The 60948-nt window shown below is 32.5% G+C and overlaps 3 protein-coding genes and 1 long non-coding RNA gene across 6 annotated transcripts; 2 read left to right on the forward strand and 2 right to left on the reverse strand.

Moving 5' to 3' along the window:
- Positions 1 to 7908: 7908 nt before the first annotated feature.
- On the forward strand, positions 7909 to 11487 carry LOC139492651 (uncharacterized). The gene is made up of 4 exons (XM_071280804.1): positions 7909 to 7933; positions 9864 to 10282; positions 10505 to 10691; positions 11429 to 11487. Exons 1-4 carry the CDS (start codon positions 7909 to 7911, stop codon positions 11485 to 11487), a joined length of 690 nt encoding a protein of 229 aa, XP_071136905.1.
- A 193-nt stretch (positions 11488 to 11680) lies between these two features.
- LOC139492385 (NXPE family member 2-like) lies at positions 11681 to 25018 on the forward strand. Of its 2 annotated transcripts, XM_071280593.1 has the most exons (6): positions 11681 to 11699; positions 11918 to 11949; positions 17462 to 17557; positions 19825 to 20493; positions 21800 to 21849; positions 24181 to 25018. In XM_071280593.1, exons 2-6 carry the CDS (start codon positions 11924 to 11926, stop codon positions 24954 to 24956), a joined length of 1617 nt encoding a protein of 538 aa, XP_071136694.1. In that variant the 5' UTR covers positions 11681 to 11699; positions 11918 to 11923; the 3' UTR covers positions 24957 to 25018. The 2 variants fall into 2 exon arrangements, with proteins under 2 accessions (XP_071136694.1, XP_071136693.1); XM_071280592.1 differs by lacking the exon at positions 11681 to 11699 and having other exon boundaries at positions 11751 to 11949.
- A 12107-nt stretch (positions 25019 to 37125) lies between these two features.
- LOC139492387 (uncharacterized) lies at positions 37126 to 39453 on the reverse strand. The gene is made up of 2 exons (XR_011656811.1): positions 38666 to 39453; positions 37126 to 37355 (listed from the first exon to the last, which is right to left on the reverse strand). It is a non-coding gene; the product is annotated as an uncharacterized lncRNA (long non-coding RNA).
- Positions 39454 to 45619: 6166 nt separating this feature from the next.
- LOC139490686 (cyclic GMP-AMP synthase-like receptor) lies at positions 45620 to 52159 on the reverse strand. Of its 2 annotated transcripts, XM_071277607.1 has the most exons (3): positions 52037 to 52159; positions 47277 to 48199; positions 46160 to 46299 (listed from the first exon to the last, which is right to left on the reverse strand). In XM_071277607.1, exons 2-3 carry the CDS (start codon positions 48160 to 48162, stop codon positions 46283 to 46285), a joined length of 903 nt encoding a protein of 300 aa, XP_071133708.1. In that variant the 5' UTR covers positions 48163 to 48199; positions 52037 to 52159; the 3' UTR covers positions 46160 to 46282. The 2 variants fall into 2 exon arrangements, with proteins under 2 accessions (XP_071133707.1, XP_071133708.1); XM_071277606.1 differs by having other exon boundaries at positions 45620 to 48199.
- Between the last annotated feature and the right edge of the window lie 8789 nt (positions 52160 to 60948).

The raw sequence follows: 60948 nt of genomic DNA on the forward strand, positions 1-60948 counted from the left end.
AACTATTTGTTCGTGAGTTGCTTTTTATGATTCCACAGAAGACTTTTGTGTTAATGATAATGTTGATAGATTTCATTTTACTTTTTTATTGTTCTTATTCATGTATATTTTGTTGTTAATTTGTAGAGATGAGGAAACTGAGGTCCAAAGTATCCAGAAAATCTCATCAGTACTCCATAGCATATACAATTGTAATTTTAATCAACTTCCAGAAGAAGTGTTAACGTCGTTTTGGGTTTTTCCACAAGGTACTGGACACGCCATTCTAAATGGATGCTTCAACTTTCACATGAATACACCTAACGTCCGCGTCAATGTTTCCGATACGCGAGCTAGATGTGTAAACAAAATGGAAGTGATGTGTAAAAATTCAACAAATATTCTGATAAAAACCATTAGAATATCGTTTGACCTTTTTCATAAAGTTGTTTCGAAAATTCCGGACATCAAGATTATTCATTTAGTAAGGGACCCAAGAGCTATTCTATATTCTCGTAGAGAGCTGGGGTATCTTCATTACCAAGAAATGAAAAATGTGTCACATCAATTATGTACCAAGATGGTAAAAAATATCTACATTTGCAATCATCAAATGCGACGGAATGTATTTTCTTTGAAATTTGAATGTCTTGCTGCATATCCAATTAGTGTGACTGAATCGTTATATACTTACCTAAACTTTGAATTTACAAATGAAATAAGTAGTTGGCTAATAACTCATACTAAAGGAAAAGCCATGTTATTCGGCATGAAATACAATGTTAATGTGGCAGATTCCCTGTTAGTCTCTTTGAAATGGATGACTCAATTACCGAAACCTGTATTGAGTTTAATTGACCAAGAATGTCAAGAAGTATACAATAACCTAAGAATTACTGATTCACGTACTCTTAAGCAACGATTACAATACATTAGAAGATTTGACTTGCGCAATTTTTATAGTGCCATGTGCAAAGCATAACATATGAAAAAAAATTACGAAACTGTTTTTTTTTCAAATGAATGTCATGAGCATATTCATATTCAAATGGTAAAGGATCTTAATAACGAATCACTTGAAGAAGACAAACATAGTTTTGACTTGTCCGTGTGGTCCAATTCTATTTGGAGTGAACTGCTAGTCACTGTACAAAAGTAGAACCTTCAATAATGACCAAAACATATATAGAACTATAACAGCCAAGAGACAACAACACAATAGAGAAACCAAACTGTCTATTATTACCTGATAACATTAGTCGAAACAATTTGACAGATGGCAACTAATGAAATAAATTATCCTTATTTTTCACAAACACATCAATGTGGCGCGGTGGTATGTTTGCAAGCTCTCTGTATACATTCCACAAACATAAGGACAGGGGTATAAGAAGCAAAACGTTTAGAAAGGGCTTAACTCGTTTAATTAGTATCACGATGAAAAAATTTCAAAAAAGTCAACAAGTTAGAATTGATTTAAAAGGAGAATCAGTTGATGAAAGCTAACTTACAGCAAAATATCAAATATTTCAAGGGTCATGTGCTCAGATATACGAGAAAAATAACCTTTTATATTTCAAAGTGCTATAAAATTGTAACGGCTTAATACATACAAGTAAAGGAGACAAAAACATACAGATAAAATGATTGCTTTTTTCAAATGATCATACATGATGTGATGTATTAATATATAGTTAGATGATAGTTATATGTACATAAATTTGTATAAAGATACTAGTAGATGATATTTATAAAATAGATGTTAATTTTTTTTAATGGGAATATTTTTCTCATTTGCTTTTCCCCCAAAAAAATGAGACTGTAAAATTCGGGACCCCCTTAGTTGCACCTAGGCAACTTATGGTCTATGTAACATGCATTTATTAATAATATATATTTAAAATAAAACATAAAACAAACAAAAAAAGACAAAAAAAAAAACAAAAAAAACTTTTACTTTTTATTCATTCATATAAGTGAAAAAGTGAAACAATAATTCACTTTTAGCTGCGATTTCTGTTCAATTTTGTTAAAATAACTAAAAACATCGTATTCGTTTATCCCTTAGCCAGAGATGGGTTTTGCATGAATAATGTGTGTTTAGTTATTAAAAAGAAAAATAAAGTCAACATTGCCATTGAAACAAGGGTAAACAATCTGATTGGCTGATTCGATCCACAAGAACTCATTCATATACAGGGAAAACGATGATAAACATAGTTAATATTTTAAACTTTAATATGAAATCAACAGACCTAGAAAAATTAAATTGCACGAGTTCGCTGTCTCTTCTTAACTATATTATTGTTAATATCGGATTATATGGCCATCGGAAGTCTTCGAGGGTCACATCGAGGGTTAATCAGATGGTGCCTAGACTGAAATACACAAGAATTGCCAAGAAATATTATGAAGCATATGCACTGTAAATTTATTATTTTGGACTTTTTATGATTTAGATATGTATTTTAGTATGTTATAAATCAAATATGTGAATTTGAGTCAAATCGGTGAATATGAATTTAAAAGTAAATGTTCCTGTCATAGATAATTTATTTTTTCCGAAGAAAAGTAGCAGGTATAACCTTTCCTACGGCATATTTCATAATCCACAATGGGACATCATAACCTAATTTTATCATGTTTATGGTGATTCTCTTTACAGAGCCAATAAATTAAAAACAAAAACGATTTACAAGATTCATATTGACTTATTAGAACTTCGAATAACTCATTTGTAAAGGTTACCAATTGAGTATTATATTTGGATCTTTGAATCTGTTTTGTTTCGGTAATTACAACATTAATGTTACTATTGTTCGGTTTAAACAAAAATAATCAGATGATGCTGTCTAGGTATTCAAACTTTTCACATGGAAGGTCATGCTATGTATCAAATCTCTACATCTTATCCGCTGAGAGCCGTGGTGTAGTGGTTAGTGCATCGGACTACTAAAACAAAGGTTCCTGGTTCGATTCCCGTCTGGGATGAAATTTTAGGGACAGAATTTTCGGCTCTCCCTTGATACCATTTGCAAGTATGGTCTTGAGGAAACGATGATAGTCCGTCGCAAGGGGACGATAAATGGATGACCCGTGTTAAGAGAGAGCCATATCTCTTGCACGTTAAAGACACCCTTGTAGATTTCGAAAAAGAGCAGGCTAATGCCGCTACAAGGCAGCACTCGCACCCGCAAAGTGGAAAGGGATTAATATTAGTTGCAAAACTTGTTTCCCAATCCACTTTAAATAAATAAATATGTTTAAACTAATCCGTTGGATGTGTACTGATTGACATTTAAGTATTGTCAAATATGCGTTGTTTGTAAGTGGAATAGCGACTTTAACTTTCAATAACAGGAAAGATTTTCAAGTACTCGATATTTCGTATCTAACGTCTCTGGATCTTTTATTTAAGTTTCGTTTATTTGTTGTTAATGTTGTTTGGTAGTCATCTGAAGAGACATTTTTTAATGATATTTACAGTTTGATCTAATGTTGTTTCATTAAAGCATTGTCCAAGGTTAGGAGAAGAGAAGAGCGTTCATAGAAAGGTCTTTTCCCGCCACATTACTTATGTACCTGTCCCAAGTGAAATAAACAAACAATAGCAAACTTTAATATGACAGACAGCAACCACTGAATTATCATGTTTTGGACATGTTTATTAAGAATGTGTGTCAACTCTCCTGTAACCTGGAACATTGATGGGAAAAATGTAAAATCGCAAAAATACTGAAGGACTCCTCCGGGTGCGGGAGTTTCTCGTTGCATTGAAGACCCATTGGTGGCCTTCGGCTGTTGTCTGCTCTATGGCTGGGCTGACACATTCCCCATTTCTATTATCATTTTTATATAGTGTAGACAGCACACTACATTAGCATACGTATGTGCCATATATGCAACACTAGTAATCTTAGATATCATTTTTAACTTCTTTAGCCTTCCAATTCAAATGAATTCTTCTTTCAAGAAATATTGGTTTGTATACCCCTTGTTTTTGATGGGGTTCGTGTTGCTTGGTTTTTAGTTTTCTATGTTGTGTCATGTGTACTTTTTTTTGTCTGTTTGTCTTTTTCATTTTTAGCCACAGCGCTGTCAGTTTATTTTCGATTTGTGAGTTTGACTGTCCCTCTGGTATCTTTCGTCCCTCTTTTGTGCACGATGACGCTAGCAAACAATCAGGATATAGCTAATAAACACATTTTCACATAAGACAATCAGGTATTGTATGTGCTAACGAAATGTTACAACGACATTTGTGTATACATATACACATATTAGTATATTTTGCACCAATTTATTAAGATTTAGACATAGAGTCATGTGATACCTGAGTTGCACAAAACTCTCATTCTTCTACATTTACACCTACCAGAAATACAACTGTCTTTCTTACACTGACAATGCACAAAACTTTGCCCTCCACTTTATGATATCTTATGCACCATCTCTCTCACATGCATATCACTCATTGAGACATAAGACACATTTAAAGTTGCATTTGCAAGAAATTAAACCTGGTTTCTACTCAAGTATCCCTTTATTTGTTAATTTTATAGCCGCCATGTTCATTCATATTCATCACCACGCCTGTTACATGTATGTGTTTCTCATCGGCATGGCCTATATCTATGGACGGAATAGGAATGATAACGTTATCACCTTGGGAGAGAACAGCTAATCTAGTTTTTGACTTTTTGTCAAGGCATCAGCTTGTACCTGCTGGCCAGAAAGGGTTCTCTTTCGTGCACGCTTGATGTCAATATTTAAAATGTCACTGGTATTGACAGCAGGAATTTCACCACAAGAAAGCGCCCTCTTTCGAGGAAGTATACCAGTATATGTCATGCATGCTGATACTTCCTAACCAACCAGTGTTAGCATCACTTCATTCAATTACCATTGTTTATGTCTCTAACTCAATAGTTTGTTCATTGTTGTCTGTTGAATCATGAACATTCAATTCACCATCAGTTTTTGTGTTTTTGGTGTCAGTTATAATGTCCGTCTCGAACATTGTTTTTTTCAGTTTCAGTTTCAGTGTCTGTATACTGTTCCGTCTCGGTAAAATGGTATTATCCGTATTGAAGACCATACCTTGACCTTTAATGGTTTACTTTTATAATTGTGACTGGGATGGAGAGTTGTCTCATTGGCACTCATACCACATCTTTCTATATCTATTGACTGTTAGTATTATTGGATACATAACTTGCTTCAAGTATTGCTTCTAAGTCTTCTTCTGTTTGAAAATCAGGTAAGAAAACCAAATAATGTTAATTGACTACATGTGTATTTTAACAGTCTTTTAATTTAAAAGTAATTATAATTTTAAAACTATTTATATGGTCATTAACAGTATCAAAAAGGTATCACACTAGCATGAATGGACAATAACAAAAAAAAAATGATGAAAATATCATTGAGGTTAATGGAATGTGTTGTAATTATAGAAACATATTTTTATTTTTAAATTTTGTACAAGTTAAAACCATTTTTAAGCAATATTTTGTACATGTTATAACATGTATGAGGTACTTTTGTACATGTTATAACATGTACAAAATCGCAACTTCTACACGATCTATACATGTAACAAAAGTATACATAAAATAAGGTTCGATAGGACGTTTAAGTTTAGTGAAGTCCACTTTTATAATGGGGATTTGATGCTTTAATGGCAGCTCTTAATTTTTAACGTTACCTTATTTATTAAATATAAACGTTTTTTTTTATAACTGTGTTAGTACGTGGTTGCAAAAAGGTTAATTTTATCTATAAATTAACCATAGGCAACAGTATTTTTGGTTAGCTTGCTTGCCAGCTGAACCTTGAAGTCATTATTATGTTATGTAAACTACCCTCCTTTAAGAGTAGACTAGTACGACAGATAACCAATCTATCTGTCTGTAGGACTAGGCTACTTCGAAAGGAGGGTAGTGTACCTAACCTAATAATGACTTCATCGTTCAGCTAGCAAGCAAGCTAACCAAAGATATTACATTAAGCTACACACTTAATGCAATCGGCTGTAAAAAGTATCTCACATTGCTTCTATTTTGTTTTTGTTTTGCTTGAATGAACGGCATAGTATCTTGAGGGAACGAGATAACTTTCTAGGTGGAACGACATAGAATATATAGGGAACGCCATAGTATCTTGAGGGACTGACATATTCTTATTATTTCATGGCCGCATTCTGCCACCGTAGAATAGGTTTTTCTATAATGAGTAGAAAATAAATGTATGGTACCATACATATAAACCTGTCGATATTCATACTGTGACATTGCATAGTCTTTCTCAAATAAGTCATGACGTCCATATTATTGATATTTTAGTCTCAGAAGCATAAAACATTATTACTTTTTTAACTGTTTCATTGGCTAATAAAACAGATATTTCAAAGAAATAATGTCTGTACTAAATTATAATCCTGGTACCTTTGATAACTATTTGCATTTCAATATGTGTGACGTCATGTGAAGTTGTAAGAACTTGACATATAAAGGGTCTTACAGAATGCATTTGCAAAATAAAAGGAATAACCTTTGTGCATGTATCTGAGCTATGCAAATGCATAAACAATCTGTATAATCTAAACTATTTTTTTACTACACATTTCTTGTTGTTTTATTGTAAAATATATTCAAGAGATGCATTATATATGTGTGATTCGATTGAAAAGATGTATTCTTATACGACCTTTGTGATTTGCTCTTAGTGACGGTTTGACATACATTTTTATATGATCGTTTGTAAACATAATATAAAAAAAAGGTTTATACTTGCAGTTCTACTAGATATAAAATCATAAAGGAAATTAAAGTTGATGTACTTGGTGGTAAATTATTAAAGTAACCTGGTAACAGGTAATATCTCTTGCACAATTTATTGTTATTTAAGGTAACTGGGGTGTCTTCCTCCATTTTGAATTTTGAAGTAGCATAAAACAATAGGTTTAGATCTTTAATGAAATGTGCAAATTTTAAGAGTAATGTGTAATTCGTGTGTAAGACTTTTCATGTTACAATGTAGTATAGACAATTTGTGTTTTGTCATATTTACGGCCGTGTTTTCTATAAAAACCACATATTTTTGGTTGATTTTTTTCAATGTTTGCCTTATACGGGGTATAACTCAGATAGTAGAAGAGATACATGTAACTCGGATAAAGTAATTTTTATAATATAGTGTTGGGAATTTACCAACCATAATCTCTAGCAAGAAAGAAAAAATACGGTGACCCAATTTTTTCTTTCTTACATCTGAAGACGTGTTATATGAGCTATCTTCTCACATTTTGTCTTTAAAGTGTATGTCGTAGTTTTCTTTTTATAAAAAAAAACATTGGATTTTCCATGCGTAATCTATACAAACTATTGCACAACCTGTAGCATGAAAAAAGTCTGCTGACAAATACTTTTTATTATATTTTGAAAAAACATGATAAAAACTACGCTCTTACAAATTATTAAAAACATTCTATATATTTTAATTAAGACCTTAAGTTAATTGTAGATTACAAGTGCTCTAATTATAACATACTTATGTAGGATTGTCATAGTTGTGTTGTTTTGTTTTTATGCCCCTTTCTCCAATGTCTATTCATTTGAATTCCCAATCTGTTTGTTTCGAGCATATCTAGTGGCAAAAAAGAAGATACCAAAGTGACAATCCCTATTCGTAAGTCGAAAAATAAACCTGATAATACCATAGCAAATATAGACAGGTCACCAGTACAAGGCTGAAATCATAATTTCATTGTAACTTTACGTGATCTAACTAATGAACTGAATCAAGTATTTTCTCTGAAATCCGTATCAAACATTTATCAAACACTGAGGTTATAACAGTTCATCCTAGATGTTTCATTACACGAACTGGTACAAATAAAAAAAATCATATGATTACGACACCGTAATCATGGTTATGCCTAAATACTTGTCTAGTAATATATATTTGGACATAAAAAATGCAGTCGTACAACAAGCGGTGAACATTTTCAAAAAGTGTTTCGCATTAGACCTACAAATTATAAGGTACGGAGAAGTTCATTGGCAGTCATCGATAGGCTGCCGACCATCCTCGTGGACAGGTCACCTTGCCTCATAGATCCATAGATAATAAATAAGGTATTATCACATAATTATAAGTGATACTTTATTTTCAGAAGTAAACATAATAGAATTAGAAGCTGATTTAAATTGAATTCGTTTTTTATCAATTATTATCTTTATGAGGAATATAACAAGTTAACGACCCTGTTACTGACACCAATGACAATAAAAATTAAAATCACAAAAATACTGAACTCCGAGGAAAATTCAATCGGAAAGTGTCTAATCACATGTCAAAATCAAATAACGAAACAAATCAACGAATGGACAACTGTCATATTCCTTACTTGGTACAGGCATAAATTGCTTATTTACTTGAGGAAATACTTTAGAGCATGTTTGTCAATCTTATCCTTTGAGGACAGTTTCAAAGTTTTCTAAATAGATATAAGAAGATGTGGTATGAGTGTCAATGAGACAACTTTTGATCCATGTCACATGTTGTAAAAAAGTTAACCATTTTAGATCAAAGTATTGCTTTCAAAACGGAGCCCTTGCTCACTTAGAACAGCAAGCTATGAAGAGCCCCCAAATGACTAGTTTAAAACCTTCAAACAGGTATAATCTATATAAAAAAACGAGAAACGAGAAACGAGAAACACTTGAGACACATCAACAAACTAAAAGCACTGAACAATAGGTTCCTGACATAGGACAGGTGCAAGGAAAGGCAGCGGGGAAAAACGTTTTAACAGGCGCCAACCTTCACCCTTACCTCAATGTAACATAGTAACATAGAAAGACGAACTTTTAAATATCAACTGAAATGGTTTAACTCTATCAAAAGACATATCAACAAAAAGGAGTAAACATACACTGAACAAATAAATTTGATCTATGACACAATAAAAACACAATATTAAGAAAAACAAAGGGGGATATAAAACAGTAGTAGAAAGACAACTATAAAATTGGTCAACATGACGTTAAATCAAAAATAAAAAAAAAGTTCACAGGTTAATATAATAATTCTTGTTGAAAACAGAACATGGATTACGGAAATGTGTTTTTACTAAAATAAAAAAATGTTGTTCATAGTTCGAGAACAGAAGTGTATCTATAATGTTTTGTAATAATCACCATTTCGGTGTAAAATTCATGTCGAATGTGTAATTAAATTGACCAATTTGGCTGCCAACACTAGAATCAACCACCAACTATAATTTTTTTTTTTAAATGAGATTTTTGGAGGAACCTTGGATTTTAATCTGTTGACCCTAAATTCAAAAGGAATCTTCTACTGCACTATATTTTCAAAAAGGGAACCTCGAGTAACCATTTCAAAACTGTTTTCCCCTTAAAAGATATTTTCGGAACAGTTTTCATGACTTTGACCTTAAAATCAATAGAATATTTTACTTCACTAAATATTCAATCTGTATAAGTTTCATTTCAATGAAGTAAATGACACTCAGGTTATCATCCTGATATCTTTTTCCTGTTTCCAATGACCTTGCCCTTCGATCTATTGACCCAAACATTGATTGATTGTTCTTTCGATATATCTCCCATCTGTTTAAGTCTCAATACAATCGAGAGGTAAACTCAGAGTATCAATTAGAAAATAATATTTTGGACACACGGACGATAGTGACGAACAGATGGACAAACAAGTTTTCATGGCGATGTTCATACACCAAAATTAAATCTAATGTATAAAAAGAATTTATTATATTCATGTCAAGCTTATAACATGTCTGTTTAATATGAACACAGTTGCTATTTTATTGGGACACTTGTGTATTGTTTTTCTTTTTGCAGATAAAACCATAGGTCATCCAGAGCACTCGTGTAGTCTAATAAATTCTTCAGTCACATGGAACATTTCGTCCCCAGTTGGATATTTTTATAATAAAACGTGGCATAATCTCTTATGTCAAAAAAAAGTTGAACCAAGTTTTAACAGGTATTTAGCCTGTCTAAGAAACCGGGAGATTTACATGGTTGGAGATTCAACAGTGCGAGAATGGCTTTTATCAATTGCTGATATTTTAAATCTTGCACTCTCGGTTAAACGGACATCAGATGCTCTAAAAATTTATCATCAACCAATTAAAGCGTTTAGTAAAAATAAGAGAGACAACATTACTGTAACATGGGCTGCGCATGAGTTCCCATTTTTCGCCTATTCACGGAATGCGACAATTCATCATTTCAAACCTGCAAACTATCATCTTAACGTAATGCGTTCTAAAAATCCGATCGTAGTGCTGTATTTGTATATACATATAGGTTTATGCTCCATTGTCAGTTTATGAACATGTAATGAACACCAAAGACGCTATAAATAAATTCTTGGATCGTGTGCCTGGCGCAAAAATATTCATTATTACGTAAAGGTCCACATTACTTCGAACATAATAATGAAGGTGTTCCGTATGATTTTGTGAGATTTTTTGCAGGATAAAATGATATTCAAAATTTTCGACAATATCACACATAATATTGTGTATTTAAACGAATGGGATATCACAGTTTCTTCAGAAAATAAAGATATGCATCCATCTTACGATTTAAGAAAACCAATGATACATGAACTGCTGTCATATATTTGTAAATATTTTCAACTAACAGACTATCCTCCTATATGTTATTATATAACTTATTATAATAAAACTGTTTTATTTTATATATATACGTCAAATTGTTTATATTCTTTTACTGTGTAGGATAAAGGCTGATTTGACCGCAATTAGATACAGAACGTGTCTTAAATTCACTGCACTACTTAATAAAAAGAAAAACAAGTTGCTTTCTTTAAAAAAAGAAATGTAATCGTGAACCCAAATGCCTGTTTTATACGAAAGGTCAGATAAAGGTTAGATAAAGATCTGTGCTTATAGTACCTTTTATTGTTGATTAAATGAAAGTAACAGTTGTATACCGCTGTTCAATTGCTATTAATCGATTAAACAAACATAAGACAGTAAAGTACTTATAACAAACTAAAACCAAGTAAATCATTCTATAGGATATAGAAACTGACATGGATTGTCAATGTAACCGCTGTTATTCATGGGGCAAAATATTCTTGTTAAAATGATTCCATTTCCATCTTCGTCCCTCTCTTTGGTCCGAAAGATAACATTCTTGATAAGAGTCACCTACGCAGAAGAGCATTATTTATAGTGGTTTCCTCTTGGCACCTTTCCATGCGCGAAAAAAAGAGAGAGGAACGTTCACTGCATATTATATATCCCTCAAAACACAACTGATAATACTTTTTTCCGGATTTTCTGTTTATAATTGATAAATGTACCTATGTATAAAATGATTCCAAAAATGTATATTGGGCCAGATCATTTTTTTTTTGCTTGTGTGATAAGACTATTATAAAATGGGAGCTGGAGTATTTATTTCTAAAAACTCCCAGACACCACCTTAGAATCAAATGAATGTCCACTAACATATTATGTGATTTTGTTAAAAATATATGATAAACAGATTAATACATAAATTAACATTAAGTGGTAACATTTGGTCAAATTATACATCATTATGTTAAAACAGTAATCGAATGTTAGATTATTACAGATCAATACACAAGATGGTAACATTAGTCCAGAACATATGTTCAGTATATTTATAATTTTATATGTGATACGACAAGATTTTTTATATCTAAAATCTGACAGGCTTCCACCTCAGATTCGCATGCTGTATCACCACTAGACCAATACCAACCCTCGGGACCTTTGGTCCTCAGGACTGATATTGGTGTCTCATGGGTGGTGATACAGCATGCGATACCGATTGATAATTGTTTCTTGTGGTGATACAGCATGCGATACGGATTTCGCCATTTATTATTTCAGTTTGAAATGCAGATGGAAAAGAACAAAGGAAAGTAAGTTTAAGAAAATCTTTGCTAAATAATATGAATACATAGATGTCACCTTTAATGAAGTTCTAGAGGGATCTCTTAATTCTGTATTTACAACTTGTTAGGCCATTACCTCTTTAATTAATGTTTGTCCATTATTCTTTTACCTTTATATTCTTAAAACAACCCAATTGTCACTATTCTCATATTTTTACCATTATTTAAAATTGTGTAAAACTCATCCAAACCTTCATTTATATACTATAGTTGCATTGTTTATCTCCAAACAGTCGTTCTCATGGACGCAAAAGGAAAACCCATTAAAACGAGAAAACCAACGGTCTAATCCATAAAAGAACGAGCAATACTTATGAACCACATCAACAAATGACAACTACTGAACATCAAATTCCTGACGTAGTACAAATGCAGCAGATTTAACTGTAATAGGTACCAACCATCACCTTTATCTGAAACAATTACGTACCATCACAACAAAGAAAGTCACATTACAGAATATCAATCAAAAGACATCTTAACACAAGAGAACGTACACTGAACCAATAAATTTGATCTCTGACACAATGTAAATACAAAAACAATCATTTTAAGGGGTAAGATGGTTACCAATTTCAGAATAAACAGCCATAACCTTGAACAAAATGCCGCCAAATAGAATAATGTACACAGGTAAATAAAAATAATTTTAACAAAATAAATAAATTTGTTGTTCATAGTACGATAACAGAAGTAATAACATATAGTAATACCAAACGCTAATAAAATCTGTTATCGCTATTTTGTGCATTTTTCCTTTGATCTTTTTTTGTGATAATTTTCATATCATGCTACTCGCTTGAGATGGAAAATTATCGCCAGAAACTATGCATGCACGTGGCGTTGCTAACGAAATTGACATGAAAGTGACAACGTCGTCAAAAGTAAAACAGCGATAAACAGATTATCATTGGTCATCTCAACTCGATTGCATTTCTCACTTTCGCCGTGACCGGCTCAAGCGAGAAAATCAATCTCGTTGAGATGATCAACGATAATCTATAAGTATTAAAAATAGTAAAAATAAAAATCGAAATCTTTTTTAAAAGAATTAACAAAAATACCGAACTCCAAAAAAAAAATTAGAGGAAAATCCATAAAACCTGATCGAATCGAACACTCTATTATATCAACCAGTAGAACGAAACAATTGTCATAATCATAACTTGGTACAGGCGTTCCAAAGAAATTGGTAGATAACAAATGGTTTTATAGGTAGCTAAAAGTAAACATTCAAATAATCAACAAAACTAGAAGGCTTGCTTCATATTTGGATCTTTATCTTAATACAGACATATATGGACTATGTCAAACTAGCACACGGATTTCTGACAAACGTGACGATAACAACTTAACAATGGTCAACTTACCATTCCTCAGAATTAACATTCCGGCGGGCCCATCGTTTTGTATGCCGAGACTTCACATTGTCTTTTATAAGAGAGTGTTTCCATGTCAATACATATTGTATAAAGGGACTTCACATTGTCTTTTATAAGAGAGAGTTTCCATGTCAATACATATTGTATGCAAGGACCTCACATTGTCTTTTATAAAATAGTGTTTCCATGTAAATACATATTATATGCAGGGACTGCACAGTGTCTTTTATAAGAGAGTGTTTCCATGTCAATACATATTGTATGCAGGGACTTCACATTGTCTTTTATAAGAGAGTGGTTCCATGTCAATACATATTGTATGCAGGGACTTCACATTGTCTTTTATAAGAGAGTGTTTCCATGTCAATACATATTGTATGCAGGGACTTCAAAATGTCTTTTATAAGAGAGTGTTTCCATGTCAATATATATTGTATGCAGGGACTTCACATTGTATTTTATAAGAGACTGTTTCCATGTCAATACATATTGTATGCAGGGACTTCACATTGTCTTCTATAAGAGAGTGTTTTACATGGCAATACATATTGTATGCAGGGACTTCCCGTTGTCTTTTATAAGAGAGTGTTTCCATGTCAATACATATTGTATAAAGGGACTTCACATTGTCTTTTATAAGAAAAAATTTCCATGTCAATACATATTGTATGCAGGGACTTCACATTGTCTTTTATAAGAGAGTGTTTCCATGTCAATACATATTGTATGCAGGGACTTCACATTGTCTTTTATAATTTATAAGAGAGTGTTTCCATGTCAATACATATTGTATAAAGGGACTTCACATTGTCTTTTATAAGAGAGAGTTTTCATGTCAATACATATTGTATGCAAGGACCTCACATTGTCTTTTATAAGATAGTGTTTCCGTGTCAATACATATTGTATGCAGGGACTTCACATTGTCTTCTACAAGAGAGTGTTTCCATGTCAATACATATTGTATGCAGGGACTTCCCATTGTCTTTTATAAGAGAGTGTTCCCATGTCAATACATATGGTATGCAGGGACTTCACATTGTCTTTTATAAGAGAGTGTTTCCATGTCAATACATATTGTAGGCAGGGACTTCACATTGTCTTTTATAAGAGAGTGTTTCCATGTTAATACATATTGTATGCAGGGACTTCACATTGTTTTTTATAAGAGAGTGTTTCCATATCAATACATATTGTATGCAGAGACTTCACATTGTCTTTTATAAGAGAGTGTTTCCATGTCAATACATATTGTATGCAGGGACTTCACATTGTATTTTATAAGAGAGTGTGTCCATGTCAATACATATTGTTTGCAGGGACTTCACATTGTTTTCTATAAGAGAGTGTTTCCATGGCAATACATATTGTATGCAGGGACTTCACATTGTCTTTTATAAGAGAGTGTTTCCATGTCAATACATATTGTATAAAGGGACTTCACATTGTCTTTTATAAGAGAGAATTTCCATGTCAATATATATTGTATGCAGGGACTTCACATTGTCTTTTATAAGAGAGTGTTTCCATGTCAATACATATTGTAGGCACGGACTTCACATTGTCTTTTATAAGAGAGTGTTTCCATGTTAATACATATTGTATGCAGGGACTTCACATTGTTTTTTATAAGAGAGTGTTTCCATATCAATACATATTGTATGCAGAGACTTCACATTGTCTTTTATAAGAGAGTGTTTCCATGTCAATACATATTGTATGCAGGGACTTCACATTGTCTTTTATAAGAGAGTGTTTCCATATCAATACATATTGTATGCAGGGACTTCACATTGTCTTCTATAAGAGAGTATTTCCATGTCAATACATATTGTATGCAGGGACCTCACATTGTCTTTTATACGATACGGTTTCCATGTCAATACATGTTGTATGCAGGGACTTAACATTGGCTGTCAATGAATACTGTATATAGGGAGATACTTTGTCGTTCTTGAGATACTGTTTTTCTGTCAATGCATTCTGTATATAGGGAGATTCTTTGTCGTTCTTGAGATACTGTTTTTCTGTCAATGCATACTGTATATAGGGAGATACTTTGTCGTTCTTGAGATATTGTTTCCATGTCAATGCATACTGTATATAGCGAGATATTTTGTCGTTTGTAAGATACTTTTTCCCTGATTAAAAAGCCGGTATATAATGAATATTAAATGTCCAATAATTTGATTTAATTTATATGAAAATAAGAGAAAGAAATTGATTTCTTAGACACAATACAGGATGTCAATCTAGCTGTACGTCTGGTAATGATGTTTTTACCGAAGAAAAATGTTCATCCATAACATACCGTTGAATGCAAATGTGTATTTAAAACACTTTTTACCACAATAAGCATCGTTTTGTTTTAAAGTTAAAGATCAGCAGAATCTTTACTTTTAAATGAGAAGACCTCATTTTGTGAGTCGCTTCTCTTCCTTCCACAATAAATTAATAATCATGTCTCTGTGTCCTATGTACAGTCGCATTTGTTATTTTCGCTTATGATTATTCAATTTGGATTACGTTGGGAGAAAAATGAAAATAAAAGCGTCCGAATATTGTTTCCGTCATCGGAAAGACTTTTAAGTACGAACAAGACTTCCGTTTTGGACCGTTTAAAAATTACACATTAAAAACTTTTGGCATGAGTACTTTGAGACAGGACAATTATTTTTCGCGGTTTTTTTTTATACTATGAGCAAAGTGTATCTGCTATTTTACATTTACTATAAATATCCGCGGTTGTCACTGATATAATGACTATATTACCTAGGATTAACTTAGGAGATATAGAAAACAGTGTATGTAATGTGCGAATCATAAAATGCCATTTTCACTGTATTCGTGATGAATTTCTATGTAGAAGGATAAATAAACACGACAAATTCACGATTTTTGAATAAAATAAGAAATAATAATAGATTATCGTTTGTTATCTCAACGTGATTGATTTTCGCTCTTGAGCCGGTCACGGCGAAAGCGAGAAAAGCAATCGAGTTGAGATGACCAATGATAATCTGTTTATTGCTATTTTACCTACAACGACGATGCAAATTTCATGTCATTTTCATTAGCAACGCCACGTGGTTCCTTAGTTTCTAGCGACAATTGTCCATCTCAAGCGAGAAGCATGATATGAAAATTATCACAAAAACATATCAAAGGAAAAATGCATAAAATAGCGATAATACACAAAATGTACTGTTTTTATAAATTCATGATAAATGAATTTGATGCGGACGGGTTTTAGTCGCGCCTACAGCCATCCAGCTGCAAAATTGATACACAGATACATTGTAGATACATATTAAGAATAGTTCACGAACAGAGCGTGAAATAGTTTTAAAAGTAGCAGTCAAGTTTCATTTGTAAAATAAATGTACATGTTAACATGATTAATAGTGTAGTATCACGTAAAACAGGTTTTGTTGTTCAGCTTGTTGATATTGAATCAAATTCCACTTTGTTGTTTTTGTGATGCGATTCATGTTTACTGTTGAATAATGATACCAGACTTTCATTTTCACTGTAGAGCGATTCATTACTGTTGTATATGCAATGCATTTTCACAGAAGGATTTTAACTAATTTTCATCATATAAAGTCGTAATTTAGCCGACTTACTAACATAATTTATGAAGTCAGAAGGATTGATTATATTTGCAAAGTCTGAGGTAATATATCAATAAATTCCGTAAAAATGGCATTTATTGCTAATATTGTCAATTCTATTTTCTCTGATAATTTGTTCAGACCCAGATCTATATGTAGGATTAAATATATACCTTCCTATGACCCGTCATCATTGTATACATATATCTTGAATAGTAAGGGCAGCAACCAATTGATTTTCGTGTGCGTGGGCCTTGAATTTTTTTTTTTGGGGGGGGGGGGCAGACTTGTTTTCAGATTGAGCCAAAGTGACTTGTAATTTTTTTCCAGACAAAGTATCTTTTTAGAGGCAAAGTTAATTGCTACGAGGTTTGGGTTAATGCCCCTTTTGGAGAACATCATTTTGAGTCGAAACTGTCATTTTCGATTTCAAATCGTCTCTGATTAGATAAAGTTAATGAAGATGAAAACAATATTTTGCAGGTTGAGTACGACATTTAAATTAAATAAGAAACTTGTCTTTTGGTCATCGATTTTTGCTGTTTTAATACTTCACCATACAACGACAAAATTGTTCGGGTACGTAAAATAATTGTTGAACTCTAAAATATATTCATTCTTCCCGTCATGTTTCCCTTTGGTGCTAGTTTGCGACGGCAAGTCAATTATTATCATAGGAATATATGTAGCTACATGTACAATGCTATATATATATATTCAAATACTAATACATGTATTTTTCAAAATCTTCCCCAAAAAACATTTTCGACATTAATATTGCATCCAACCCAACTGTTCCTTTACTATATGATTTGTATTATGAATTTGGTATCAGTAAATTAATACCACATGAACCATTCTAAATAGCCTTCAATTTTGTTCACATATATGCACATTCACGGTACTACAATCTTGCGATGCCTATATTTTAACATTACACAATGTCATGTGTTACTTGGACTATTAAGGGCATTTGATACAGTTTTGATGTCTCGGTGATTATATTTTAAATATAATTTGCATACAAGCTTTTAGATTACCTAGTCAATTCAAATATTTGATAAAAAAATATATACCTTTCAATGCTGATCGTTAGAGATAAATGGGTCGAAATTTTAGACGTTAGTTTTGCTGGAAATTTCGAGTTTTGGGACATATTACTTTTTTTTTCAAAGGATGACTCAACTTTCAATAACATTTCTTTTGAAAAAATTAATTGATATCAAAGTGTCATGGTTTTGGAAATAAAAGAGATATTTTTTGTTGTATACATATCTAATTGAAAAAAAATAATCATTGGCTTTTTCGTAAAAATTGGTGCAAATGATATTGAATAATGTTTTCAAACCTAATGTCATTTACAAAAAGAGTGGTCCATGAACTCGTTTTCAAGTTAAATCAGTCTGAATGATACAAATCAGCCGAAAAAAAATTCCGATATGTTCATTTGTCATTGGCTTTGAACTAGCTGTCTGAAAGTACTCTCAGATTTATATTTAGTGTCCTTTTTGTTGTGGGATGTATAATAGGTACGCTGCCACGTCCGATCTGTGTTTTAATAGGATGTTTTGTATCGAACCCCTTTTCAACTGATTTTCATAGTTTGTTCTTATGTTCAACTGTGGCACCACTGTCCCAGGTTAGGGGGCGGTAATCAAAATCAACAAACTGAAGTATAACCCCGCCACATCATTCTGTACGTGCATGTCCTAAGTCAGTTGATTGTTCAGTGGTTGTCATTGATTCATGTCTTACTATCATATTTGGGTTTTTTTGCAAATTTGTTTTGTTATTATTTAGGCCGTTCTCAATTGTATTTTTCCTATTTTTTTAATACAGGGGCTTTTATAACCGACTATACGGGTTTGACCTTTTGTTGAAGGCATTACCGTCGGCTATAATTACTTACACCCAATTTCTATTGGACTTGTGTGGACATTCATACCTCCACATCTCCAAATTTTGTATATTACAAATAAAACGGAGTGGATTTTGTGCTTATTTTTTTTTCACAAATTCACACCTTGTCATTGATTAGGAGAAACTATTTCATGGATATTCAGGACACACACGAAGTAATAGTAAATGCAGTAGCTAACTTTTTGAACAAGGGGATGCCGACAGCCACTGGAAAAAGTGTGTGTTTGATAAAGGCAAAATATTACACGCAACTAGCCCCGTACATATCCGTCAATCAGTTTTTGTCGCATTTTAGGCCGATGAAAACGTTTCACGTAGTCTTGTCATTTAAACGATACTTTTTAACATTGTCTTAAAGCAGGAGGTTTGGCTAGCCATTTAAACAGGTTCAAACCACTATTTTTTCCTAAAATGGCCTGTACCAAGTCAGTAATACGACAGTTGGTATCAAATAATTCCTTTCGATGTATGTTGGCGTTTATTTTTTATGCAGTCAGTGTTCCTGTTAATCCTTTGTATTTTTCTTGTATGTGTTTCTCTCGGTTGTAATTTGATGCCCGGATTTGTTTTTCTCTCAATCGATTTATGTCTTTTGAACACCAGTATACATCTGTTATTTTTCTCCTAACGTTCAACAATGTAAGTCATCGAAATAAAGATTTTTTTTTCATTTTGCGACCGGACATGGCTCACGAATATGAAAGCCAAACCGACGATCCTTTTATCATGGGTTTCTTGTCGGATGGAATACCTGTTGCTTCAAATTTTGGATAACTAAAGGGTAGCCTAGCAGAATCTAGCAAGATTTGCTAATTGATTCAAAAGAGAGAGAAGAGGTTGGACAAAAGAAAACTTTGATCTTTGAAATAAGTAAATGTATTTTTTACTCTCTCTGTATATATTTATATATGGGTTGATTATTGTAGATGGCAGATTTTGTGCCCTGGATACAAAAAAGAGATCGAAACGTTTACAGCTACTGATTTCAAGTATTATGAAAAATACATAAAGTATAAAGGCCTAGATTTCGGAAAATCTCTTGTTTATTTCCTCAAATCTACAGTGGAAATAATCAACAATAAATCAGCTACGTTTACTACTGGTGATATCATAACACTAAGAATAATCCTTCATAAAGAAAATGGTGACGTTTTAACTGAAAGTGGTGATTTTCTAAAAGTTTGGATGTCTGAGAAAGGGAAAGGCGCAGGTTCAGCGGGGTATGTAGTAGATCATGGTAATGGTACGTATATTGGAGTGATAAAAACATTATGGAGCGGATCTCCGAACATCAAAATTTCATTGTCATTTCCAAAAGAATCTATTGGACTATTTGTAAACTACATATACAAGAATGGAATGTTGAGGACTATGAAAGGAGTTTTTAAGAATGCTCGTGGAGAAACTGGTAAAGGTCCATGTGGGATTCACACACTGCAAAAACACGGCATCTGTGACTTTACATCAAAGAATTATGGAATGAGATGGTTTTGTTCATTGCCAGATAAACCTGGGTTTGATTGTTCAGACTGGTATTCCATAATTGGAGATACGAACGTTTCGACATTTACAACAACACAGAGTAACTTCATAAGGTAATACATTTGAGGAAATTATTTCGTTACATGATTGATCTTCGTGTCGTTTCTCAGAAATTTTTGAAGCGATTGCTGCTTGTTGATAATAGAAAAAATAGTTTAAAATACCTTACTGTTCAAGGTTAAGATAGTAATCATTAGCATCTACGTAAGACCTTCGTGAAGGTATTCTATGTTTTTGAAGAGTCAAGGAGACAGCAATTAAGCCAACCATAATAAAAATAAGTTTAATTAGCATTAATGTGTTTCTTAAAGTAACGCACATTTGTCAAACACACGTTTCGTATATAAAAAGACTTATCAGTGACGCTCGAATAAAATAATGTTTAAAAGGCCAAAGAGAGTACAAAGTTGAAGAGCATTGAGGACCAAAAAGCTCTAAAAGTTTTGCCAAATACAGCTAAGGTAATAATACAACCATATTTTTAGAATCTCATAAATTTAAACTATGTTTAATTGGTAAGTGAATAAGTAGGGGAATTCTGTATCACAAATAGCGTTATATATTTAAAGAAACAATCAGTTGGTTCGGACATTTGGCTGTACATGAAGAATTATTGAAACAAAGGGAAATTCACACATTAATTTGACAGTTAGTTGTTTATAGTGAACGTATATTTAGAAACTAATTATTAAATTAATTTACACGTTTTATATCTTAACAAGCCTGGATATTGCATTTGATACATTTAATCATAACTTAATAATTACATAAGATGTACGTGTCATTATTATACGATAATTAGTTAGACTAACATCAATATAGCGTCATTCTTCATTTCAAAACGAATTGCATGAATTGTACCAACATGATTACCCCTATTTCCACAATAAAGTGCACAGGGAAATAAAAGAAAAATATGATAGTAATCGTACTTTCATGGTCATAGCAAAACAATGTAGTTTTGTGTTTAGTTCAAATAAATTGTTAACCTTTGTATTGTCTCACAAATCTAATTTCAATATTTGTGACGTCGGGTGAAGGTGTCAAATATCAGAAAATTTTACGGTGGGGAGAAATCGACATTTAAAAGGACATACATAATGCATTATGAACAGGAACAGGAAGAAACTGTGTGCATGTAATGTGAGTTATGCAAATGCAAAAACAATCTTCAATTTAACTTGATCTCGTTCATTTATAGCTAGGCATTTCTTGTTTCCTTGATATTAAATATGTTTTAGAGTTAAAGTCTTTTGTGATTTGCAATTGGTGACACTTTGACATATACATTTATATACCGGTTTCTTTTCAAGCATAAAACCGAAAATGTTGTTTTTATACTTTCCTCGATACTTTCAGTTCTACCAGTAATAAAATTATAAAGGAAATTAAAGTTGAAGTATATGGTGGTAAGTATTAAAGTATCTCTTGCACAGAAATTGGTTTCTGAAAAATGACTCAACCCAGTACTAAATTTGAGCATTATTTGAACAATTAATCTGTAAAAAAATGGCTGGATCGTTAAGTTTTCTAAGCAAAATTTTGAAAACAACTGCTTTAAGATGGTTTTGTAAGATTGTCACTGCTCTATTGTTAAGTGTTCATGTCCGTCTCTTCGCTTTGTCTATTGACTCCCCAATTGTTTATTGTCTAAAGCATATCTGGAGTAAAAATGAAGTAAATAAAGGGACAATCACTTTCCTTAAGTAGGATACAAACCGATAAGACCAAGGCAAACACGGCAAGTTCACAAAAAGAAAGCTGGAATCATCTTTTCGGTCGTAACTATTCATGGTGTAACTCATGAAATGTATCAGGTGCGCGCTCTGAAATCCTTATTAAACATTTATCAGACAATCAGGTGTCAGGTTTGTACAGTTCATCCTTAATGTTTGTTAACACGACCTGTTACGAATAACTTAAAATATAATTTGGGTACGGGACTGTTATGCCTAGATAAGATATTTTGTGAATATGAAAAATCATAAGATCGTACAGCAGACTGTCAAAATGTTCAAAAAGTGATGCGTATAAGAGGGAAGAAATTCATCGGCAGTATAAAAAATCAGAAAAAGTGTAAAAACATACATGTAAGCTAGCGATCATCATGGTGGATAGAGCACCTAACCTTATGTATCTATCTTGTAAACAAGATCAAACTAATAGCTGACTGAAACTGAGTACGCGTTTGATAAACTGGTATCTGTATGAGAAATTAACGACTCTGTTATCACTAGATTTATTTCACTTGACTGGGCGGGGTTTAAAAGTTCGCTTAGCTAAGACCAGTCCATCTATAAACAGGAGTTTTAGGATAAACTCATCAATGAAGTGTCCAGTTGTATATGCATTTGGTGACACTGATAGGTGATTATAATTCAATAATAATTATAACGGCAATCATCCTTATCACACAAATCTTCAAATAGACTGTCCTTATGCAAATTAAAACATAAGCTCCGCCCGATCAGTTGAAAAAAAAATTGGTAATACTTGCACATACACCAAGACTAAATGTTGATCCTATTATCTGAAGCCAGTTTTAATCTGTACTAAATGTATAAATTTTGCCATCAATATTTCGGTGTGAAAATCATGTCAGATATGCCTGCAAATTGAACAATATGGATTCCAATACTAGAATCAACCACCAACTGTGACTTTTAAATAACATGTGATTTTAGAAAGAGGGTCATTTGACCAGTTGTACCCCAAATCAATAGGAATCTTCCGTCTGTATCAGTTTCATTTTAAAGGGCAACTCAAGTAACTATTTCAAAACTACATTCCTCGAAAAAAAAATTGGAACAGTGAGCATGAACTTTGACCTTGGAAATCTATGTTTCAATCAAGCAATCAATCAATCAATCAAATGAAATTCAGGTAAACATCTCAAAACCATTTTTCAAGTTACCCAGTTACCTTGTCCTTTGATCAATTGTCCCAAAATCATATGATTCGTTTTCTTCCATTCATCTTCCATCTGCATAAGTTATAAAACAATCGAATAGACTATTAATTTATTCCCGAGTTTTGATTATATAGTTTTTCAACAGGTCACCTTTTCTGTGGTTGTAAATCCTGGTTCTCGGTAAAGTAAAAGCATCCAAAACTAATAAAATCTTACATATAAATGATGTAATTTGAGGGGAAAGTTTAATATTTTTCCCCCAAATTGTACCGATTGAAAGCTTGGTTTTACTTCTTTAGCTTGCTCTTACCTGACTTGGTACAAGGATGTCCAACTACAGAAAAAGGTAACCAGTCGCAGTTCGTTTCAAAACCAATAGGTCATGTTCATACCAACCCCATAACATGTCAGTTTTAAATAATTATATATACTTTAGTCTTAAAGGGATACTTGAGTTGTGTGTAATAGTTAACTTAATTCAAATCGTCCGTTTGTATTTAGCATTTTGTAATTAACCTTTTATAGGTATTTAAATATTCTTCTCTTTAAACACGATATTCTTTATCAGAAAGTTAAAAATATTTCTGGTCAAGACAAATAAGAATAAAGAGAAGTTGTTTCTGTTTGCTTTGGTACCATATTCTGTGTAAGCGTACGTAAGATTATGAGTGGTATTGTCATTCCCGTGAAGATTTGTGATTCTGAACTTTTTTACTCTGTTTCTGTATTTCAATGTTTCGGTAAGTTAACCTTTTGTCATTCATTGGGTGTCTATGTCTGGGTATTTATCTTTTTCAGCTTTTTAAATATATATATAATTTTATTGCAGATAAATTCATAGATCACCCAGAGTACTTGTGTAGACAAATAAATCCTTCAGTCACATGGAACATGTCGTCCCCAGTTGGATATCTTTATAATGAAACATGGCATAATCTCTTATGCCAAAACAATGTTGAACCAAGTTACAACAGATATGTATCCTGTCTTAAGAACAGGGAGATTTACATGGTTGGAGATTCAACAGTGCGACACTGGCTTATGTCAATGGCTGAGATTTTGAATCTTGCATACTCAATAAAACTGACATTAGATGCTCATCATCCAATCAAAGCTTTCAGTACAAATACAAGAGACAACATTACTGTTACATGGGCTGCGCACGAGTTCCCATTTTTTGCTTATACATCTAATGCGACAATAAATTATTTTAAGCCTGCAAGATATCACCTCAACATACTACGTTCTAAAAATCCGATTGTAGTACTGCATTGGTATGTTCATATAGGGTTTGTTCCATTGTCAGTTTATGAAGAACATGTAATGAACGCTAAAGATTCTATAGTTGAATTCTTGGATCGTGTGCCTGACGCAAAGATATTCATTAAAGGCCCACATAACTTACAACATACTGACGGTGTCCCATATGATTTTGTGAGATATTTACAGGATAAAATTATATTCAAAATTTTTGACAATATCAAACATAAGATTGTGTATTTAAACCAATGGGATATCACAGTTGCTTCAGAAAGCTATGAAATGCATCCTTCGAATAGTTTAAGACATCAAATGATACATGAATTACTGTCATATATTTGTTAAAATTTGAAACTTTTATACTATCCTTCTATATTTTGTTAAAATAAAAAAAACATCGAAATCTATTACATTATGATACGTATTTGCATCGTCTCATGACAATATCGTAAACAGGTGACAGACCAGCGGTAGTGGTTCCCTTTCTCAAAACATTGATTAATTATTTTGCTTTAAATGCAGTGGCGAAGTGTTCTATGCATTTAAGTTAGAATAAAAATAAACGATTAGTGAGAAGCCATGAGCCGTGGTTCTTTGCACGAATAGTTTTGTTCATACATTTTGAATTGTATATTTTTGAACCTGTGGACCAATAAAGGAAAAATCTTGATCATGTAAAGCAACTGCCAACCTTAAAGCTTCTTCCTATGTGTCATATGTATTTTTGGTGTGTCATGCTTTTAATTTCAACAGCTCGCATCTCAAATAAAAAATCAGTTACATCCTTTTTTTTTGGGGGGGGGGGGGATATTATTTCACCCCTTTCCGTCTGCCCTTCCGTCCGTCCCATTATTGGTATATAGTTATTTGGCATACCTCCTCCTACTTTTTTATTCCTAGGAAGTTTTCACGTTGCCGTCTGTTGAGTATTCAATACTACGCTTCAATAGAAACTATTCCTTTTTCAAACAATTGTATGTGACTACATGTCCATTATGTATTCCGTGTGCATGGAATGGTGGGTTGACATGTCATAAAATGTGTCTATATTGTTGTATGGTCGATTGAAGCTTGTGTAATATGATTTTTTTTAATAAATATGAATTCATAACTACATAAAAGTCATGGCCATTAAAAGTGTTTCTTACCAAAAAACACAATTATCGTCCTCGAGGTCAAAGTTCAATAAAGTCACATAAAGGTCAAAATTTTAAGAAGGCTCACCACCTCATGATGATACATCCATATGCCAAAGATGTAAGGCCTAGGTCAAAAGGTGAAGAAGTTATGGCCTACATGGTTGTGTTTTTCACGAAAAAAACAACATAAAGTTGAACTTAAGGTCACATTTGAAGGTCACAAAAAGGTCATCATGATGCAAGACACTTAACCACGTGATGATACATCCACACGCCAAATATCTAAGGCCTATAGTTCAAAAGACGAAAAAAAATATGGCCATTATGTACGTTTTGAATAGATTTTGTTCCTATTTAATGAACCAATTTGAGGGTGGGGCATATTTTAAACTTAAATACCAAAAAATCTAACGGTTAAATTTGAAAAAAAATTTGCAAGAATAACCAACTAGTATAGTACTCCGAATGCTTAGTTTAAAAAAAATATTAAACAACACATTTTTCTTTCAAAAACAAAATCTACTTCAAATACTAGAAGCACAGCATTCACTTTTCAGGTCTGATTCTGATACCCCCTATTAAGAGTAATCGTTGACTATTTATTCAGTCATTTTATATATACATATATATATATGACATTTTCTGACAATACACTGGTTACAAAGACCGGACAGAAGCTACTGGTAATATGTTAATGGAAATTGGAAATCTCAAAACGAGGTGCATTTGCATAAAAGAAACTTATAGAATAAAATGAGCATTTTGACATTTATTGTCTCGTCAGTGACTTCGAGACCAGAATTTTGAAAAAGGATGAACGCACGATACACACACGATAATTGAGTCATTGACAAATGAATGATGAGCACTTAACACACGATTCCTAAAGCCATTTTATATAGAGTGGCATTTAAAATTGATGTATGATAATTAAAATGTATTAGGGTATACATATGTTAGATACCTCGCTTTCAGTGTTGATTGGTCGGCAATTTTACTAATCATATAATGTCGTAAATCAATTAATTGTCGGATATCGTTTAGTGTATTTCCAATATCAATGAGTGTTGTCAAATTTTAAAACTCATCTATACTATTAAACGAGAAGACCTCATTTTGTGTGTCGCTTCTCTTCCTTCCACAATAAATTAATAATCATGCCTCTGTGTCCTATAGGTACCATGTATTGACGCATTAGTCATCCATTCTTAATATGACTATTCAGTTTGGGTTATTTTGGGAGAAAATCGAAAAAAACTGCGTCCGGATAATTTTCCGTCATTGGACCAAATTTTAAGTCAGACTAGACATCTGGTTTGCGTTTTTTCTGTACTTTGTACATACCAAAGACAATGAATAAGGTGTATTTGCTATCTGCTTTGGAACCTTTTCTGAAAGTCTTCAGTCATGAAATCTTTTAAAAAAATTCATCGGGTCACTGAGTATTTAATAGAGAGAGTCTATATAATATATCAATGACCGCCGTGGATTGATTAGGTAATCTATACTATTAAACGAGAAGACCTCATTTTGTGTGTCGCTTCTCTTCCTTCCACAATAAATTAATCATCATGCCTCTGTGTCCTACAGGTACCATGTATTGTCGCATTCGTCATCCATTCGTATGACTATTCAGTTTGGGTTATTTTGGGAGAAAATCGAAAAAAACTGCGTCCGGATATTTTTCCGTCATTGGACGAAATTTTAAGTCAGACTAGACATCTGGTTTGCGTTTTTTCTGTACTTTGTACATACCAAAGACAATGAATAAGGTGTATTTGCTATCTGCTTTGGAACCTTTTCTGAAAGTTTTCGGTCATGAAATCTTTTAAAAAAATTCATCGGGTCACTGAGTATTTAATAGAGAGAGTCTATATAATATATCAATGACCACCGTGGATTGATTAGGTAATCTATACTATTAAACGAGAAGACCTCATTTTGTGTGTCGCTTCTCTTCCTTCCACAATAAATTAATAATCATGCCTCTGTGTCATATAGGTACCATGTATTGTCGCATTTGTCATCCATTATTATGACTATTTAGTTTGGGTTATTTTGGGAGAAAATCGAAAAAAACTGCGTCCGGATATTTTTCCGTCATTGGACGAAATTTTAAGTCAGACTAGACATCCGGTTTTCGTTTTTTCGGTATGCCTGTCACAGTTTTGAAATTAAACATAATTTGCATAAGTACGTGGGACAGAACAATTATTTTTTTGGGTTTTTCTGTATACTATGATCATACATATACTATATATAAAGTGTATTTGCTATTATTATATATTATCAATACCAATAGTTTTCTATCCACAGCGTTCACTCAAATAAAATTCTGTATACTACATACATATATACTATGAATAAATTGTATAAATTTGCTATAATTTTCTATAAATTCCAATAGTTTACTGGGGTGACTTTTAATATATCAGTGACCGTTTTATATAGTAATTATAGTATAATACATACGCTTTATTTCCCCGCGATTTCGCGGGTGTGTTCTAGTCGATTTTTATAATTCAACTTCATATCAAATAAGATAAAACAAAAATATTTATAATTTATTACATTTGAAAGAGTGGCGAATCCACAACCCAGGATAAAACGGGTGGTTCCAATCAAAGGTCCCCATTCCAAGCATTGATCGTCAGAAAAGGGGAGGGGATTCCAACACCCAAGAACCCCCCCCCCTTTTTTTTTTTTGGTTATCTGCCTTAATGTGTTACGTACACTAATTTTTGATCATTTGTTTCCGTTCAGAAATGTATGAAATATTTGTTACTGGATATTACGTAAACATCAATCTCAGCGAGGAAAGAGCAAAACTTTGCTTCTACAAAGTTACAGATTTAACATTGTTGTGCTGATATGTAGAGTAACTATGTGTATATATACTTATAAGTTATTCTCGATTCTGATTTTTTTATATATATTAGACCGTTGGTTTTCCCGTTTGAATGGTTTTATACATTTCGTTTACACAGGGCCTTTATAGGTTGCTGTCCGATGTGAGCCAAGGCTCCGTACTATAACATATAATGGTTTACTTTTACAAATTTTGACTTGGATGAGAGAGCTGGTGTACTAAATTATAATCCTGGTACCTTTGATAACTATTGTCTCATTGGCATTCATACCACATAGCCTTATATCTATTATAAGAAAAAATACTTTTTGAAATATCCCATTTAAAAATTTTAAGGCTTTTTTGTAGTCTTTTTGACGGGATATGAAAGTTTTAATAATTTTCCGACCCATAGAAAATACACGAAAGAGACAAAAGACAAACGATAAAGAAAATTATCTGAAAAAAAAACTATATTTTGCAATTCTGATATACAAATAGTGCATTTTATCAAGTGTTTTATGTTACCTCTCTTACTTGCGACTGACTGTGAATGACCATGAGTTGATTAGTAATTTTATCAAATGGCAGTTAAATATAAACACAAAATGTAATAGCGTCAACAGCAGTTTATCGATGATTGAATCTCGTAAATCTATTAGGATAAATTAGATAAGTAAAAGATAAACTCTTACTAATGTTACTTTGGTATCAAGAACTCTTGAACGCTTTCCTGCAATTGTTAAAAAGGTAAGTAAGATACAAAGGGAGCTAGGCAATCAAGACGCAGTTTGATACAAAGTAAGATACAAAGGGAGACAATCAAGAAGCAGTTTGATACAAACTGACAACATCACAGCTAAAAAGAAAACAACGACCAAAAAAACAAACGAAAAATAAAACATTACACAGAAAACTAAAGATTGAGTAACTTGAACCCCGATATAAAGCATAGATAAACTCTAGGAATATCATTGTTCATGCAGTTTTCGTTCAAATCAGACTGGTTTTACTAGATAAGATTTGTTAATCCTAAAAAAAACAAATATCTGTATCTACATTGTTAACTTTTGGTTTAGTGTCGTGTAACTCACACTCATTACAAACAACCTGCATGTTTTAGTATTTCCTGTATTGATTTTATTAGCAGTAGATTCTTCATATGAAAGATTATAGAAAACAAATCAAAATGATCAATTTGACTTTTAAATGTTGTGAAAAATAGTTTTGACTTGTTGAGAAACAATGATAGATACCATCTGTAATAACATCTGAACAGCGGTATACTATTGTTGACTTTATTTACATAAATTCCAATTATACTTCACCTGATATCATTGTTAGGCAAATTACTATTTTTCATATCAAAGTTAGGTAAACGAATATCTGGAAACTTTAAATTTCAGTTTCATTGAAAATAAGTCTGTGTTACCCTTGATCTTTTTGCGATATGAAATGACAAAAGTTGTAAAGCACGTATTGTCTGCTGCAATGCCTTTCCCTCAATTTAATATTGTTCAAGTTATGTCAAACTTATACCCAAAGACTACTTCGTTAGCTTTACATGTTCTTTTATAGGGATTTAACCTCTCACGAAAACTTCCAGAGGATGAACAAAGCAATTAAAAGAAGCATTTAAAAAACTGGATACTGATTCAGACGGGTATGTATATAAATCTGAAATGCTTTACGGAAGTCTATATACACATGAATGACTTTTTTATTTGTAAACAACCAAAAATAATGATCATCTGACATCAAAGTCACTTCCCTTCCAATGTTGAGCGAGTGGTTGGAAAACTATAATTCTATATTATACGAATTATTCGGCAAATTGAATTTTCAAAATTGACAATCAACACTGCTGTCATTAGGGAATTGTCAGTAAGTACCTACAGAGCAACAATTATTTCTAGTTTATCCTGCACAAAGACGATCACTAAGACGCTTGATGAACGTAAATAGTGCAGGGATACAGGCGACCCCCTCTATCTGGTAAATGACGTCATAAAGGCGTGCATAATTGACGAGTTTTTGCCGGTGACGGATGAACTCGAAAGTGGTCTATTGAGCTAGGTCTGTCATTGTTCGTAACCTTCTTTCTTTCAATTATGTTTGTTATCCATAGATATAATAAAGTGTGTAATACTTTTCAAAGACGGACTTATGCGGATTTTGTCAAATAAAAAAAATGGTAATAATGTCATGAATGTGTTTCTTTTTAAGGGTATACGATACAGTTACAGGGGAGGTAATGACGTTGCTAACGTAAAATGTTATTTTCGCGACGTCAAACTGTGACATATCGGAAAAAGATGCATTTTTCAACTGATTTTTATCATTCAAACTCATTTAATTTGAAAATGAGTGCATGGACCCCTATTTTTTAAAATGACATTTTGTTTCATTTTGCAGGAAGATTATGTAGACCAAATTTTATAAAACTGTAAATAGTGCATTTTTTTTTAATTTTGATAAATATACAGCAAAAAATGACGTTTTTTTTCTCAATTCATGACCATTTGATAAATATGTATAGTTTCTAAATATATGCATACATTTTTAAGATACTTATAAAATACAGAAATTACAAATTATTTAACAAAAAAAAAAATTGTGTTTATCTTAAAAAACAAAAAAGTTATTACTTTCTTTCGAAAGGGAAAATACGGCCACAAATCCGAATTTTGGGCAGATATACAAAATTTCGACCTTATTTAACTCAAAAAGTAGCACATGAAGGTATATTTTTTATTACATATTTGATTTAATCGGGTAAAAAATAGTCTATATGCAAATTTTCATCAACTTGTATACATGATAGACAAATAAGCATACTGGAATTGTATGCCTCTGCAATTTCGAATGCCTTTATATACTTTTTGCTTGATATCCTTTTCAAATGCTTTCATATTCACGTTATTGATTTGATGACGTTTCTTTCAAATCATTACATGGGAAAGTATAAAACAAAAAATGAAAAAGAGTTTTTATTTAAATGACTGTTTTATAGAAATTATTTATTTTATCAAATTTAATCCAGATAGCATTTGGTTATTGAAGGTGTATGATATAACAAGTTCTAGTACATTCGTTGGTATAGAAGAGTTCATGACAATGTCAGCTCTAACAAAGGTGGTCAATGATCAAAAGTAAGTACATGTATAGAAGATTACACGTCCTTCTTTAGATGATGTATTTCACAAAGAAAACATATCTGGTAAGAACAGTATTGTTCCCCCTTTATATCGAAAACAAAGATATAAGTTTGATTTGCCTTGTAATATAAGACAAACTCAGAAGATTTGCCAATCAATTAATATGCTTATTCCGAAGGTTAACTTCGTACCATTGTTGATTTTAAAAACTCATTAAAGATACCAGTCTTAAAAGTTGGTACTTCAAACGATGCGCGTTTTGACTACAGAAGAATCACAAATAGCGCTCGATTTAAAACATTAGGAAGCCAAAATTAAGTACAAATGTAAGAGCATTTAGAGTCGATAATTATGAAAATTTGTGACAAATATTGGTAAGACAAACTCTGCTTATGGGAAGAAGGGGGGTGGGGTAAAAAAACCTTGGTATTTTGAATAGTTCAACATTTTATTGACAGTTTAATTTACAAATAATGAATGTATAAATATTATTTCATATAAATAATACGGCTGACTACAAGGTTGCTTAAACCCTCATAACCCGAATACACAAATGTGAATAAGTTATCAATCATTATACCTGCATTTAAGTTTATTGCGCATGACAGTTTGAACCACGTTTTGTTGAAATTATGTGAAATTTTTTTATGCGACTTATATGAAAAATCCTAAATATTGCACATGTTGTGATGATAATGTTAAAACTTACTACTGAATGCTCAGTCAAAAGACCAATTTAATGGTCTTTCTTTTGTCTTTTTACAGAGATGCTGCAAAGGATGCATTTACTAGTCTTGATTTTTCCGAACTTCATCATAATATATTTTATTAGCTTTATAGTAAGCATCTTTGTTTAACAAAAGCAGTAAAAAAATAAAAGTAAGTACACAATTTAGCTCCAAACATAAATTCCACTATTTCAAGATGGAACAGTTTTACAAGTTGATTCGTAAACATGTTAAAAACAAGTTTTTCCTATAAAACGTTGACATTTACACCCGCTATATGTCAATACATATTTGAAATGTTTGTTTCATTTAACCATTGTAGCATAGAAAACACAAATCGCGGGATTGATAAATAAAGACAACCGTAGTATACCGCTGTTTGAAAGTCATGAATAGATTGAGGGAAAACAAATCCGGGTTAAAAACTATGACCGAGGGAAACACATAAACTATAAGAGGAAAACAATAAAACAACAGAAACACTGAAGAGCAACAAAAAACAAAAGACAATGCAACACACAGAGAAACGATCTATAAGATAACAACTGCCATTATCCTGACTTGGTACAGGACATTTTAAGAAAAATGATGGGTTGAACCTGGTTTTGTGGCTAGTCAAACCTCACGCTTTTATGGCAATGTTAAATATAACACTTAAATAACAACATTACATGACAGGACTGCAGTACAAATAAACTTAATGATCAGTTTGTATATTTTACAATGTTTTATACTGATTCAAAGTGCATAGACCTTTCTGCTATAAATTGTGCTGGATGTTTTAGGTCTGAAACTTCAATTGCAATTCACCTGCTGTAACGTGATAGATAGAACCCTTATACAAAAATTGGACGCACACAAATCCAAAACATATAAATGAACTAAAATTTAAAAAAAACACACAAGATTTTTATTTTCATGTTTTTTATTGTCGTTGTTAGGATTTATTCCAGACAGTAGATAGGCATCATAGCGGCAGGAAGTATTATGTGCAGCCATAGAGACAAACCTACGTTCTGACACACAATTATGGCATACTATAATAGATGTGGTTAATCCTGTATGGAAACTAACTTTATGTTATTTTACTTAAATACTAAGCAAAACGAATTTGAGTTGCTTTGTGATTGTATGTTCATAATCCAGAGACAATCTCCATGTGCCAATTTTAGTCTCAATTTCATATTGTTGAGATTTGAAATGTTTAGAATCACAAGGGGATGGGTCTAATATTGAAACATTTTGGTTTGTTTTTTATTTTCATGTTTAAATCTAACGATAATTACTTGAGAAGAGTTACCGATAGAGATAATGGCTCCTCAGTAATGATCGAAAGTCAGTGATGACCACTGAAATTAATTTTTGACTTTGAAAACTATTTCCAAAATTAAAAACCAATTGTTCAAAGAACAATTGAAGGTCTTTCCACAAGTAAAGATCTATTTTATTATCAAAATATTAAAAATCAATCTAAAATGTCAGTTCCTATGGCTTTATAATGTATAATATGAATTTAAAGCAAAGGTCAAAATCTAGAACGTGCAAATTACCTATGACCTTGACCTCAATTTCAAGGTCATAAACCAAGGATCTCAAATCAAAAGACCCTAGGCCTTTATTATATATGGTTAATGAGTTATATCACTTTACGCATAATTCTAAATATAAGATTGGCGAAAACTCCTATTTATTGTTTACGCACCCTGTCAACCAAAATTTATAAGTAACGGCATGTCGCAACTAACAATTTAGTGAAAATAAGATGTTGATATGTTATAAGGTTTTGAAAATAAGTAAAAATAAGCCAAAATAAAAATTCAGAATATGACCTTGACCTTTGACCTTGACCTTATTTTTTTTTTTTTGGACCAAGGATCTCAAATCAAAAGACCCTAGGTCTCTATTACTTATGGTTTACCAGTTAGAAATGCATTTCACTTATATCAAAAACATAAGGGGGAATAACTGTCATATGGAGTCTTCGGACAGCTTCGGTCGAAACTAAACTAATAATCCTGAAGATGTAACGAGCAATTTGGTAAAATAAATTTGTCGTAATCTTTTACGGTTGCGAAAGAGTAGTGGCCACAAGAAAAACAGTGTTTGGGGAGATAACTTTTACAACGTAAAGTATTTTGTTACGCGGTTGAAAATTTTTAAAGCGTATAAACTATACGATATCATATTCCAAATATCTAAGCGACATCTTTTGAAACATCAACAATACGCAAGAAAAAATTTAGGCGGAAGAATAAAAAAAAAATAATAATAATAATAATAATCAGAACAAAAGCAATAGGTCTTTCCACGTAAAAGTGGAAAGACCTAATAATACATAAACCGTAAACGACAAGGATACTATATTGATTTGAATATATTCTTCAGAAAAGACAAGATATCCCATAATCTGCAATCTGAATGTCTTCATCATAGCTGATATCCCAACCCCTGAATATTTTATTGTTGGACATGTTGAGATGCATTGAACGATATGTAGGGGAGTCCCTAAATCTAATCCCATCCCATGTACGTTAAGGATGATCAACTATTTTGCAAATTGTTTAGATTGTTCAGATCTCAATCCCTATAAATGGCGTTGTCAGTTTATTTTTGATTAATGAGTTTGACTGTTCCTCTGGTATCTTTCGCCCCTCTTTTTCTAAACCATATTTCCTCTTGTATTTCATACAAGATGAATTAAGCGATATCATAATGACTTTCCGAGGATCATCCCGACCCCTGTCATCTCATGAAGTTCAAATATGATTCGTTATAATAACTAGCACTACGTCATGTATATGCTTAATTGTCATATAAGAATGAATTGAAAAATATACTAGGTGATTCCCAGGGGACATCCCGACACCTGTCATTTGATAATTTTCAAATATGTTTGGGTGAGTGACCTATTGTGTTGATATTTTTGGTAATAGTGTATATGTACGTTGTACCCAACAATTGTAATACCTTTTGGTACAATCTAGGGGGAGGCTCACGGTAGGAGGCCGGAATCAACAACGGAAAGAAAACCAAACTAGAAAATCAAGAAATACGCTATTAATTTAATAAAGAGAACATCATTATAATTATAATACAATTTCACAGTACAAATATTATAGTCAAAAATAAATTGAAAACAATAATTAAATATCACAATTCAAATTAAATATAATATAATAACAATAATAATTACCATTAAATTAAACCTTTTTTTTAAATTAAAATATAAATTATTTATAAACTTTGTCTTATTTTTCCAAAGTAAAATAAAAATAAAAATATTTTTTAATCTAAATTAATTCGAACACCAAGAGACTCACCTAGAAAATCAAGAAATACGCTATTAATGTTTTAGCGACTTGATTTCCTTATATACCAATTTCTAAGTGTCATAGAGGCCATGAAGCTGTTATTGTTAGTCCACAATAAATTAAAATAAGAGTGACCAAATATAGTTATGGTCCAGAACTAGGCCATAATTATCATTTATATAAAAGATGAGTTTTCTTTAATTTCTTTAATTTCTACTTTTGAAATTACCAAAATATGTTTCAAAATAAATTCATTAATATTTTCTTAACCTTAATATAAAACAATACACAACTTAGAATCTATATAAAAAATAATATAAAATAACATTATAAATTTTAATTAAGATATTGATGATACTAAGGTACTAGTTTGTGCCCTATAGTTTATCAAAGTTAATTTATGGACGTAAGTTGACCATGTCACTACTTGAACCATTGTCCGAAGTTTATGACTTGTTTGTTCATCCTTCACTTTCAAACAAAGATTTAAGTAGTATTTGTTCTATCAGAAAGTTATTTGACCCAAAGAAAGTTAGTTTGACCAACGTTAAGTTTACTTGAACTAAAAACTGGACATGAAAATTTGGCCTTTAAAGTATATAACAGTTAAACAATAATTTGTTATAAAATATTTTTCACATTAAATTTTATATGCATTAAATATTGAACTATATGAAATCAAAAATAAAGTGCATTTTTCTATTACAATTTTCCAATCACTAAGTTTAAATGTTTATTTGTTATATAAAAACGAATTGAATGTTGTGGTAAAAAGGGTGAGTCTCCAGGGGTCATCCCCATCGCCTGTAATATGGAAATGTTTAAATACCCTACAATTGGTAAAGATCCCCACCCATAAAAAATATATTGTCTTGTTTGACATGTCCAGATGAATTGAATAACATAAAATGTGAGTCCCAAGGACAATATATTTTTTTAATTGGAATGTCTGACCTTTCGTTTTGACAATCATTTTTTGTGATGTTTTCTAAAAAAAAAATCAGGCTGATGGTGTTCAGATAACTAAAGTAGAATACCTTGCTCACTTACCTTACTTTTTATCATTACGGAAAACAGAAACTCCCCAGGCCAACTCGAATGTGACCAACAAAACAAAGAAATTACAACGCTCAACTCAGATGTTTTTTTGACATATCAAAACTCTTTTAACAGTGAAATAAACCGTTTCTACAACTGTCTTTCATTTAATATTGTAGAACTATAATAATGTTATTTCTGTGATGAGTTGATTGTTCGATCAAACACATGCATTTATTATGCCAAGCAAGTTAATTTAGACTGACATGATCCATTATCAATAAAAATGAAAACATTTGAATAAATTTAATTAAAAGTTTGAAAGAAACAATGTGATAGCGAATTAAGGAATAAATGTACTGTATTTGAAGAGTTGCCACCGTCAATTGTGGATTATAGCTCTCAAATGCATGTTGCCATCAGTCCTTCTGACCTCGGCGTAAAATTCCGTCAATGTTGCATCTAAAATAGTGATGTCAAGATCCTCAAAATCTACATTGTTTTCTCTTTCCAATAACAACTCTACAAAACAGATTTTGAAGGAATAATTTTAACAGTTTGTTTTTTGTTTTTAAACTAATTTGACTTATGGTACATTATTTAAAAGTTAAAGAGTGAGCCCTGACATCTTTGTGCCAAAATCACTCATGAAATTTTGCAGTATTTTATTTTATTTCAAATTTATACATTTTGTCAAGCTCTAATGTATTATTTCTTTTTATTATGCATTATACATTGTTATAATCGGAATAACAGTTTGTTGTGCAATAGAATCGGAATAACAGTACTGAAGTTGAAGAGTTGCCACCGTCAATTTTTATTTGACAGCCGCAAATCTCTGTTTTACTGTCTCCGCAACGCGTTGCCAGTAAAACTGCATTTGCGACAGTTAAATCACCAATTGTCGGTGGCACCGACAGTAAAACAGAGATTTGCCACTGTTAAATTAAAATTGACTGTGGCAACTCTTCAACTACAGTACTGTTATTCCGATTCTATTGCACAACAAACTGTTATTTTTTTTCAATGCTTAAGTAATGTGAAAAATGATAAAGATTTTTCCTAACAAAAAATTATGACTTTTTAACATTGTATTTTTCAGGTATGGCCACTATGACATAGGAACATGAGTATGTCTGACAGGATATCGGAACTTTGCTGATACATGTTCGTCAATCTCAAATGTATTCTACATGTATATTCATGAAAACAATTTCAAAGATGAAATTCAGAAGACGAGCTAGTTTTTGTGTGTCTGTTTATGTTAAAAATTCCGTACTCGTGATTTTAGTCTCGTCAAGTGTGGAATAGACCCAATTTCATGTTTAAAATACATATATTGAAATGACCAGATTTAATTGATGATGATATATTATATAAGAACAATGAAGTGAAAGATTAGCTGATGAAATTACAACATCAATTTAATTTAAATCTTGGAGTCACTTCCTTTGTTAACAGATTGTTTATCTTTCCTGAAGATGTGTCATTTGTACAACATTAAATTACAAGGCTGTACATATGATTATGTAAATGGAAGGAAAGGAGCTGATTTGTTTCGTTAGTGGATGAATATGGCAAAGTGCAATGATATAAATAAAGAAGTTTCATTCCTTGTGTAGTGCTAGCTGATTCAAGATCTACACACATGTACATGTACAATGTTACTGGTTGATATGTACAAATTACAAAGTCAATTCATACATGTACTTGTGTGTCAATTGTTTGTTTGTGTTAAAAAAAAAAGAAGGAAGAAGCTCGAGGTACTGAGGACAGTAAAGGATTGTTTAATACTGCTTATATATTTATTTTATATATTTTTGAAAACATACGTCTAAAAATATTAACTCCATATTTAGTCTGTTTCTTTGTGGACTTGCTGTTCGCGTCATCTACAATATTCTTTCTCTTCTGTATTGATAACAGGAAACCTTCCATTTGATATAATATTAACATTTTCGAATTCAGGTTCTTGGTTTGTCTCATTTTGCTGTATTTAAAAGAAAAAAATATAATTATGATTAAATTTAATGGATATTATTTGGGATACATGTATATGTCAATGAAACAGCAACCCAACCACAAAATGAAAACAATGTATTATAATTGATTTTAACATGAAATAGAGAACTGTGAATCACTGTGCTATTTGCATTTATGTAGTTAATTGTTTCAAATTTTTTTTTTTGACAATTAAAAAGGACTACATATTGAGTGTATTGAACACATGAGACCGGAGATGCTAAACCGTTTTAGAGCTTGGTTATACATGAACATGAAAGTGCCTTATGGGTGATTTTGTATACTTGTTTTATTATAACAATTTAATTGTCTTTTGGACCATTTTTGATATTTACTAAATACAATTGGAGTCATTGACACAATTTGTACATTTATTAATATCATCATAGATTGTCCGTGTGTAGAATTTCTTTAGAATACATGCAAGAATAGTTTTTTTGTAAAAGAGTTGTCATTTTCAGTTCGATTTACAATCACAAATGGCCTAAAAAGAATCGTTGCAACTATCAAATCAGCAACTGACATGATTCAGGGTTGCAAATAAACTTTTCACATTATTTTGTGATGTTGATGTAAATAAGGGGGTCTAGTCTAGATCTGCACTTGTTAAGATTTTTTTCATTTTTTTTTTCTTTTATTCGAAAAAAATGCATTTAGAATTGAATTTGGAAATGTTATGGAATTTAAATGATAGCAACTGAACTGATTGTACATTTACATGTAATATGTCTATTTATGTTCATGAAATGAAGAATCTTACGATTACAAATTCTTACAGAAATGTAAAGGGGGGGACGCATTTTTTCAATGAAAGGCATACAAATTTTGTGAAGAAAAATCCGAAAAGCATTTTCGGGGGGTTTTGGCCCAATGATTTATAAGTTGAAATGTGTTTTTTTACCCTACCCTCTTTTTTCTATCAAAATAGAAATGAATGATTGGTACTTTTCTGTGTTTGAGTAATAAATTTGTACAGATAGATTGACAGGGGTATAGCTGTGTGCTGTATGCACTTTAATTTGTTCATTGTGTGTATCCTTCAACGTACGTTCAACTTCGGCAAGCATAACTTGGTCAAGACAGATCTCTTAAATGCTTTCTTCTTTAAAAATGTGATAATGGTACTTTAATTATCGCTGACTCGACATTTTACTCATATCGATAAATTAGTGAAATAGTTGGGCGAAATACCAAAATTGGATGACTGATAACACGACTTTCAATCTGTTCTTGAATAACTTCTTTTATACCTATCTTTTGTTGTAACTCTATACTTAGAAGAGGGACGAAAGATACCAAAGGGACAGTCAAACTCATAAATCGAAAACAAACTGACAACGCCATGGCTAAAAATGAAAAAGACAAACAGAAAAACAATAGTACACATGACACAACATAGAAAACTAAAGAATAAACAACACGAACCCCACCAAAAACTAGGGGTGATCTCAGGTGCTCCGGAAGGGTAAGCAGATCCTGCTCCACATGCGGCACCCGTCGTGTTGCTTATGTGATAACAAATCCGGTAAATAGTCTAATTCGGTAGGTCACATTCAGGAAAGTGAAGGGGATTGTAGTTACGACGTAAGGAACATATCCGATATCTATTGTGATACGGTTATTCCATAACGGTCAACCAACTCGTGATGGCGTCCGTAAAATTTACGAAGGGATGATTTCAACTTCACCATTTGGAACTCTTGGTTTAATAGTTTCCTTGTGAGCAGCAACCCTCTATCAAGAAAATCATGATAGGAAATGCAAGCACGGGAATATCGTATCCATTGGGAGATATATACCCCGTATGCAGGTGCTGCTGGAATGATGCTACTTAGAAATGGAAAGTTCACAATTGGAAAGCTGAAATCATCTCTTTTGTCGTAAAGTTTTGTTTTCAACCGACCCTCATTGTCAATTTCTAGATGTAAGTCAAGATATGAGGCCGACTTAACTGTATCTGTAGTATCCTTTATCTCTAGCTCGATTGGATAGATGCGTTCCACATAGTCACCAAATTTTGAATTATTTAGTGAAAGAACATCATCTATATAGCGAAACGTAGAGTTAAAGGATAGTGCTAACTTCTTATCTTTCTTCCTAAGAAGTTCCTGCATGAAGTCAGCCTCATAATAATAAAGAAACAAGTCGGCAAGTAGAGGGGCACAGTTTGTTATTATTGGAATGCCGACAGTCTGTTGAAAAACACGTCCTCCGAACGTTACAAATATGTTGTCAATCAAGAAATCAAGCATCTTGATAATATCAGTTTCAGAGAATTTTTTGTTCGAATCAGAGTGATCCTTTACAAAGTAGGATTTATCTCTCCCTAAGACAAGATACTTGTATCTACGTTGGCCATTCTGTTGTACGAAGCAAATCAATACCAACTCTTTCAATTTGTCTTTTAGTTTGGAATGTGGAATACTAGTGTACAGAGTAGAAAAGTCAAATGTTTTAATACTGTTACAAGATGAAAGAGAGTTAGATTGTATGTACTCTAAAAGATCTATGGAATTTTTAAGTATCCACATCTGATTCACGCCCCCTCTAGACTAGGCAGTTTCACAATAACTTTGAAGCCCGTCTTTGATTGCTGATAAAATAGATGTTAATAATTTAGAAAGAGTTTTCGTGGAGCACTTGGAAGACCCAGCAATATACCGTTGTTTGTAAGGACACTTATGTAGTTTAGGTATCCAATACAGTGATGGCAGATCCAGTTCTTCATCTTTGGTTGAAACACAGAACAGACCTATGATTATCCAGGATTTCCTCTTTGGTAAGTGTCGTGAGTGTATATGTTGAGTTTCCAAGTGAATTGTCAATACCTAATTCGTTTATCAAGCAGTTAATGTAATGAGTTTTACATACAAAAACGATGTTGTTTGGGGCTTTATCTGCGGGTATTGATAGACCCATTCAGTTTCTTAATTCTGATTTGTATCAACGACCTCACTGCCTTAATCCATTCGGAAAGAGTGTCTACGTCTTCCTTCTCGCGCTTAGTCCATTGCCTGGCATAATCAATGAATAATGATTCATCTACGTATGCTTTTGATAGAATACTATCATCAATTTTATGATGAGTTTTGTTAGAATTAAATGTACTTGTAAATTTCGTAAAATAAAGTTTTGAAACTGAATGATTTTCTATAATTTGCCACTGTTCATTTTAATTATATGATATCGGTGTTATAGAGATTTGTTGAGAAGATTATACATAATTGCGGTACTGAAAGGGTTGTTAAAAAATACAATATAATTCATTTACATACGTTGTTCTTCGATTTTCTTGGCTCAAGATTTACACATATAGACATACTTTATTTTGGCATGCAAATCATCAACAAAAGATGCATTTGAAGATAAAAACATCTTCCTCTTCTACCTTTTTTGTTAATGAAATATATGTAGTTATTGATCTAGTATTATTGGGAGTGGCCTTGTAATCTTCTCTCTTAATTTACTTCTGAAAATAAATGTAACAAATTACCAAATATTTGTTTGTCAAATATCTTATTGATCCTACAAAAAATAGTTTATATAAAGTATGATTTCAAATTAAGAGTACTAATATCCCTGCAGCTTCACGGAAAACCTATCAATATTGTAATCATGCTTTCTGAGCATTCGAATTTTACTACATACTTTAGTTATTTTCGTTTGTGTCCTAACAATTCATGAAAAAATCTTGTCTGAAATGTGCACGTGTATCAAATTGTATTTCATGGTGTTTCATTTTGTACAACAAAACTTTAATATATATCCGTGGAGTTGAGAGGAATGTGGGCCATACAATTCATTCTAGAGTTAAGACAGAGAAGTATGGCTCATTTCAAAGTGCTTCTAGCATAATATAATATAATGCCACCTTAGCTTTATCGAGTTAAAACAATTGCTGGCTGAAAATAGACAAATATACGCAAAACGCGTTCAATTATGGATTACTTTAGAACGTCTCTAGCGTTCGTTGTAGTTCGTGTTTAGGTGTCTTTATAGTGTTTTGCAGATTTGTTCGTTCTTTTAAAGTTTGTTTTCGGTTTTTGTTTTGCCATGGGTTCGTCGGTCTCTCATTGCTAAATGGTATCTACCGCCACTTTAGCAATATTGTAACTTAATTACATATATATTATCAATTTATCTATTTAAAAGAAAACTTGTATCCTGAATTCAGGAAAAAAAACATGTAAAAAATGAAGTATTGCAATTGATTGCGTTGTTTAATCAAAGTGTTCATTCAGTCGCAGAAATAATGTATCTTATTGTACATTTTATTTCAAAAAAAAATAAAAAATTGTGGCGTTGATACATTTGTGTGAGGCGCAGTTTATACTTCGTTTGTGGTGTCTTACTGTACTGTCATACATTCAAGGAAGATGTCTGTTTTCAGCTCAACGGGGCCAAGAGTGCCCAATGTGAGCTTATGCCATCACTTGGCGTCCATCGTCGTCCGTCGTCTGTTGTCGTAAACTATTTCAAAATCTTCTCTGAAACTACTGGGCCAAATACCTTCAACTTTTGATCCATCAACAAACATGGCCGCCATGGCTAAAAATAGAACATAAGTGTCAAATGCAGTTTTTGACTCTTATCTCAAAAACTGAAGCTTTTAGAGCAAATCTGACAGTTTTTGGTTATTATCCTGAATATTCTAATAGATAAAGATAAACTGTAAACAGCTAATTTGTTCAGCAAAATAAGGAGTTATGGCCATTTAAGGGCAATATTACATTTGTTCATGTTTTCAAACTTTCAAAAAATCTTCTTAGTTGAATCTAGTATCAATTTTGTATTTTATTTCCTTGTACGCCAAGAAACATAGCCACTATTGCTAAAATGGAACATATGGGTAAATGTATTTATTTGCTTATATTTCATTTTTAATATATATTGAAAACAAAAATAAGTATCGATGAAAGATTGAAATAAAGCGATTCAGGATCTTGAGAGCCTCTTGTTATTCTGTGGTTTACATGTTGTAATGTAGTACTATTATATTCTATAATTATGTATTTTTCTGTCCTGAGTATTCTTGTGTTTATTTGAATTGTATTCTTGTCACGTAAGGTTTCTATTTTAGCGGTATTTTTTTACATTGCCAAATAAGCGAGAGTTTTGGCTATCCATAAATCAACACATGATTAGTTTTTACAATGTTCTGTACCAAGTCAGGAATATGGCAGTTGTTATCAAATAGTTCGTTTCTGTGTATATTACCGATTTTTTTTGTTGCAGTTCAGTGTTTTCGTTGATCCGTTGTTTTCCTCATATAGTTGAAGTGTTTCCCTCAGTTTTAGTTTGAAAGCTTGATTTGTTTTCGCTTAATCCATTTATGACTATTGAATAGTGGTATACATCTGTTGCCTTTATTAATATATAATCACGAACATTGGTTTCTCATGAATAATAATGACTTCACAATATTGAACGTTCTAAAATGTTAAACAGCACAAACAAACAAATGTACTTACTACCTTTGACTGGTTGCCGGTCCTTATTCTGTTTTTTTTTCTAGCAGAGATAAATCAGGTATTAAAGGAGACCAACCTACAATCTACCTACGATTGCACGACAAGCATATCTACGATATCAGCCCTATTCAACGGTACAAAATTTATTACAATTCCACAATTCCATGCATGATGGTACAATACATGCACGATGCTTGTTTTATGTCAGAAATCAATGAACACAAAAAGAAATTTAATGTGGTTACTGGTCTTCACCTCATCGGTGGGCATTCAAATTAACAGTGGACAATAAATCTTAGTATCTACTACTATCGTCGACATTTGTGTTTGCTGAATACTGTACAGAACTTATTTTTTTATCAATTTTGTTGCCAATTTCTGCCTGATGAATGACAAACCTGTTCTCAAATGTAATTCTATTTTCATCACTTTGAAAATTACCTCTCCATCTTTTTCACGGCCGTTTGCAGTATTTCTCATTTTTACAAAGCAAAGCACTGCTGAAAAAATCCGTTCTGCGTTAATATTACACAAGTTTTAGAACAACGTACAATTGATAAAATTGAGAATGGACATGGGGAATGTGCCAAAGAGACAACAACCCGACCATAGAAAAAACTAACAGCAGAAAGTCACCAACAGGTCTTCAATGTAGCGAAAAATTCCCGCACCCGGAGGCGTCCTTCAGCTGGCCCCTAAACAAATATATACTAGTTCAGTGATAATGAACGCCATACTAATTTCCAAATTGTACACAAGAAACTAAAATTTAAATAATACAAGACTAACAAAGTCCAGAGGCTCCTGACTTGGGACAGGCGCAAAAATGCGGCGGGGTTAAACATGTTTGTGAGATCTCAACCCTCCCCTATACCTCTAGCCAATGTAGAAAAGTAAACGCATATCAATACGCACATTAAAATTCAGTTCAAGAGAAGTCCGAGTCTGATGTCAGAAGATGTAACAAAAAAAAATAAACAAAATGACAATAATACATAAATAACAACAGACTACTAGCAGTTAACTGACATGCCAACTCCAAACTTCAATTAAACTGACTGAAAGATTATGATTTCATCATATGAACATCAGGCACAATCCTTCCCGTTAGGGGTTAAGTATCATACCATCATAACATATATGAGAATAACATAACCCGTGTCATGCCAACAACTGGTTTTTGAATAAATGTGTTTAGTTCCGATGCAAAGACCCTATAAGTGAATCAATATTAACGCCAAAATATGCAATCTTTAATGACCTGACAACAACAGTATCGTAACTATATCCCTTCTTAATAAGTCTATTCAAAGAATATGCTTCCACCTACGACATTACGAACACATTCTATCAAATTACTGGAAAAAACAACATTTCAATCCTTATGGGTGGATTTTACATATATAAATAAAATCATATAAGAAAAAAGCAAAATGGGGTTGTTAGTGATTAAGATTATATCACAATGATGACTGCTGTACCCCTATTTTTGACATTTTTACCTATTGTGTCTGTTAGTTTTGTTCACGCATCGTTGTCAATATAATGGAACTTGATGTGACTGTCATACAAGTAAGAGGTTAAACTAGCTATAAAACCAAGTTCAATCCACCATTTTTTACATAAGAACATGTCTGTACCAAGTCAGGAATATGACAGTTGTTATCCATTCGTTTGAGTGTTAAGGCTTTTGATTTTGCCATTTGATTAGGGACTTTCCTTTTTGAATTTTCCTCGGAGTACAGTATTTTTGTGATTTTACTTTTTATATATATACATAAATCAATTATTAATTGTTTTCAGTCAATATACACTACATTCCTTATGAACATTATTCTTAAATATCCTCTAAAATATTTTAAATTACATCATATTAGTTCTGAAAGTCTCGATCTGCTACGTGTTAAGTTAAAGTAATCCATTGTAGCAGTGAATTCAAAGCACTGTTTTGCTAAGTCATTTTCCCCGATCATCTGTGAAGAAATTCCAAGAAAATATGATATATAAATCAAATCTAAAAAAATGACTGAAGACAAATTACGATATATATTATATTGAAATTGTGTCACTATGTTTTTCTGTAAAAGTTCCATAAATGCATTTATGAATGATTGGGGATCATCCAGACGGTAATAGCACAAAAAACGAATAAAATATGCCATTGGTATGCACGGAAAGACCGTGAAAGGGTCTATAATATCCAGTTTCAGTTCTGGTAAAACAGCCAAAGCATTTCTATCAATGCATATATCAAGATTCGTTGAGTGCTTTACTATAGTGGTTATCTTTTCTTGTTTCATCAATTCCATTTGATATTTCTGTATTTGAGTAATAATAATTGGATCATGACTAGTGGCTACCAGAGAAGGAATTGTTTTGTCTGTTAGTTTTGACATGACATGGTCTGTAATCATTAAGGCCTCATTATATTTGGTATGGCTATATAAGAATGTGGCCAATAGCAGCCATCCTGAGATGGCATCTGAATTAATACCTATTAACAGATGACTTATACCTCGTTTGTATTGGAAGTATCGTTGTTTATTACTTGGTATAAACTCCATAGTTGGTATTCCCGATACAAAGTGGTGTGCGTCTGACAAAAATAAACTAAAAACATTTCTCGACAGTCGACTTCTAGAATGATATAGAAGGTTATTTGTCAATCTGTAAATGTGTCCTTTAGCTTTTCCAGACGAAAATATTTCAATTGTTTCTTCTATCAATTTGTTTTTTTCACTCAATGGTCTGATTATATCATATGAAAAAAGCGAGTAATCACACAAAGTTTCGGATTGTGTGAAACAGTAGATATCTTGCTGGTATGCATTCTGAAGAAGGCAAACAAGCTTCCTTTTGTTTCTTATATCAAACCGTGATAGAAAAAGATTATTGTCAGGGATAAAATAGTGTAACAGGGTTAAATATTCTACACAGTACAATAGCTTACGTAAGCATGCCATGAAGCATTGAATGATGTTGTCTGGTCTCCAAATGGATTGATCCGACTCCTCAGACATCCAAAACATAAGAGTTTTTAGGAAATAAGAACATAATATTCCCTTCAAATCCAAGTCTTTTTCTATTACTTCTTTTAGCAAGATCTTTAATAAAGCATAGCACAGTAGCTGGGTATGACTGAAGGAAAATATCAGCATTTTTTCTGCTACTGAAAACGATATCCTCCATTCAACATGTTCATTAACGGATCCTTTGCAACCAATAGGAACAAATAAGACGCCTAATGATGTTATTTGTGAAACAAGATTAGATGATGGCCAGAGTGTACGTGATCTATTAACCCATGGTTGCGCTTGTGATATCCATTTTTCACATTTGATGCAATATGCAATATCGTATTGCTCTAAATCATCTGATATACATGGTCCATGAAGATTCCTGAAAGTATGTGATGATGCTAAATTGTTTAAACGGTGCATTTTTAAAAGTTCATTTGATAGTAAACTCTCCCCATCTTTCTGTTGCAGCATTTGTTCAGTATCTGAATATAGGCTTGTTGATATTCGAAGGTATGTGAAACACGGTGGCGTGTCTCTTGTATCCATAATGAGAGCCTCTTTATGGTTATCAGTTAAATCACTCCCATATTCGTATACCATCAAGTTTGGTTCAAGAAACATCACATCGGTGTCACTACTTTTAAAATTGAGCCCTTCCCCTTTACTTCCGCTACTAATTCTTGGAAAATTATTATCCATGGCTATGTCCCCTATTGTATACAAAACTCGTCTTGCCTTTACAAGATTTTTTGATCCAATTTTCTGGCACAGATATGCGTAAAATTCCAGTGATTTTTTTTCATCTAACTTGGACATTTTTATTGCTTAAGATTCTTTGTAGTTCATGCACCACCTGAAATACAAATGTATTTAAATGAATGAGTGATTGATAAAGGCAGCCGTAGAATACCGCTGTTCAAAAGTCATAAATCAATAAAGAGAAAACAAATCCGGGTAATAAACTAAAATCGCGGGAGACACATCAACAAAAAGAGGAAAACAACGGAAGAACAGAAACACTGGACCCTGTTTACTAGAAAACACAAACCAATGGCACTGTAGTTGAAACTGTAGTAAAACTTAAATACAAGTTAGCTTAATATAACACATTTTCTTAACGATAAGGTTATTTTTTATTGTTGAAGTCCGAACGGTAGCCTATAATATATCACAGTAATTTACGTACCTTCGTATCACAATGAACGAAGTATTATATGGTTATGTGAAGCCTTTAATGCGTTAATTTGGTTGATCTTTTCTGTCATGTGATACGACATTGCTACTTTTCTTTTAGCTTTTCTTTAGATCAATGGTGACTAGAAAAGGTTTAGACAGAATACATTTTCTCTGTGGAGGTGGAGATATTTCATTTGCTTGAGTTATTACAAGCATGGAATCATATGCTGATGTCGAACTGTAAATGGGTCATTAACAAAACAAAAAGACTCGCACATCATAAATTAGTTTTTGTCATCATAGTTTGAAATAATATATCTAAATGATCTCTCTTATATAACAGTTAAGTACCAAGCTAAGAATTTAATTGTGTACGCCAAACGCATTTTTCGTTTACAAAACACTCGTTAATGATGCATAAATAAAACAAATTAAATTCGGATGTGATTATGAGTTTTCTGTTCATTAATTAATTTACAACTAATAACATATTGAGCAAGATAGGTAAACTTTAGTAAACTCAGTCTTTAGTCAACCTTCCGTATACATGTTATACTGAGGAGGAATGCACGATGTCGTAACATATGTTTTACCAGAAAATGATGCATGTTAAGCGGTATTTATTAAAATTCAAACAATGAACAACCATTATCTATTGTTTCATCTGTTAATGATGTGTTGATGTTATCTCGATATTTTGGAGGGACTTTGTACAATGTATCTGTTCCGAACTGTCTGAGTACTTTAAACATACGAATATAGTAATGACCATATGTTTACATAAGCATATGGTCTGACAATGAACCTTCATGTTTGGTCCTGGTAATTATTATTATAAACTAATTAAAGAAACATTCACTGGAAATTACAAAAGGTATAACCTTTCAATATGTCATTATAAATCAAACAAAATCTGAAAATGAAATGTTGACTTACTTACGTTGCACTTATATATACAAATCAATCCAGCCACTTTTAAAGAGATTGATATTTATGGATAGCTTGATTTTTGGATAATGCAGGTTTCCAGATATGAACTCCATGTTTTATCTCTTATAGACACAACACGGATAGCCTTCACCTTGCATTTTCAGAATGAGACAAAGAAAAGGTAGTACAGTACGGTATATTGATATAAGTTTAAATTCTCAAAAGTTCGAGCATTGATGTTGAAAACACGCTGTGTTTACCTTCGGGAAAAAGTAGTGCATGTGTATATTCCATCCAGGAATACAATTTGGCATTTGGTTTCAATTATTACTTTGAATATTCCAGTGCTATATCTACCGTATTTGCGATTTGCAGTAGGGTGGAGTCTTATCATTATAATTGTGCTTTAACTTTCATTACGCTACATTTGGTATAAAAATTAAACTATATGGACTGCAGTAAGAATAATATGTACTGAATATGTAAAGTCGTAAATTTGCGATGTTTTTACATTTAAGATAATCGTTAAATATTTTCTCAGGATGACGCTTAAGGACAAAAATCTATAGTCATATCAGTTACTAAGCAAATGGCAAAATCGAAACGAATATAAGATGGTTTCGACCTTGGTATGGTCATCAACATGCTCTTAGCACCAGACATCCAACCAATAGTCACACAACATCATCCTGTGATATAGAACTATGAGCATGCATGTATATACACTAGCGTTCAAAGTAAAATTGCATTGTATCACGTATGTTTCTATCTATATAAATCTATCTAGTATATATATAAAAGATAATAGATAAAAACTTATTTCTGATTAGGACTTTTAACAGTTTTATATAAATTATTGTTTAAACAAGTCACCATGCACAATTTGAGGATCGAACAACTTTACTGTGTCTTAATAAAATATAACTTACATTCATAATGACTTGCTTTCAATTCGAAATTTAAATCAAATGTTTTGGATTAAGTGTTCTTACAATGTTCAGTCGTATCTTCTATACTATAAAACAATAAGACCTCATTTGTGTGTCGCCTCTCTTCCTTTCGCAATACATAAATCATCATGCCTTTGTGTTCTATAGGTAGCATACATAGTTGCATTTATCATCCATTCTTATGATTATTCAATTTGGGTTATTTCGTGGAGAGTTGTCTCATTAGCAATAATACCACATCTTTTTTTTTACATAGACAAGACTTTCGGTTTTAAATTTTTAAACAAAATTTTCATAATTACTCGGGTACAGGACAAGTATTTTCGCGTTACTCTGCATGTATACAATGATTATACTCCTATAACATGTATAATATATAGAGAAGAAACTTGGAATTGATAGGTGATAGCAAATACACTTTATATTTTTAATATACGTATGTTCATAGTATACAGAAACGCAAAAATCATGGAATTTAACAGAAAACAAAACAATAAAGGACTTTGGAAAAAAAGGAAGAGGGCTTAAAATAATTGTCCTGTCTCCAAGTACTTATGACATTTGAAACCTTTTCTGAAATTCCACAGACATAATTTTTGTTACAAAAATTCATTCTACACCAGTTAACATACTTTCAACCAAGCTATAAATGCCCGCGATTTCGTGGGTGTGTTCTAGTTTTAATAATGTAAAACATGTAATACAACTACTAAATTCGACAAATCTTTTTTACCTTTTGTTAGCTATTATTCGAGTGTTTCTCTGTCCTATATGTTCTCCAATTTATTTGTATTATAGTCTTGTCATGTAATGTTGTCATTTTAATGTTATATTTAACATTGCCATAAAAGCGGGAGGTTTGGCATGCTACAAAACCAGGTTCAACCCACCATTTGTTTTCTTAAAATGTCCTGTACCAAGTCAGGAAAATGGCCATTGTTATATTATAGTTCGATTCTGTTGTGTCGTTCTTCTCCTCTTATATTTGATGCGTTTTCCTCAGTTTTAGCTTGTAACCCGGATTTGTTTTATGAGTTTCGAAAAGCGGTATACTACTGTTGCCTTTATTTACTATCGACTATTTTGGGATGTCTTTATGAGTTTTTCAGATCTCTATATTGATTTTCTGTATGTAATTATTAAGATGTTTAATCTTTTTTGTGGTTAAGTCAAATTATAATTTTATTGATATTTCATTTCGAAAATATTTATAAAAATATGAAGCTTATTTCATTTACCAGTTAAAGGTAGTTGAAGCTAACTGATGTATAAAATAGCTGTTAGTACTTTGTAAAAATGTTCATTCTGAGATTTATGTTGTATACCAATGAATAACACATTTTATGATAAGCCAAATTTACATGGGATATTGTTCAAAGAGTAAGGAACAGCTTGACATAAGCTAATTACCTCCAATTAAATGAGATGCATTTATATTAACAAAACTAATATTACTGTTCTTGATGAGATTTTCAAAGGTGTTCGAAACCAGCTGAATATTTGAAAATCCAAAGCCTGATATAGAAGAGCTGTTAATACTTATGTTTAGCCAACCCGGACATGGTACATGTATCAGCAGTAAAACAACTGACCACTTGATAAATAGAGATACAAAGATACAACAGCAATCTTACCTGTGTGTAATAATATTTTAAACATCAATTGTAAACCTGCATATTTCTATATTTAAGTATATTAAAGCGGACGGCATAGGCCAAATTAGACCAACTTACGACTTCCTCTTTATCATCGTTTACTACTACGTCATAACTGATATGAAATATTTGATAAATAATGTTATCACTAAGAGAACTTTAGACTGTTAAATTTAGAATATTGTAATCTTACCATGTTGGTGCATGACACTAACACAAGCTTACTGGTTTTAAAAAGAACATGTAATGTGTCATCGAAATGTGTAAAATCTATCTGAGGGAATAAAAACAGATATGCTTAAATATAGTGCCTATTATTAATTTAATTTTAAGGTTCTTACTACTTAGCGTTAGATTTTCTCTTGGAAATTTTAAGATGGTGGATATTGTTTTAATCTACGAAAAACGGTATTTTATTTGAAAAGAAGGTCAAGAGACGAGACGTTTACCTTTTCTTTGACAATACGTTTCAGTAAAGTGATTTGATGAATGCAAAATAATTGTGCAACAAAATTAAATAAATAGGATGTGGTATGATTCCAAATGAGACAACTATTAAATAGAGGCAAACTATAAGTCACCATACGCCCTTCAGCAATGAGAAAACCCCATACCGTATACACAAATATGAACGGCAACAAAAACTTAAACACGAGCACATAGAAAAAGTTGGGAAATATGCATACTGTAAAGAAGGGAGCACAGCTGTATTACCTTCTAAAATGGGGATAATCAAAAATAAAGGAAGTAAAATCTTCCAATTTTTTCTTAATAAACGTATTTACACTTTTGGTATTTGGCTGCTTTTTGTGTTCGAATGACCTCAAATCTACCCCGAATAACCTTTTGACGTCAAGCAACTATCACTTTGCTATTGTTACGTGATGTCAAAATTTACTGGAAATTGTAATATCTTACGTAATGGCAGACAATTTTGCATACAAGTGTAAATACGTCTATTTCTTTGCTTTAATTGTCCCGCGCGAATTATCCAAATCAAGACAAGAACGATGATAGTTGTTAGTATTGAAGTAAGTCTCCTTAAATTATGTGCGTTATCATTACAGAATTGTGACCATAAAAACAATGAAATTCCGACTGATCTGAATAAGATGTGATTTAAAACAATACAGCAATATGTCTGCAATACAAGAGGGACGAAAGATACCAAAGGGACAGTCAAACTCATAAATCGAAAACAAACTGACAACGCCATGGCTAAAAATGAAAAAGACAAACAGAAAAACAATAGTACACATGACACAACATAGAAAACTAAAGAATAAACAACACGAACCCCACCAAAAACTAGAGGTGATCTCAGGTGCTCCAGAAGGGTAAGCAGATCCTGCTCCACATGTGGCACCCGTCGTGTTGCTTATGTGATTACAAATCCGGTAAATAGTATAATTCGGTAGGTCACATTCATGAAAGGGAAGGGGATTGTAGTTACGACGTAAGGAACATATCCGATATCATTTGTGAAACGGTTATTCCATAACGGTCAACCAACTCGTGATGGCGTCCGTAAAATTTACGAAGGGATGATTTCAACTTCACCATTTGGAACTCTTGGTTTAATAGCTTCCTTGTGAGCAGTAACCCTCTATCAAGAAAATCAGGATAGGAAATGCAAGCACGGGAATATTGTATCAATTGGGAGATATATACCCCGTATGCAGGTGCTGCTGGAATGTTGCTACTTAGAAATGGAAAGTTCACAATTGGAAAGCTGAAATCATCTGTTTTGTCGTAAAGTTTTGTTTTCAACCGACCCTCATTGTCAATTTCTAGATGTAAGTCAAGATATGAAGCTGACTTAACTGTATCTGTAGTATCCTTTATCTCCAATTCGATGGGATAGATGAGTTCTACATAGTCACCAAATTTTGAATTGTTTAGTGAAAGAACGTCATCTATATAGCGGAAAGTAGAGTTAAAGGATATTGCTAACTTCTTATCTTTCTTCCTAAGAAGTTCCTGCATGAAGTCAGCCTCATAATAATAAAGAAACAAGTTGGCAAGTAGAGGGGCACAGTTTGTTCCCATTGGGATGCCGACAGTCTGTTGAAAAACACGTCCTCCGAACGTTACAAATATGTTGTCAATCAAGAAATCAAGCATCTTGAAAATATCGGTTTCAGAGAATTTTTTGTTTGAATCAGAGTGATTCTTTACAAAGTATGATTTATCCCTCCCTAAGACAAGATACTTGTATCTACGTTGGCCATTCTTGTTTATGAAGCAAAGTTATACCAACTCTTTCAATTTGTCTTTTAGTTTGGAATGTGGAATACTTGTGTAAAGAGTAGAAAAGTCAAATGTTTTAATACTGTTACAAGATGAAAGAGAGTTAGATTGTATGTACTCTAAAGGATCTTTGGAATTTTTAAGTATCCACATCTGATTCACGCCACCTCTAGAATAGGCAGTTTCATAATAACTTTGAAGCCCGTCTTTGATTGCTGATAAAATAGATGTTAATAATTTAGAAAGAGGTTTCGTGGAGCACTTGGAAGACCCAGCAATATACCGTTGTTTGTAAGGACACTTATGTAATTTAGGTATCCAATACAGTGATGGAAGATCCAGTTCTTCATCTTTGGTTGAAATACCAAAGGAACAAAGAACAGACCTATGATTATCCAGGATTTCCTCTTTGGTAGTGTCGTGAGGGTATATGTTGAGTTTCCAAGTGAATTGTCTATACCTAATACGTTTATCAAGCAATTAATGTAGTGACTTTTACAGACAAAAACGATGTTATTTGGGGCTTTGTCTGCGGGGACAACAACATATTTATCATGGAGGTCGGATAAGTGTTTAGCAACATTTGGGTCTTTAAATGAACTGCGCGCAATTAGTGCCAACATGAATACATACAACCTGAATACTCTTTACTGCTGAACAGTACACTTAGGTGGGAAGTAGAAGATCAACAACTGTTTCATCTCACAGTTTTAATCTATATTAATCGTATCTAGTATATTTACATTGTCCAAACATAAGATGACTTTAAATGAGCTTCATCAATCATTCAATCATAAATTTCACAGAATCATTAATAGGTTGCCTTTGACTAAGTTAACATACGTTTTGGGGACTTTCGACCTTTTAATGCTTCCACTTCGTATTTGATTTGAGCTTTACAAATGAGTCTCATGTAAATGCAACACACGTCTGATATACGAAATTGACTAGTATCTTTGATATGTTGTTTCAAAACAATTCGAAAAAGTCCATTTGAGAAGCTTAAGACTGTGAGGAAGTGTAATTTTTAATGTCGAATAAGAAGTAAGCAGACAACCAAATTCATGTTGCCATTTGTTTCCTTCACAACAATAGACATGTTGTGCCTTTACAATATGTAAATATCTAAATCGACTTAGACAATCTACAACAATAGACAGGTTGTGCCTTTACAATATGTTAAGCTCTAAATCGTCTAGAACAGTCTACAACATTAGACAGGTTGTGCCTTTACAAAATGTAAAGATCTTAATCGTCTATAACAGTCTACAACATTAGACAGGTTGTGTTTTTACAATGTGGAAAGCTCTAAATCGTCCCGAACAGTCTTCAACTATTGTAGGTTGTGCCGTTACCACAAGTAAAGCTCTAAATCGTCCCGAATAGACTTCAACACAAGACATATTGTGCCTTTACCCTATGTAAAGCTCTAAATCTTCCCGAACGGTCTACAACAATAGACTTCAACTATTGCAGGTTGTGCCTTTACCATATTTGAAGCTCTAAATCGGCTTGAACAGTCTTCATCAATAGACAAGTTGTGCATTTATCATATGTAAAGCTCTAAATCGTCCCAAAAAGTTTTCAACAAAAGACAGGTTGTGCAATAACCATATGTAAAGATACAAATCGTACCGTACAGTCTTTAACAAAAGACAGCTTTAGCCTTTACCATATGTAAAGCTCTAAATCGTACCGTACAGTCTTCAACATAAGACAGGATGTGCCTTTACCATATGTTAAGATCTAAATCGTCTTGAACAGTCTACAACAATAGACAGGTTGTGCCTTTACCATATATAAAGCTCTAAATCGTTCCGTACAATATTCAACAATACACAGGTTGTTCCTTTACCGTATGTTAAGATCTTAATCGTCCCGAACAGTCTAAAACAATAGACAGGTTGTGCCTTTACCATATGTGAAGCTCTAAATCGTCCCGAATAGTCTTCAACAATAGACTGGTTGTGCCTTTATCAGATGTAAAGCTCTAAATCGTCCCGAACAGTCTTCAACAATAGACAGGTTTTGTCTTTACCATATGTAAAGTTATAAATCTTCTCGAACAGTCTTTAAAAATAGACAAGTTGTGTCTTTACCATATGTAAAGATATAAATCGAACCGTACAGTCTTTAACAACAGGCAAGTTGAGCCTTTACCATATGTAAAGATATAAATCGAACCGTACAGTCTTTAACAACAGGCAAGTTGAGCCTTTATCATATGTTAAAATCTAAATCGTCCCGTACAGTCTTCAGCAATAGACAGGTTGTGCCTTAACAATATGTTAAGATCTAAATCGTCTAGAAAAGTCATCAACAATAGATTGGTTGTGCCTTTAATTACCATATGTAAAGCTCTAAATCGTCTCAAACAGTCTTCAACAATAGGAAGGTTGTATCTTTGCCATGTAAGATTTAAACCGTCTAGAACAGTCTACAACAGCAGACAGGTTGTGCCTTTACTATATGTATAGCTCTAAATCGTCGTTACAAGTCTTCAACCATTAACAGGTTGTGCCTTTACATATGTAAAGCTCTTAAGTTTCCCGAACAGTCTTAAACAATAGACAGGTTTTGCCTTTACAATATATCAAGCTCTAAATCGTCCAGAACAGTATTCACCTATTGCAGGTTGTGCCCTCACCATTTGTAAAGCTCAAAATCGTCCCGAACAGTCTTCAAAAATAAACAGTTTGTGCCTTTACCATATGTAAAGCTCTAAATCGCCCTGAACAGTCTTCAATAATAGACAGGTTGTGTCTTAGCCATATGTATAGCTCCAAATCGTCCCGAACAGTCTTCAACAATAGACAGGTTTTATCTTTAAAAAATGTATTGCTCTAAATAGTCCCGGACAGTCTTCTACAATAGACAATGCAAGTTTTGTCTTCACCATTGTAAAGCTCTAAATCGTCCCAAACAGTCTTCAACAATAGACAGGTTGTGCCTTTACCATATGTAAAAATATGAATTGAACCGTACAGTCTTCAACAATTGGCAGGCTGTGCCTTTACCATATGTAAAGATATAAATAAAGGCAACAGTAGTATACCGATGTTCAAAACTCATAAATCCATGGACAAAAAACAAAATCGGGGTAACAAACTAAAACCGAGGGAAACGCATTAAATATAAGAGAACAACGACATAACACCGAAACGTAACACACACAGAAACGGACCAAGCATCAGACAAAACACCACGAGAATAACAAATATAACATGAAAACCAAATACATGAATTTGGGATAGACAAGTACCGTGCCACGTCTTATCTCAATTTCTCAAAAATAAGAGAAAACACAAACGACTCAACGTTAAAATGCAACACACACAGAAACAAACAATAATATAACAATGGCCATCTCCTGACTTGGTACAGGACACTTTTAAAGGGGAATAAAAGTGGTGGGTTGAACCTGGTTTTGTGGCATGCCAAACCTCGCACTTTAATGGCAAAGTTAAATATAACATTGAAATGACAACATAATATTACAGGACTACAATACAAATTAATAGAACATATTAGACAAAGAAAAACATGATTAATAGATAACAAAAAGCATCAGGTTTAAAATTCAATACGCCAAAAACGCGCCTTGTCCACACAAGACTTACAAGTGACGCCCAGATATAAAAGATCGAAAGTGAAAAAAGTACAAAGTTGTACAACACTGAAGATCAAAAGTTGAAAAGGTTTCGCCAAATACGGCATTGTTTTTATGCCCGGGATAAGAACATTCTTATTATATAGAACAATTCATGCTATTGCAAACAGTAAATTTTATCAAATGAATATGAAAGAGATATACATAAAGAAACTGAAGTATTAACTAATTACAGAAAACTAAACCCGAATACATAACGCCCAGATATAAAAGATCGAAAGTGAAAAAGGTACAAAGTTGTACAGCACTGAAGATAAAAAGTTGAAAAGGTTTTGCCAAATACGGCATTGTTATTATGCCCGGGATAAGAACATCCTTATTATATAGAACAATTCATGCTATTGCAAACAGTAAATTTTAACAAATGAATATGAAAGAGATATACATAATGAAACTGAAGTATTAACTAATTACAGAAAACTAAACCCGAATACAACGTACCGTACAGTCTACCACAATAGACAGGTTGCGCCTTTACCATATGTTAAGATCTTAATCGTTCCGAACAGTCTTCAACAATAGGCAGGTTGTGCCTTTTTATATTTTAAGATCTAAATCGTCTAGAAGGGTCTTCAACAATAGATAGGTTTTACAATTACCTTAAGAAAAAGTCACGCACTAAGCAACCTTCGTCAATAGACAGGGTGTACCTTTGCAACATGTCATGCTCGTAATCGTTCTGCCTTTTTTCTACAATTTCTTCAGGAAAAACTTTAGAAAAGAGGCGAAACATACCAAACGGTCATTCAAACACATGACGTTTCGAAATTGAAAAGACAACGTTATGGCAAATACAAAAAAGGACAAGACGACAGCAACAGTATACAAAACGCAGCATATGAAACTTAAGATTGACCCAAATCAAATATAAAAACCGGAGATGACCATAGTTGATAAGGAAGGGTAAGCGATCCTGCTCCATATGGGTCACCCGTCATGTAGCTTATGTCAAATAAAAGGTAATTAGTCTTATTCGGTATATCCCAATTGAAAAAACAAACCAATTGAAACATGTTCGTCGTTATTTGGGCAGCAGATATTCCATAACGGTCAACCACCTTGTGATGGCATCCGTAAAATTTTCTAACTAAAGGTTTCAATTTTACCACTTTGAAATTATAGTTTAATAGCTTCCGTGTGAGCAGCAACTATCTATGAACAAATGAAGAAGGCTAGGGGGTTTGTCCAGTAAAATCCCCTTTTGCCCCAAAATATAGCAGTTTTACAAAATTGTTATCATGTAAACTTTTAGCTATTGATTGGAAAATAGAATACTTCTGCCACATAAATATGGGCTGTTTTTTTACAATACAATGCACATATATCGGATACTAGCATCATAAAGTCATGCTTAATGACTGAAATCCTCGAAATGTTTGCATTTAGTTAATTTTTAGACGGTTTCCGTGTGAAATGGGAGTGGCCGCATTTGTGTTCATTCTTAATATTTAAATGTAAGTTGTATTTGATGATAATACATAACATATGTAAAAGTTGAGAATGAACACGGATGCGGTCACTTTCATTTTTGACAAAAACCATCTGAAAAGTGACATATTATGGCATATTTGATAGATTTCCGTATCTAAGCTTGAGTTGGAGCGTTTTTAGTGACTAAATCAGTTAAAATATTTCACATATACTTATTGATTCGACTAAATGGACACTCAAGTGTTTGCAGAGTGTCCAAAATCTTTCATCAGATGAACCTGAAATTTGAGGAAAATCGGCCCTTACCGGACCTACTCCTTTGATAGGAAATGCAAGCCCTATAATATTCTTCCAACTTGTAAGATACATTTCAATTTGACGGTTCATGTAATGCAAATCAAACAACGGGCTTTCGGAAGTAATACTATCATCTATTGTGTTTATGTTCATCAACACAAAGCCAATAGACGGTTATATTGTTTTTTTAAGTTCAAACTTGAAGTATAAGAAATAAAATAACAAAAATACCGAACTCAAGGGAAAATACCATATATAGTCATGATATATTTTGTTTTACTTTCTATGCGTTACCATTTAATTTGTTAAGGTTTATGACCCCTTCTGTAGCCATTTTTGAACGAATTTTTCAAACATCAATTTTATCAAAACTACAGATATAATGAATAATTGAGACAGGCCATTTTGTACATATACTAAGGGGAAACTTGATGCAAAGCATTATTATTTACTGTTTCATTGCATTTAATAGAAAAAGAGTACTTTGTGGCAAATAAGGGAGCTACCATTTGATTTTTATGGGGGGCTAGGATGAAAAATTTTGTCTTGCTTTTGTTTTTTAGTTGTTATCTCTGTCCTGCCTTTTTATTTTTTACTCTATTCGGTCCTGCCTTTTTTTACCAGTTTATCCTGACTTTTTTTACCCAAATTGTCATCCTGCCTTTTTTTTTTGCCAAGATGCTCCTCCTGCCTTTTTTTTTTACTCAAAACTCCTGTCCTGCCTATTTTTTTCAAATTTCATCCTAGCCCCCCCATAAAAATCAAATGGTAGCTCCCTAAACCAAGATTTTATAGAAAATCCACAGCCTTTAATACAGAGATTTTTGTTATAAAATTTGAAACATAGATTACTCACTTGCTTTCCTATGATGTGCTAGTGTTTATTTTTTACAAAAAGTTCTAACCAACCTGTTAACTCCAAAATACCTCGTGCAGAGTCACTAAAGTCGAGCGCACCCTCAATGGTGTACTTGATTTGGTCTATATTTTTATTTGTTTTGACCGAGAACTACATTAATGAACTTGTTTTAAGGACACCAATGCTAGCACTGCATGCAATAATCCTATATATATCAGTCATCAAACTGCCAAATATGATAGTACAAGGATAAAGGCTGTGGATTTTCTATAAAATTTCCATATGTTTAGCATTGAATCAACAGAAGGGTACATAATCCTTAATCAAAGTTTTCCTATTATTATTTGAATAATTTCGTAAATACAATTTGTTATTGTAGAATTT

Source organism: Mytilus edulis, chromosome 10 (genome assembly GCF_963676685.1).
Source record: "Mytilus edulis chromosome 10, xbMytEdul2.2, whole genome shotgun sequence".
NCBI lineage: Eukaryota > Metazoa > Mollusca > Bivalvia > Mytilida > Mytilidae > Mytilus > Mytilus edulis.

Excerpts from the sequence above, each read along its gene's own strand:
- LOC139492651 (XM_071280804.1), top strand. The coding sequence starts at position 7,909 with ATGGTTATGCCTAAATACTTGTCTA. Across the intron at positions 7,934-9,863 it reads TATGCCTAAATACTTGTCTA|ATAAAACCATAGGTCATCCA; the intron begins GTAATATATATT and ends TTCTTTTTGCAG. Across the intron at positions 10,692-11,428 it reads AACAGACTATCCTCCTATAT|ACTATTATAAAATGGGAGCT; the intron begins GTTATTATATAA and ends TTGTGTGATAAG.
- LOC139490686 (XM_071277606.1), bottom strand. The coding sequence starts at position 48,162 with ATGTCCAAGTTAGATGAAAAAAAATCACTGGAATTTTACGCATATCTG.
- LOC139492385 (XM_071280592.1), top strand. The coding sequence starts at position 11,885 with ATGCGATACGGATTTCGCCATTTATTATTTCAGTTTGAAATGCAGATG. Across the intron at positions 11,950-17,461 it reads ATGGAAAAGAACAAAGGAAA|GTTGAGTACGACATTTAAAT; the intron begins GTAAGTTTAAGA and ends AATATTTTGCAG. Across the intron at positions 21,850-24,180 it reads TAAAGTTGAAGTATATGGTG|ATAAATTCATAGATCACCCA; the intron begins GTAAGTATTAAA and ends ATTTTATTGCAG.